Genomic DNA, 72089 nt, shown 5'->3' with positions numbered 1-72089 from the left:
CTCTAAGCACGTGAACAAAGAGCCTACAAGTCTGCGGTCCCCAGGGTCTATGCATGCAGTCCACCCGGGTATACAGAAAAAGAGAGTCTTACCAGAAGTCTGCAGACCTCCGCCTCCATTCTTACTCAGCTCCATCCGTATCTGCATGCTGATCGTCTTGTGCTCGTTGCTTGTTGTGCTGGACCACCTTTTTAACAAATTCCTGGGCTGCTTTAGGGGACGGTAAGACCACTGCTTTGTCATTCCATGTCACCCGCAACCTCGCCGGGTATAGCATGGAATATCCCACGTTCAATTCTCTGAGTTTGGCCTTAACCGATGCAAATTCCTTCCTCGCTTGTTGAACCGCCACTGTGTGATCCGGGTAAAACTCTAGGGAGTTACCTTGGTGTGTGATCTTCCCTTTCTCGCGTGCCAGTCGTAGAATGGTGTCTCTGTCAAGGTAATTGAGGATTCTTGCCACAATCGGACGCGGTGGCGCCCCTGGTTTCGGTTTGGGCGCCAGGGATCTGTGAGCTCTCTCAACTATGAAAATGTGAGATAGGGCCTCTGTCCCAAAAATGTCTCTGCATAGTTGCTCTATGTAGACCTCCATCTTGCCTGTGTTTGTGGACTCTGGCAGGCCCGCGATGCGCACATTATTGCGTCTGGAGCGTGCTTCCAAATCCTCCTCCCTTGCCTTGATCACCTCCAGGACGCGTTCCATACCGGCACACTTGCTGGTCGTGGCGTGCGATTCATCCTCCACTGTTGATATTCTTGATTCGGCGTTATCAAGTCTTTCGCCATGTTTCTCAAGTTTGTCTGACATTCCGTCCATTCTACATGTTAGGTTATCCAGCTTTCCGTTGATATCTTGTACATTCGCTTGTATAGACAGCAATATTTTTTCCATGTTAGAGGTAGGTTCCATGGTCGGCGCTCCGTCACCCTCTGGCGCGTGTTCCGTGATTTTTGGTGCTTTCTTGTTCTCAAAGGAGATTTGCTGTTTGTCCGGTTTCCCCATCGTAGATGTTCCAGGAGGCCCTGTATCAGCCAGTGGCCGCGTGGGGCCGGTGGTTCTGGCCACCGCTGTCGCTCTTCGAGTAGCGATCCCGGGTGGCACCACAGTGCAGCGGTCCCCTAGCTTCCTCCTTCGTCTTTTCACTCTCCCTGTCAAACCAAGAACTGCAGGGTGGCGTGCGTGTACAGTTCTCCTACTGCGTGTAACTACCTAGGTCAGTCTTGCCACGTCGGCTCAACCCCTCCGCACCACTCTGGATCTTTGCACTAAATGTTCACCGTGCTTCCCTCAAACAAATCTCTCTGGCGTTACTGGTCGATCTTGCAAAGACTCCGTGTGTGGCAGTTCGTGATTTCTTGATGTCCAGAGGGCTAAAAGGTGTCCTTGCCCGTGTCTTATCGCTTGCCGCGGGGATCATCCCGGATGATGATCATGTCCCGGTGTGCCGTGCTGACCCGTCGTCCGCGAAGTGGGAATATGTCACCATATGTTACTCATCGAGTTGGTGCAGGCGCCCCTCGTTCGCGCTGGTTTCTCGTTATCGCCATGTCACAGAGCGAGGACGCTGTAGCTGCATGCATGCGCAGGCCGTTGTTGTGATGCAAATGCCCGTGTCTCAGGCTTACACTCCGCATGTATCCAGGCCCAGGTGTACGCTCGGTGTCCAAGCGGATGTGGATGTTGGTGGCGTCGCGCTGTACCTGCGATTCGGCGTTCAGAGTACTTCGCCGCCTCGGGATCTAGAGTGCGTCATTTTTGCGCCTCATACCAACTTTCGAGGGCCACACTCCCCGACTGCACCGGTCCAAGCGTGTTGTTGTCTGCGGTAAATGCACCAGTCCCCAACGTCACTGCCCGGCACAGCCAACCGCCACTCCGCCTGCCTCCGGGCTAAACAACAACAAGTCGCGCCGCGCTTATGGGCGCCGCAATTTTGTGTATCGTCAGCCAGAGTGTCTTAAGGGGGCCATTTGCTGTTTCATCGCGGCATCTCCTGGTCACTTAACATTTTTACGTTCTGAGTTCCTATGGTCTTGAGGGTAGTACTCACAGATCAGCGCTTGAGTAGTCTCAGGGGACGCAGGGATCGCAGCAACTTGACGTACAGCAGAAGATCGCTCTGCCGGCCGCCATCTTGTCACCTTGCGCCAGTCACTCCAGATATTCTTGCTATTGTTGGCGGCAGATCGCTACACAGGCGCTTGCACTTGTCTTATTCGGGGCAGGATGCGTTCACATCCCCGAATCTGCTCTGTTCGGCAATATAGTATTTCCACCTTTTCAAGTTATTCTAATTTTTATCTATTTCACACTGATTTTGAGTTTCATTTAGTACTCACTTTTTTCAATTACTCGAGGATTGTCAGAAATCATTAAACTCATTAAATGACGACGATGGTTGAAAAAGGATTGGCCAATCCTTTTTCAACAATCGTCGTAATTTAATGAGTTGTTTGTATGATGTTAAAATACAACTAATGTACTCTTTAAAATTACTATCAAGTTGATATACAACAAAAATATATGTAAAAATGATTTCTGACAATCCTCGAGTAATTGAAAAAAGTGATTCAAAATAAAAATACGTACTAAATGAAACTCAAAATCAGTGTGAAATAGATAAAAATTAGAATAACTTGAAAAGGTGGAAATACTATATTCAAAAAGCTGTGCGCCAGGTAGGGTCGTGATACTTTTATCACGCACCATTTCTTTTTAACACTGTTAAAAAGCACAATATTACTTTTTTTACGGTTTTCGTTATTTACCACCAATTTGTAGTTGGTGGTAAATAACGAATCCTTAAATGTGAAAGACACTCACTTGAGTGCTTCCTACATTAAGGTTTCACTAAATTACCGATTCGGTATCTTAAGGATTCAGTAATTTACCGATTCTTTAAATTACCGATTTGGTAAATTACCAAATCTTCATTTTGGCCACCTACATCTGAAAAGACTAATACCGGTCGGTAACGGCCGAAATTCGGTAATTTCGGCCATTACTGACCAGTATTAGGCTACCTACATCTGGCCCCAAGTGTGCTGGTAGTAGCGTATGTTGCATCATCTCTCTGCTATGCCCCCAGCCTCCCACTTTGGTGCAGTGGATCCCTCCCTTGGTCAATTGGTACCGAGATTAGTCTCATGTGCAGATTACCCCCAACTACATTGCAATAGCAATCTGTTTTTGGCTTGAGTCACTGTTTCTTTCTGGACAAGTCTTTGATCAGACAGATATTTCAGTGGCTCCAATGATCTTTCACAGCTCTGTTGTGCCCTCCCATCTGGGGCTGCTCTTTAGCCAGCAGCCTCTCCACATCACCCTTGTGATTGTGTCTGCAGCAAGTTCTGGCGGTCATGTTTCTCGGGGGAGTGCTGGTTTAGTGGTGCATGGTGCAGTCCTGCCGCAGCTGTTCAGGCCCTGATCAGTGCACCCACAAACACACAGCAGGTAAGACATCAGGAAGACTTTTACCAAGTGGGTGGAAGATTCCAACTCATGTCAGGTTGAGCAAACGTTCTTGTCTCGCTGCTTCTTTGCTAGTCTGGCTCAGCGGCTTGAATCAGCTTGTAGGTGTACATCTCCAGTGCAATGTTTCAGGCTATGTTGCCTTTACCCAGTTCAGAACATGACCTTATGCCATACCGCAGTTGTACACTTTGGACACCGCGGCTCAGGGAACGCAGCATATTCACAACACAGGGACAACGGCTTGAGTCCTGCCCCAAGATCATGATTCAGCCACAATGGCTCAGGACACATCACACTTCACAATTCCTGACACAAATCCCTGTCAACACCAGGGTGTGCTGATCACTCTCTGGAGCCTTTCACTTCTGCAGACCTAATAAACAGCTGTCATGCCACACTTTGCTCCTCCTAGGCATTCAATCATCCTGCACGGCTAGCGGGATCCTTTGCTCTCTCTGCACAAAGGTTGACTTCTGAGCACTTCAGGACAGGTGTTTAGGTCTTACAGCAAGATGAAGATCCAACAATGCCCATCACCTCTGGAAAGCTAGCTGTCATGACCCTGTCCCTCAGGTAACAGCATGCCAAAGTTCACCTATGTAAAGGTGCCCTCCCCATATGTGTTGCTTTCACGAATGGTTACGCTGATTACTATTTTATTTCTTTTTGCCACTCTTCATCTCTGATGACATGTGGTAGTCACAAATGCAATGATGTACTGTTATGCCTTCAGAATCACGAAACACTCTTTTCTGTTCTTAGCTACGTGAGAAACAAGCGTCATCAAAAGGCAGTGCATTCACAAACACCACGTGCAACATAATGTCAGCCATGAGGAAGTCATCTGCCCCGCCCTCCATGTACATTCCAAGAAGCTGCTATTTAACCTGCCCTGTTGCAGAACTCAATGCTTGCCCTCGTCTCGCTTGCAGCAGCTTATCGAAGCTCCAGTTTCTCGTGGCAGTCTCCCTTCATTTTTCGGCATATTCTTTAGCTCTTCGTGCCCATCGTCGTCACCATTTTCGTCACGTCCCTCAATATCTACCACAACGTGTCCGGCTCCATGACTCGCTTACGCCCCTACTAAGGAAGAAAAGAAAAAACAAGCATTTGCAAGCAATGGGGCCCGAGTTTGAGCTTTTGGCATTGTAAATGACAATGGGCCAGATGTAGGTAGCCTAATACCGGTCGGTAATGGCCGAAAATCGGTGTTTTCGGCCGTTACCGACCGGTATTTGGAAAATGAGATGTAGGTCGCCTAAAACCGGAAAAAATACCGAATCGGTAGATTACCGGCTCGGTAATGATACCGAAACGTCAATATTTCCGATGCCGTAAAATTACCGATTCGGAACAAATACCGAGTCGGTAAAAGTTCCGAATCGGTAAAATTACCGATTCGGAACAAATTCCGAGTCGGTAAAAGTTCCGACTCGGTAAAATTACCGAATCGGAAATTACGAAATGGAAAATACCACGCCATCGAGATGTAGGTGAGCCTTAAATTACCGATTTGCTCCGAAATTCGGTAATTACGAGTCGGTATTTAACATGGATTGCAAGCAGGTGGTAATCAGGTGCACCCTATAAAAAAGGGCCGCAAAATGCAACACTGGAAGCAGAATGGCGGCTTTTTACGTCATAGCAAGACGGCTAAGGCTACAGGCAGCAGGTGAGAGGGAATGGAGAAGGGAGGAACAGGTATATAGGCAAAGGATTACACTCCTCCAATTGACAGAGCCAGAGATACTGCAGAGATACAGACTGCACCCTGAAACCATCATGGACCTGATCAGGGACCTGCATCCACTCCTGGACCACCCAAGACCAAGGGCCCATGCCATCCCACCCCATGTCCAGGTGCTCTGTAGCATACACCTCCTAGCATCTGGGAGCTACCAGAGTATAGTGGCAGCGGTAGGTGGGGAGTCCCAGAGCTGCCTGTCGCGTTTTTCCCGAAATTTCCTGGATGCCATGATGCAAAGAATGGATCACTACATCCACTTCCCAGACACTGATGCGGACTTGCTCAGGACCAAGACTGACTTTTACCTCATGGCAAACTTCCCACACGTGATTGGCTGCATTGATGGGACCCACATCCCCATTTGCCCCCCAGCTGCCACAGAGCACATATACAGGAACAGGAAGTCAACACACACAATTAATGTACAAGCAATCTGTGATGCCAAGTTCATCATCACCGATATAGTGGCCAGATACCCAGGAAGTACCCATGATTCATATATCTTCCAAAACAGTGGGATCTATACCCGCCTGACAGCGGGTGAATTCGGGGAAGGATACCTGCTAGGTAAAGAAATGGCTGACACTCCCTTGATAGATGAAGCAGACGTATGTCAATGTGTGCATCTGAGTAATGTATATTTTGTCTTCCACTTTAGGGGATAGTGCATATACACTCTGTTCCTTCGTCCTGACACCCTACCTCAACCCCACAACCCCCAGCCAGAGACGTTACAATGTGGCACATAAATCCACCCGGAGCATCATTGAGCGCACCTTTGGCCTCCTGAAGCAGTTCCGCTGCCTCCACAAAAGTGGGGGGGCATGGCAGTACACACCTGAAACGTGCTGTAAGATAATTGCAACCTGTGCAATGTTGCACAACCTCGCAACTAAGAGGGGCACAGCGGTGGAATTGGAGGAGTATGTAGACCATGACGATGAGCAGGCACTACCAGCAGCCAACACAGTCGGAGTACCAACACCCACAGATGGAAGACAGAGACGGACAGAAATCACACACAACTACTTCTGAGTAAGTATCGAGACAAAGCAGGTGTTGTACGTCAATGCACGTAGTTTATTTAGCACTACGTAGAAAAGACATGAGCCACAAATGTCACATACTAGTGTGCCTGGCACTACTGTGTGTACAGGGGTTACCTCACCCTCACATGTCCAACTGAACATGCTAGACTCACTGCTTGCGGCCATGAGCAGCCCCACGTGATGCATGAGCTTGGCTGGGTTCAAAGTCTGCTGTGCCAGCGCCGGCACTCTGGCGTCTGCTACTCCTCCTTACTTCAGGGACAGGGGTGCTGCCCCTGCTACTAGTGGTATCTGTGTCCCCAAGACCTTCTGCTCCTGTGGTGGCTGACTGGTTTGTCAGCAACACTTCCATCGCTGTAGTGACTCTCCCCATCCCCCGTGTGAGGTCAGTACAGCAGTGCACCAGCCCCTCCTGCATTGCAACTGACCGGTGACACATCAGTGAAGTTGCATTTGCAAGTTGCCGCATGCCGCGTGTCTGCTGCTGCGTACGATGGGTCTCCCTGCGCCTTTGTGCACGGTCCTCACGAAGTTCCTCACAGAGTGTCATCACACACTGAGACATGTCCCTGACTCCCTCTGCCATGTCTTTCATGCTGTCTGCCATTGATGCTATTCCCTTGTTCATGTCTGTGAAGTTGGTGTTCAGAATTTGCATCTGCCTGTGTACTGCACTTATCCCTTTTGCCTGCAGGCGCTTAACCTTCGCCATTGTGGTCTCGAGGCCTTGGAACACACTCTCATCACGGCCACTGCCGCCTGACTCCCGGACCCTACGACGTCTTGTTCCTTCAGATGGCCTGACAGGAGTGGATGTGTGACCTGGTGCATTCCCTGCCATAGACTGCATTGACTCCTCACATTCCCCTTCCTCATCCGAGGATGTTTGTAGGATCCTATGCGGGGGACCCTCATGCCTCACAGGCCTGAGGATTTCAGACACCTCGGAGTCTGCTGGTGTGTGTGATTGTTCTGACGCAGGTATTGGTGAGCCAATGAGCACAGGAGATGCTTCCAGTTGCATGGTGTCGTCTGCCTCTGGTATGTCTGCTGCTTGTGTGCATGGTGCTGTAGGTCTTGCACTGCTGGGCCCAGCATCCCTGCCTTCTTGCTCACTGCTATCCCTTTGGGGATGTGTCTTCTCCCTCACCTGCTGTGACTTGCGTGATGTCTCTCCTGTGGACAGACATGGACAGTATCTTAGTGGTGCTTTCACCATGTACATCAATATTAAATTACATTTTCACATTACTATTTTCTGCTCCTCCCATATGTCTGATTGTATTGTGTGGCATGCCTGACGACATTTCATGTTGACTGCTCATATGGGTAATCTTATGACTGCCACTCCCATAATGCATTGCAGGTGAGTACTAAAGTCAGAACTGGATTTCCTAAATACATAGCCACATTGGGGGAGGTACACAGGCAGGGGGTGTGGGATGATGGACATGTCCCTTACCTTTCTTAGCTGCAGCTCGGGCTGAGCTGTCTGCATCACCAATCCCCAGGACGCAGTCTGGCTCCAGTGTGGACTCCACTAGCTCTTCCAGGTCTGTGAGTGGAGGTGCCTTGTTCTTCCCTCCACATGTTAAATTGGACTCCTTGCTTCTTGCAGCCAGTTTCTTCTTAGTGATGATCCTTAGATCGTACCATCGCTTTTTTAGGTCGTCCACTTCCCTGTTGGTCACTCCTATGGCGTTGATTTTAGTCTGGATCCCCAGCCAGGTGCTCCTCTTGACAGCCTCTGGTACCTGCAGGGACTGCTTTCCAAAGATTCTTGGGTAGTGCTTGACTACCTCCTCCACCAGCACCTGCAGTTCTCCAGTGCTAAACTTCATATTCCTCTTCCTCTCTGCTCCTTCCCTCTGAGAGTCTTGGGGCTCCATTTGTTTCTCCTGCAGGGATCTGCTTCACAACTGCCTGTCTCTGTGTGTCTGCTCTCCTGTGTGATCAGTTACACTGCACCTGCATGGGTGTGGCCACTACCTGGTTGTGGGGTGGGGTCGATGCACAGGATTGGTCTATTGCTCTGTTGGTTGGCTGAGGGGCGGAATGGAGACACATGATTGGTTGATTCTTCAACTGCCTGATATTTTGTATCCCCGACTCGGTATTTACCGACTCGGTATTTACCGATTCGGTAAATACCGAGTCGGTTGTTTCAATGCATTCCTATGGGCCTCCCGGCCCATAGGATTGCATGTGAGTTACCGATTCGGTGTTTGCCATATCGGAAAATACGATTCGGTGAATACCGTGAAGGGGTTACCGATTTTTACCGAATCGGTATTTTTTACCGGATTTTGACCTACATCTCGTTTCACTTTTCTGAAATACCGATTCGGTAAAAATCGGTATTTTGGAGTCGGTAAAAATGTGTTACCTACATCTGGCCCAATGTCTTTTATTTATGTTTTTTGAAAACCTACAAGCAGTGCGTAGTGAGTGAAATTTGAAGTCCATGCCTGGGAAGGCCTCAAGGTTGATCAGATGTTGTTTGGCATGGGTCCTGGTAGAGCCCTCTACATTCAGACTTAGAAAAGTTTTAAGAAGCCATATCTTCTTCAATTGGGCTCTGGCGGTGATCCCAGACTGTCGGTCCTCCAGGCAGAAAGCTGCCAGAAAGTTTCTACGTCCGACTTCTTGCAGGGACAGGATGAGTAGACTTTAACACCAGGCAGGGGTCTGTACATAACTACATTGATTTAATATTGTATGGTGACCATTTGTGAATTCCTTGCACTTGAAACTGAAGCCATTTACCTATGTACGACTACCAGCCTGGCTTCAGATCATGCTGCAGCTTTAAGACTACTACGTTACATGTTGTAAACAATGCCCTCTTAGTCCCACATGAAGTTCCCACTGCCTCCTGATAATGCTGGACCTCTCAGCATTCTTCAACACACCGATGATACACAGTTCGATTCTACTTGACAGTCTTCTCTACTTCTAACATCTAGTGCCTCAAACACTGCCGGCATATTATCCAAACCTGGATGCCCTGCACCTACCAGAAGCTCAACCCAACCAAAATAGAATTGGTGTTGCTTGAAAACACACCCAGAAGCAGTGTGCAATTTCAAATCTTGCCTGCTGTACATTTCACCAAGAAATTTTTGGGAAAGAATACACGTATAGTGCACAGATTTAATGTTTCATCATAGCTGAGGGCTATGGCACCCTAAAAATATACTTTTGGCTACTGACCTGTGTGTATTGCTATTTCGTATAAGGCCAACAACGTGTTACCTCTTTTACATACCCCTGGAAACTTCTATAGCTGCAGATTTCTCTGCTCCGCGGCTTGGGATGATTAACGCAGTGTAAATCCCACTCAGCCCATCCACCCCGTTCACTCCGCCACAACCATCACTCCCTCGCCCAGGACTTACCGTTCTGGGCATTGGGCGGCTCTAAGAGGATGTCCCCTGCCGCCTGGCTGGTCTTCCCTGCAGGAACCTGAAGCCACATCGGTGACTCCCGAGGCTGGGACGACATCACACCGATGCAGGGAAGACTGCCGGGGCTCATACCACAGGCGTGTTGAACGGCGAGATCGTACTCATCGCTGTTGTTGTGAAGCTCGGCTCTGCTGCCCCCCTCACACCGAACGGCGAGATCACGCTCTAATCGCTTTTGATGTGAAGCTTGGCTCTGCTGCCCCCTCACACCGGAGTGCACAGCGGGCTGGGGCAATGCTCCCCCCCTGCTATACACGGTGGGACCCTTATGCACAGTCAAAAACATTGAATGGAGCTGGGATCGGCCCGAATGGCGATGGTTGGTGATGCCTGGCCCTAAGAGGGCCGCCGCTTGGGACCTTGAATGATCACTGGAGACCACTTGAAGCTGTCCTTGCCCCCTTTTTGATTCACTGACTAAATGGAAGATGCGACCCCCGCGCACTGACTCACTCAAGCAGAGGAAAGTTCCCCCCCTGAGATCTGCCCAATAGAAAAAATTAAAATGACCCTGTCCATTCTCCGGACTGGCATGGCCCGTTGCCTGTTTTGAAAATGGCCGACACCAATCCACCTCGGCTAGCAGAGAGTGTGATTGAATTCACCGCCAGGTTTAAGACTTTACCCAGGATGATGAGCTAAATGCCCACTCAATTTAAGCTAATAACAAAAATAGGGCTGGCTCTAATCAGTAAGGCTGAGCCGTGAAAGCGAAACAACAGAAGGGATTGCCAATACTGATATCTTCATTTAGCAGAGACTTTTTCCAAAGTACAAACGACAGTTCAATACCTGGAGATGCTATTCAATAGCTCTTTATTCAAAAATGGTACGAAAATACGCACAATTTATACTTTACTGCGCTATTTTGGATTGTTTTCTTATCACACAATGAAAAAAAAGGGACACAAATAAACAATAAAAAAAACTTCAAACATGTCATCATTCTTCAAACGTATCACATTCAATCCACTTTCATTCGTAAAAAACACACAAACCGGAAATCAATAGGCCAGTTAGAAATTGTGGGGTCTATGATCAAATTAATAAACAATTCTTGAAAGATGTAAACAATACATTGATCTTGTTACACTTCTTATTAATTAATTGCGTAATAGATTTATAGTGCTGAATAGGTGTATAAATACAGGTACTAAACCAAGGACACAAAGGTAGACCCGACACAGCGAGTGTGATTTAATTCACTGCCAGGTTTAGGACTTTACCCAGGATGATGAGCTAAATGCCCACTCAATTTAAGGGCATACCCAGGACGTTAAGCCAAGCACGTCTGGATCCTCACATTTCCTGTCTTGATGAGGAATCAGGCCAGCCTCCCGAAGACTGGAGATTGCCGGACCCTCCGATGGCGACCAATAAGGACTACCCTCACCTGCTCTAATGACGCTAGCGACTCTTGGCCTACTCTAAGGTACCAGACCTGTTCCATGTTGCTTTCACCCCCCTGCAACAACCACTCTTATACCTCAGCCTACTCTGTGCCCCCCACTACCTGCTCCATGACGCTGTCTCCCCCCTGCAGCAACCCCTCTTATACCTTAGTCTACTCTGTGCCCCCTCATTCACGGCTCCCATAGTAGGGTGGACCATTAAGTCCCCACCAAACATTCATCGTGGGCAGTCTTCCACAGTCGATACGTCCAGACCAAAGGAGTCCCGCCTCCCTATCAACAGCTCGTCTCGTCCCTCCATCATAATTCTCCACAATGTCACCACGCACGCCATTGTCCGTCGAGCCTCCCATGTCGAATCACATGAAACCGCACGGCGCAAATTCCTTCGCGATTAGCTGCCCCCAACTTCTCTCCAAAAGCGAGAAGAAACCACAAACATATTCTAATTAGACAACACCCAGAAACGCTATTTGTACACATGTACCACTGCTCCTCTAAAGGGCAGGTTAAGATGGATCTCATCTTCCACACAGATAGACCTGACAGCTGGAACACCACATTGAGAATGCAACTTCACATATCTAAAACGATGACCACCTCACAGAGCTGTGAACTTGACAACCTCCCACCCCAACCAGGCAACTAGAAAAGGGAACACATCATTGACCATTTACTAAAATGGCACAGTTTTGATACAGGCCAACAACGAGAAATTAGGCCTTTGACTCCCTCTTCCCTACTCTTTGCTCCGCACATCTTCACTCTCTTCATCCTGCTCCACCCCAGCCCTCTTCCCCGATCAACCTGCCCCACCAGGAGAGGCAAATATCTACTTCCTCTCCCCTGATGAGATCCCCCAGCCTCCCCCACAGAAACTCCTCCCACTCCTCCGTCCCCACGAACCGTGACCTTCAATCTTCCAAGGAAGATCAGTCCCCTCGGCCCCATCATTCTTATCCTCACCAAAATCACTCCATCATCCCATGGGCTCAGTCCACTGACCCCCGTCAATCTTCCGAAGAAGACCAATCCCCATTGCCCCCTCAATCTTATCCTCTGCAAAAGCATAACACCATCCCTCGGGCTCGGTCTATTGACCCCTTCATCACTCCAGCAGAATCAGGAAGAGCTCTTGACTAAACCCCCTACCAAGGACCGCTAATAGAGACAGCCAGGCTGACCTACTCAGCACTAAACCTCACAATTCGACCCTGCCCCCATCCCATGAGATGTCCCTACCCAAAACTGTACGCCACCAGGCCTGAAAAATATGGTGCACTGGCTGGCCTTACTAGAAAGACAGTTAGAAATTATATTCAGTGGCCTGGGTGAAATCCTTTCTAACCTAGACAAGGCTCAAAAGCCCCAATATGCCCAATTCAGGGCTTCCTATCCGACTGACTCCACTCCTCTAAAATCCCAATTGGGGACCTCATCCACCCTTGAGAACCAGCTGCTGAGGCCCCCTAGAATCGACATGGTGATCCCACTTCAATCTCCCACAAGAATCAAAGCCCCCGCACCTGGAGCTCAGACCCACTCTAGTAAAGATGTGGAGATCCAAACACAAAGACCTTCCAGAACTATAGCAGCAATGTCTGATGAGGAAGCTATGGACCTAGCCCCCACCTATGTCTCCCCTCTCCCAACTTCCACTAACTCCAAAATTCAAGTGATCACGGACTTCGGAAAAGACTTCCCTCTCGTGAAAACCACAAGACTTACGCCCTTCCTCACCTCCATACCGAGCCCCTTCAGGAAAGCATACGAAACAAAAAAATGTATCTACTAGTTGCATGCTCATTAACTGTAGATCAGCCCCCAAGCATGCAATTCAATTAGATGAAGCCATACTGTCTCAGGACTTAGACATTTCGTTCATCACGGAAACATGGCTAAATGAGATCTCCCCACCTTGCTTAAACATGTTGGTGCCCCCAGGTTTCAACATCATCAATAAAGATAGAAAAGACCAACGCGGGGGAGGTGTAGCCATCATCCACAAAGAAGACAATGACATTGCAGTAATGGACCCATGCGAATATAGCTCCTTTGAGTGTCTATCTGTCACCATCAAGATTAAGGATAACAGCCCTTTAGTTGGTCACCTTCTCTATCACCCACCTGGCAACACCCCCACTTTTGGTGAACACCTATCCTACTTGATTGCCCACTGCGCACTCAACTAACCCCACAAGAGGTCTACAGACACTTATCAAACAAATTACCACAGAGGCATTTGAAATTGGTTACTTGAGCAAACATGAACTCAATTTCTTAAATGTAACCAATCCCAGGACCCCGGTAATTTACGGTAATTTCCACCCTTCCAAAGATCCATAAAAGACTGGACAGTCCCCCAGGCAGACCCATTGTGTCTAGCTGTGGATCGGTCCTTGAACCACTAGGACACTATGTCAATTTCTTTCTGAAGGACTTTGTGCCTAATACTATCTGTTTCATACGAGATAGCATGCACATGATAAACTTGATTGAGAACCACCCCTTTAACCCTGAGAATGAGACTCTATGTACCCTGGACGTAGAGTCAAGGCCATTAAATACCTTCCCCTACATTTATCAGACCACTCGGCTGTGGTACTGGAACTTACGACCCCCTTAACAGCGCTGGTAAGGATTGGTCTTTTGACCGTTCTCTACTCTCTCACTCTGAAGATGTACTATTCTTAAAAATTGAGGTAGCGCATTTCTTGAAGATAAATGTAGGCTCTGCTAGTATTGGAGTTGTCTGGGACTCTCTTAAGGCACTTTTGAGAGGACTAATTACAGCTAAAGTAGCCTATAGAAGAAAAAAGTATAGAGAGGCCGTTGCCTCGGTGGAGGCGAATATAGCCATGGTCCAGCTCGAGATTGACTCTAATACTTGTTCCACGGATGATATTTCGATACCTCTGCGCGAAAGACTACTCTCCTTAAAAGGTCAACTAGCTTCAACTCTCAACCAGAGATTACAAGAAAGATGGGAGGCCAGTAAGATTGCGCATTTCCAGTATGGGGAGGGGGCTGGGAAGTTATTGGCATGGAAGGCCAAAACGGATCAGGTCCGTAACAACATTGACCTGATCAAAGTTAATGAGTCCCTCTATCTGCGGATGTTGATATCAGAACAGCCTTCAAAGAATATTTTCAAGCCATTTACCGGGAAGACAAAATATTAGATCCTGTTACCATCAAAGATTGGCTTGGTAAAATCTCCCTCCCATGTCTTTCTGTTAACCAGAGTGAGAAGCTAGAGAGTGAAATCTCGGAAGACGAAGTGAGGAGAGCCATTCAGAGTGCCAAGAAAGGGAAAGCATCTGGGCCAGATGGCCTACCTGCAGAAATGTATAGATCATTGGAGCAAGAGCTTGTCCCTTTTTTGACAATCCTATTTAACCAGATTCTTTTGGATGGTGTGACTCCTCCAAGGTCATGGGATAACGCTTCCATTACTATAATATTAAAACCTGGGAAGCCATCATCGTCAGACGTTGCCCTGTTCCCTTCATGCACTGGGACAGGAACAGACTAATTTGCATATAGCCGGGTTCTGAGCTGGGATGGTGCAGTGAGCTAAAAAACGGTGATGGATTAAAACCATGATCTATTGACTTGGTAAGAGTATTCTGCATCATTCAGAAACTCTGTCCATCACCACCCCCCTTTTCCAAAATCGGTTTTATCCACACTATGTGTGGGAGGGTATACTCAGACGTGAGTCCCTTGCTCATTGCACCATCAGGATTCAAGCAAGCCGGGCCGAAGAAGGCTGTGATGCCAGAAACCGGTCCCCGGAAGCTTGTTTCCTTCCCAGTATAAGAATTGGCTTGGTAGTTTGGTTTGCCCTGTTCCCATCATGCACTGGGACAGGAACAGACTAATTTGCATATAGCCAGGTTCTGAGCTGGGATGGTGCAGTGAGCTAAAAAACGGTGATGGATTAAAACCATGATCTATTGACTTGGTAAGAGTATTCTGCATCATTCAGAAACTCTGTCCATCACCACCCCCCTTTTCCAAAATCGGTTTTATCCACACTATGTGTGGGAGGGTATACTCAGACGTGAGTCCCTTGCTCATTGCACCATCAGGATTCAAGCAAGCTGGGCCGAAGAAGGCTGTGATGCTAGAAACCGGTCCCCGGAAGCTTGTTTCCTTCCCAGTATAAGAATTGGCTTGGTAGTTTGGTTTGCCCTGTTCCCATCATGCACTGGGACAGGAACAGACTAATTTGCATATAGCCAGGTTCTGAGCTGGGATGGTGCAGTGAGCTTAAAAACGGTGATGGATTAAAACCATGATCTATTGACTTGGTAAGAGTATTCTGCATCATTCAGAAACTCTGTCCATCACCACCCCCCTTTTCCAAAATTGGTTTTATCCACACAATGTGTGGGAGGGTATACTCAGACGTGAGTCCCTTGCTCATTGCACCATCAGGATTCAAGCAAGCCGGGCCGAAGAAGGCTGTGATGCCAGAAACCGGTCCCCGGAAGCTTGTTTCCTTCCCAGTATAAGAATTGGCTTGGTAGTTTGGTTTGCCCTGTTTCCATCATGCACTGGGACAGGAACAGACTAATTTGCATATAGCCAGGTTCTGAGCTGGGATGGTGCAGTGAGCTAAAAAACGGTGATGGATTAAAACCATGATCTATTGACTTGGTAAGAGTATTCTGCATCATTCAGAACCTCTGTCCGTCACCACCCCCCTTTTCCAAAATCTCCTGAGGTGCGACCATTGAGAACCTGGGGTTGTTTTTTTTTTTTTTGTTTTTTTTCCAGGTCCAATGATTAAGCCATCATTCCCATCTTTGGGTATAGCCGAATTTTGATGCTTTACTAGCATCTTGGCTGCACCTCCTAAGACCCCCATATGGTTTTCTGTCTTTGCGATCAAAGCTGGTCTATGCACTAGTGCTGAGGGATGAAGGCCTCGTTCCACTACCACACCCTCCCAGTCGAAAGAACTGAGGCAGCATGGTGCTTGTATACCAGTGGGTTGCACAATCAGAACCTAGGTGGCATATGAGGACAAAAAAAAAAAACACCAGACCACGTCCACACATGGTACCAACCCTATTCATTATACAACTCCTTGAAATCTGCCTCACCCAGAATTTCTTCATGTTTGATAATCAGTATTATCAACTAGTCCGTGGCACTTCCATGGGTAAAATTTTCGCACCCACCCTGGCAATTCTGTATATGGATTGGATGGAATGTAACACCATCTTGACCAACACGAACCCTTTCCATCAAGGGATTTTAACGTGGAAACGCTACATAGATGATATTTTGGTGTGGACCAGAAGACGCGCTCCCAGTCTTCCTACATTGGCTGAATAATAACTGTAATGGTCTTACCTTTACACTGACACACAGCAAGGTTGACATTCCTTTTTTGGACCTCTGCAGCCAACATAAGGAGGGTCTGCTTTTCACCTCCTTGTTTCGCAAACCCACTGAGAGAAACACATTACTCAGCTACAGGAGCTGTCACCCCAGGGCCCTGAGAGACAGCCTACCATACTCACAATTCTTGAAACGCTGAAGAAACTGCTTCCAAAAGAGTGATTACTTTAATAAGGCTAACACACTCAGGGGCTACCCGCGCCGCTGGGTAAAAAATGCGATGAAGAGGGCGTGGTATTGTCCACGTGAGACCCTACTAGAGCCAAAACCCAAGAAATCCACTGAAAAACTGGTGTGTGTCACGACATTCTCCCCCATCTCCAACAAAATCCGGAAAAGCATAAAGAAAAATTCGCACATTCTTAACTCTGGTACACTGGATTGGGAAGTCTCTCTGTTCGCATTCAAAAAGAGCAAAAACCTGAAAGACCAGCTAGTGATGGCAGCCCTCCCCTCCACAACCACCACCAATACCACACTTAACGACCATTGGGCATTACCACCTCTGAAATGCCATTCCAAATGTGGATTGTGTGTTGTCTGTGACCTATCAATTGACTGCAAGGAATTTGTTTTTAAAGATATAAAAATGAGTTAAAAACATTCACTAATTGCAACAGTTGTAACCTTGTTTATGCAATCTTTTGTCCCTGCAATATGATTTATGTGGGCCAAACGAAACAAAAAAATCAAACTGCGGATCTCTCAGCATCGGAGTCGGATTAGATGTAGAACGGCCAATGCCCCTTTGGTGGAACACTTTATTGACAAAGGACATAGCGAAAATGAAATCCGTTGGACTGTGATCAGCCAAGTGATCGTACCACCAAGAGGTGGTGACTTGACCAAAATGCTCAACAAGGAAGAGCTTAAATGGATACTCAAAACGGACTGTCTGAACTCTGGATTAAACCTTCAAGAAGACTGGACCACCTTGATCTAATGCCGTGCCTTGGCTTTCTCCACCGATCACTATAATCGTTTAATAACTGTATTCCGTGGCCTGTCATATGTATATAATCAGTGTGCCAATCTTTTGTACATAAGATCTATATATGTACTATGTGTTCTATCACCGATTTAATTCAGGCACTCTCACTTTTCGAACCTTCACTTTATCCTTCCTCCTCTCCCTCCTCTCTCCCCTTTCACCCTTCCCATTCAGATGTCTGCCCTCAATTGGTTCATTTTTTCCCCTTCACCTCTCCAACATGGCTGCCACCAGTTCGAGCCCTCTTCTATGTCCATGCCCTTCACACAATCCTTCACAGCCAATAAGGCTCTACTTCCCATTACTTTACGGAACTCCTCCCTGCCACACAGCCACCGCATTGCAAGGAAGATCATAACGCCGACTGAACCGGTAAGCCCAGGAGCGCTCACACGTTCGTGGAATCCTTGCTCATTTTATCCGTAATGGGTCATTAATTACCCGTGTTTCCTCATAGGCACTTCCCAATTCCGTGCTCCAACCACTGAGTGGACGCGGCCAAGAAAAGCTCCCGATCCTGGTAAGAGCAGTTTCAACACAGGTCCCCGAATGCATGCAGCCTTATCTGGACCTTGCACTAATCGCCCCTTCTCCTTCCTTCTCCCAGGGCAGCTTATAATTCCCCCCAGCCCACCTCATCAAGTCAGTACAACAATCCCTTTCCGCCAGTTCGCACCCGTCGAGCACACCGAAGTCCTTTTACCTCGGTAAGGAACTTCCTCCTTTTCTCCCACTCACTGCGCTGACTTCATTGTATGAATTACTCGCATTGTGCCGCCTTGATTTTGAAACTTCACCGAGCCCCGTTAATTTATTCGTTTTAATCCTGTTTGATCGCCGCATAGTAACACGACTGATCTCCCTCGAGGCACCTTTAATTCCACCCCCTCTCACATATAACCAGGTAGAGCCCTACGAGCCTTTCCACTCTTTTGATTAATTATACTCTGGATTCACCGGAAATGCTCGTCTCGACAAGAAGCATTCACTCTCACTGGTGTGATTAAGACACTTTTCCACCCTCAACCGCCGGTTACCTAGTTAGATCACTGCTCCGGAAGACAGCATTTAATCTACGTATCTTCCTTATGGCAAACTCGTAGCCTTTCACCGCATTCTAACTAAATGCGCCACACCACCACTCCACAGACCAAGTGTCATGCCAACCCCAATACTCAGCTGCCGTTTACCCAGTTAGGTCATTGCTCTGGAAGACATCAGTCTATCTATGTATCTTCCATATGGCATATTCGTAGCCTTTCACCGCATTCTCACGAAATGCGCTACACTACCGCTCTCTTCGCCGTAGCATCACAACCATCCGGATAGTTCTTCGTCACACCTTCACCACTTACCACCAGAATAAGTCTATGTTTATTGATCTAATGTAATTAAATTTGTATATGCCTTTTTCTCCTTCTCCCTTCTTCCCCCTCCCAGGCAATAGAGGCTTACAACCACTAGGCATTAATTAATGTCCTGATGATGGTCCCCATGATTAATTAGTGGGACCGAAACACCGTTGACCTATATGTGCACCTTATGCAAAAACATAAACCATGTGTTATATATATGTGAAGGTGCCCGCTTGAATTTTCTGTGAATTTGTAAACTACAGAAATCTGCAGCTTTAACCTAAAAAGCCCTGTCCTGTTCGTAATTTTCTTCACTGGACTGATCTGTATGTGCTCGGGTACAGGCTTGTGCCCCACTACGTTGATTTGCTGAAGGAATCCTTTCCGTGTATCTATCATTAAGTAAAGATTTAGGGCCAGATGTAGGAGCCATTTACCGACCGGTAACGGCCGATTTCGGCCGTTACCGACCGGTAAATGGGTTTTCGGTATGTAGGGGCACATTTTTACAGAATCGGTAAATTTACCGATTCGGTAAATTTACCGATTCTGTAAAATACCGAATCGTATTTTTACCGATTCGGTAAATCTGAGATGTAGGTGGGACTCTTCAGAGTCCCAAAGGCCCTACAAATTCGGTATTTTACCACCGAATCCAATTGGGTGTTAAAATACCGAATTCAGGTGTGCATCCACATGTGTGCATTCACACCTATGCCATGTGACAGACAGACATGCCCTTAGGGCATGTCTGTGTGCCACATGGCGCACATGTCAATTTCTGGGGTGCCAGAGGGTGTCAAAGTGACACCCCCTGCACCCTTGCAGAATTCGGTATTTACCGATTCGGTAATTACCGAATCGGTATTTCCCATTGATTCCTATGGGCTGTGAAGCCCATAGGAATCAATAGGAAATACCGATTCGGTATTTACCGAATCGGTAAATACCGAATATTACCGATTCGGTAATTCCACATCTGGAATTACCTACATCTCCCCCCCTCTATTTTACCACTTCTTAAATACCGAATCGGTAAAATTCGGTATTTAACAAGTGGTAAAATAGATTTACCTACATCTAGCCCCTAGACCTCTGTCCGGCTGGACATGTCAAATTTGACATATAATCTATTGTGTCTATATTTATTGTTTCTAAAGATTCTTGTGCATAGGACCACTGCTGTCTTGAAGAAGAAAAAAAAAAAACACTGCGCAGTCAAAGACACTAACTACATAATCCTGGGTGATCTCAACTTACGTTGGAACGAGGCCAACAACACACTAATTCAATCGCTCAATGCTCTCCTTTGTGACAATAACCTTTCCCAACACTGTTCTGAAGAAACACACAATAAAGGAGCGACCTTGGATGCCATCATTGCCCACCAATACACAATTATGATTGACAACATCGTCCCAGTGGACTGGTCGGATCATCACATGATCGTATTCCACATCAACCAAAGAGTCCTATCCCTGCCTCCTGTTGAAGACCCCCCCCAAATGGTCCAGAAATCTCACCCAGATCCCCCTGGACATCATGGAAGACAGGTTAAAATGACTCCTACCCAGCGACAAAGTTCTATCCACAACTGACCTTACCTCGCTCTACAACACGAATATGGTAATCCTTCTTGACCAACTAGCACCCTTGAAGCTAAGAAAAAATTTAGCCATTCCGTCCAGATCTTGGTTCGACTCTGACACTAATGAAGCAAGGAGACAACTAAGAGCTGCAGAAAGACGCTGGAGGAGCTCGCCCACCACCTTACATCGCGACAAACTCAAAACTATCCGGAAGAAGTATAACAATCGTATCGAGAACAAAAAAATCATGTATTTGCGCTGCGCTCTGGATAGCGTAAAAAACAGACCCAATGAGCTCTTCAGTATTATTAGACCGCAAACCTCCAAACCGGATACTTTCCTGGGGCAGGCCTCCAAAGAACGATGCGCCAACTTCTCCAACTTCTTCAATGATAAGATCTCCAAGATCGAGCGCTCTCTGATCACCAACTGCTCTTCCCCTTCCCATAGCAGCCTGGGTGGGGTGCTTGGTAGCGCTCCCCCTCCCACTATTAAACCCTGTGCACTCTTCCAGCCCATTCTAGAAGAAGAGATAGTCAAACTTATCTCCACCTCTAAACCTTCATCTCACACCCTAGATCTCACACCTTCTTGCTCAACTCACCCAAAAACTGAAACTATCCCTAGCCTCACTGTGGTGCAGGATTATTAACAGCTCCCTAAAAACCGGAATCATCCCAGACTGTTTGAAAGTGAGACAAGTCACCCTACTCCTAAAAAAAACAGGCCTGGACATAAATGACTTAAACAACTTCAGACCCGTCTCTAACCTTCCTCTCCTTTCCAAAATTCTAGAAAGATGTGTACTCCAACAACTAACTCAGCACTTACAATACCAACCTCCTCGACTCACATCAGTCAGGATTCAGGAAAGGGTGCAGCACGGAAAACGCAATCCTCAACGTAATTGATGACAAACACAAATCACTGGACTCAGACCAATGTTGCCTCATCATTCTCCTAGACCTATCGGCTGCATTCGACACAGTTGATCACAATCTTCTCCTCAAAGCCTTGAAGAAAGGGCCGGACTAGACGACGTGGTCCTCAACTGAGTCTCCTCATTCTTGCACAACCGCTCCCAAAGAATCAAAATCAGAAGCTTTGAATCCGACCTTCACCCAGTCAAGAGGGGAGTGCCGCAAGGATCAGTGCTCTCCCCTCAACTCTTCAACATTTATATGGAAGCCCTCTCCTCCCTACTCAGAAAAGCTAACATCCCCTTCCACCTCTATGCTGATAATACCCAAATCTACTTGGAAATCTCCTCTTCTAATGACATTCATAGACTCAATGAAACACTAAAGGAAGTGCAACGTTGGCTGTCAAGCAACCTCTTAAAGCTTAACCCAGACAAAACCGAACTATTCCTCATCTCAAACAAAGAAGAGAACCCACAAATGGTCGAGTGGTTAAAATATATCAATGCGCTCAATGGGAACCTCACCCTGGCCACTCCGTTAAATCATTAGGCATCACGCTAGACTCCAAACTAGACTTGACCAAACACATTAAGATCTCGGCAAAATATGATTTCTTTAACCTGAAGCTACTAAACAAAATTAAACCTTTCATTCCATCCAAAGATCTCAAACAAGCCACCCAAGCAATGGTGCTGTCAAGACTAGACTATGGAAACGCAATCCTCTTGGGAATAGCCAAAACACATCTTGCTCCTCTGAAAACAACCCTCAATGCTGCTGCCAGATTGGTCACTGGAATAAAGAAATTTGATCTCATCTCTCCGGCACTGAAAGAACTCAAGTTGCTACCAATAGAAATGCGAGCGAACTTTAGAACATCCTGCCTCACCACAAAGCCCTTCACACAGGCAAACCCGAATATCTGGCGCCCAAACTCAAAAAAGCAGGTCAGAACAGGAACCTCAGAAGGTCCAATACCCTACTGCTGATCCCGCTAAAAGCTCGAAAACAAAAGAACGCGGTCAGATCCTTTGCCAGAAATACACCCAGAATATGGAACTCTATCCCCCCTACATCAGAACTATTCCTTCCTTCCCTAAATTCAAAAGTCAGCTCAAAATCCTTTTCCTCGACCGTTCCTTATCTAACAGATAGGAGCAGCTCGGAGTATTTAAATTGACATTGCTCCTCTCTCAGATGCGGATTGCCAACACCCTGTAATGGAACTCATCATCATTCTTCTTACTACGATTTGTATCTTGAATGTCTCGCTTTACTGTATTATGTTTTGCTTTCTTTTGCACTGCTCTGTAACTGTGTGAAGTGCTCTGATACCTTCCGGTCAGGCTAGTTCTATATAACACTTCTTAAATAAATAAAAAATACATTTGCAACTAAAACTGCTTTATTTAATGCATGAAAGAAACATGTTTTGTATATGTATCAGTTAATGTTTCTATATAGCGTTTAGCCTTTTTCCAAGCACACACAATTTTAGAGGGTAAGGCAATCTTATCAAAAAGAAACTTGACGAGAATCAAACCTGTGATCAAGTGGGGAAGCCAGGATTATACTATTATGTTTTGTGTTTGTTTTGGAGTCTAGTTGTCAGCCCTACGATTGGCCAGCAGTTAATCCCAACTGCATGTCTGACACCTATCATTTGCATGGGTCATTAAGGGCAGTGTTTTATCTCTAAAGGGTGAATATTGAAAAGTGTAAGTCATGTGGTTCCTGTAGATTCTCGTATTCTTGTGCTTTGAGAGCTGCTGCCAACGTGTTTTAGGCCTTTCTCTATGCGCCCTCTTAAATAGGAACTACCAACATGATAGCACAAGACGGTAATTTTCTCAAAGCTATTTCATGGGCAACGGATTCACTGACTTATTGGTGGGACCCAGCCGGGTCACATGGGCAATTTCATCCAGGTGCCCATGGGATGCCTTGCTACTGTGTCCGATTTGCTGTGGGAACCAGTCAATGAACGTATGTCGCAGACTTCAAGGCTGTGGATTCATCACTTGTTTATTAATTTTGTATAGTAACAACCATCTAGTTCTGCCCACCCAAGCTGCACCCTATTGACCCCAGAAAGTAGGAAACAAGTAATTGAAAGTGGTGCTTCATTAGAGAAGTGGTCTAGTGGCTAGAACTGTCATCTTTGGGCACTTTGTAATCATGTTTAAATCCCGGCCTTGGCTCAACATCTTGTGATTCTAGGCAACTGACTTTATCTCCTGCTTCTAAAAAAGGGAAACACATATATCTCATAGTATGGCTCCATTGTAAAGCTTTCCAGTGCTTTTAGGCCAAACTGCAGTACAATCAAAAGGGCATGGAATGGTGTTTATAATATATGCTTTTCATGTTCATCTACTATTGCACACCAATAAATGTTTGAGGCAGCACATAAGTAAGTAAAAATGTAATGGATGAATAAGTAAAACCTTTACAATACCTTCACAGTTTGAACAGACAACAGATATATAAAACCACATTAAACAAGCAGTTGCAATTGATGTGTTTTGAAAACCTGCGAGCGGGGCATAAACACACACTCTGTACTTATAGTACTTGCTTACGAGAAGCAAGGCTGATAGCACACTGCCAGCTTTGCTTCTTGTAGGCAAGAACTATAAGTACAATCGCACCGTGATTCTGCTCATAAACAACACACCGTCAACAAACACCACTTCGGATCCAGCTTGCCCCGCCAACGACTCTTCAGAGACCATATTTTCACCATAAAACTGTCTAAGTCAGGAGGTAAACTTATCACTGCCAGGTGGTCCCTGTATCCGACCCACGATCCATTGCTGTCATCCTTAACTTTTGATTTTGAACTGGTCTAACACGATCAGATGACCATGATTGGCGCATATTTGTATCTGTTTCTACTAATTTGTTTTTTATCACTTTGGTAAAGTCTTGTTTACTAAATTGTACTTTATTTATCTAAATTAGCTTGGATTTGTAGTTGTGTTGTGTTTTCTCTTTACCACTGTTTGAGTACTGCATAAATACTTCACACATTGCCTCTAATTTTAGCCTGACTATTGTGTGCCAAGCTACCAGAGAGTTAAGCATAGGTTATTTACTGGTTTATGCTGATAAAGGCTTGTGATTATTATTTGAGGTGGGTTTCCACCCTCGCAACTAATACTCCAATTACTTACAGCAAGCACAACTGGCAACCCATGGCTGCAGAGATGTTGTTTAATTCAATTGTGGGAAGGTATTCAAGGCACTGTATTGGTAATGTTGGTTTATACTTCCTTGGATATTCACCTCTGTAAAGTCCATATTGATAGATATTAACTGAGAATAAACCCACCAGATCTAAAAGAATATGGACACTCACACAGCCAGCATACACCTCTCCTTTCAGGTTACCCAGATTCAACAGTACTATCAGTCCCTTTCTATGGTGTGGAAGAAAGTCTGCATGTACATGATGGAGGAGGCCATGCTGTGCTACACAATACTGATTTGAGACCAAGATGCTCACTCTAAAGCATATGTTAAAAAGGGAAGGCGAGAAATAGTGTGGTTATTGTATCAAAGGTTCATTTCTTCATTTTCCCCTCCTCTCCTACTTTCATTCATTTCCTCCCCTCTTTGCCTGGAGTCCTCCCTCTTCCTCAACAGCATTGTGTGTGTTCTTCTCTCTCAACTTGTTCTCTGCGTCACTGTGGTCCTAAGTCAAGTTTGCTTCTCACCCAGATTACTTATGACAATGTGATTGAGTGTATTGCTCAATGGTGTGGGGGCATAGAAATCACTGAACACTGTGCAACAGATTGTTAAAGCAGCAAACAATCAATCAATACATTTGTAGAGCGCACAACTCACCCCTGAGGGTCTCAAGGTGCTGAGGGGGGGGAGGGTGGCAGGGGTGGTGCTACTGCCCGAACAGCCAGGTCCTGAGGAATCTCCTGAAGGCCTGCAGGTCCTGGGTCTGTCGCAGGTGGATGGGGAGGGTGTTCAAGGTTTTTGCGGTGAAGGGAGAAAACGATCTGACGCCGCCGGTCACGCGACGGATGCGGAGGACGGTGCCGAGGGCGAGGTCAGTGGAGCGAAGCTGGCGGTTGGGGGTGTAGAAGGTGAGCAACAAATAAGAATTCTCTCATAGGGTGTAGGGTGACGCAAGCAGGAGCATTTTAAACATAATTTATATGCAGTATTGGTGCTGCACAGATAGCAGCATTGCAGGCTTCTTTGCAACACACACCAGATACAACACAGAAACATCACAAAGAGAAGAGTAATACCTTAGGCAGGAGGACTAGAAGCTTCGCTCACACAAGCAGTGGAGGTAAAACATAGACTTACCTTTGCAAGTTTTCTTCATACATAAAAACACTAGAAGCAGTGAAAGCTTTCCTCAGCCCAGGACAAAAAGGTACAATATAGACAGCAACTATAACAAGCATTGGCAAATCCAATAGGTCTTGCCTATACAAGAGCTATTGGCTTTGGCAATGTGGTTTTGCCATGTTGTACGCCAGTGTGGCTGCTGTCCAACCTGGCTACAAGTTAGTGGTGCTGAGTGTCCTTGAGTGGCGTGGGGGGAGTAGAGTGTCATACACTGGATTTGTTGGAGTACAGTATCATAGAGTCGAGTAGGGGGAGTAGAGTGTCATAGTGTTGAGTAGAGTTCACTTGTTCAGTGGCAGAGATTGTCGTAGAGTGCAGTGTCAGAGTGCAGTGCCATAGGGTGGGGTGGAGTTTAGTGGGGTGGAACAAGGTAGAGTGGACTGAGGTAGTGGGGTGGACTGGATTGGAGTAGACTGGGGTGGATTTGATTGGGGTAGTTAAGTTTGGATTGACTGGAGTGGGGTGCATTGGAGTGGCTGGATTGGATTGGCATGGGGTGAATTGGTGTGGATTAGATTGGAATGTAGTGGGGTGGATTGGATAGAGTTGGATTGGGTTGGGTGAACTGATTGGGGTGGGTGGATTGGATTGAGGTTCATTGAATTGGGGCGGGTGGGGCGGATTGGATTGGAGTAGAGTAAATTGGATTTGGGTGAGGTGGGTTGGATTGGAGAGGATTAGAGTGGGGCAGATTATTTTGTATTGGAGTTTGGCTGATTGGGGTGGAGCAGATTGTTTAGGATTGGAGTGAGGCAGATAGATTTAGATTGGAGTGGACTAGACTGGAGTGGGGTGGTTGGATTGGGATGAGGAGGATTAGATTTGAGTGGGGTAGATTGGATTGGGCTCCATTGGAATGTTGTGGGGTTGACTGGATAGTGGTAAATTAGAGTTTGGTGAATTGGAATGGAGTGGGTGGATTATAATGAGGTGGATTGAATTGGGGTGAATTAGAGTTGGAGGCATTGGAGTGGGGCACACTCGAGTGGGACAGGTTGGTGAGGGGCAGATTATTTTGGACTGGAGTGGGTCAGACTGGAGTAGGGTAGTCTGGAGTAGGGAATATTTGAGTGGGGCACATTGTTTAGGATTGGAATGGGGTGGATTGAATGGAGCAAATTGTTTTGGATTGAACTGGGGCGGATTGGAGTGGGCAGATTGTTTTAGATTGAAGTTGGACAGATTGTTTTGGTTTGAAGTGGGGCAGATTATTTTGTATTGAGTGGGGCAGATTGTTTTGGAATGGAGTGGGGCAGATTGTTCTGGACTGGAGAGGGACGGATTGTTTTGGTTCGGAGTGGGGCAGACTGGTTGGGACAAACTGTTGCTTTAAGCCACACACCACAAAGAGATCTTTTGAATAGGACGGCAGGCTTGCTGTGGTAGGCGCCCGATGGGCAGATGAGTGGGGGAGGAGTCATTACAGTAGCAGGAGCGCAGAGCCCTTGTGTATGTACATGCATGACTGGTGGTAAACACCCCTCTGTCTCCTATATGCTGGTGTACCTCACTGCGGAATGCACCCAGCTCCACGCCTCGAGCCCAGCAAGGACTTCATATTAAGCACAGAGGACTGCCTCTGGGCTCTATAAATCACATGGTTGGAGCACAAGTGAAGCATTATGTTAACTCACTTCAACTCCCGAATAGCGTTTTTTAAAAATACATTCTTGAAGCCTAAACAACCAAAGGAAAAAGCAATTAAGTTGGCAATCCAATGCATTAACACTGAAGAAGAAGACTGTACTTGGCCGGTGATCTTGGGGAGGCACATTAGTAAAAGAGGCAAGACCAAGGCATGCCTTAAAACAATGAACAAAAAGAATGAACAAATGACAATGCGGCCAGCAAATAGAAAGAAAGGGGGTTGAAAAAGGAGAAGCTTCACACCCACAGACTGTCTACAGCAGGTCTCGAAGAGACAGCGCATGCACTGTCTAGCTCGACCTAAACAAGACAAGTTGCGCTCAGGTATTTCTCGGCCCCCACGTCATGCAGTGACCGCATCAAACTTGATCGGACTAGGTCATCATTTCTTGAAGAGAGTGCACCAGACTAAAGACCCTCAGTTTTATTGTTTGGACACCAACAGCATATCTTTGAGTAGCGCTTTCAGGCAAAAAAAGCAGGGTGTTTGAGATACAGCTTGAATGACACAGTTTCATAGACCCATGCCGCTTGCACTAGCCAGCATTCAAGACACTTATCTGGCATATTTATAAGGCCATGTAAAGCCACTTTATGTGGTATTTCATGGCCTTATAAATATGTGCCCCTTTCATGCAGAAACCTGGTTGAAAGGGGAATTCCAGGGGTTTTGCTGTGGTGTTCCCAGGCATCGCCCATGGAACCTGAAACATTCCCAGATTTACGAGGCATTGTAAACCTGGGAATGCATCAGAGCCTAATGCCACACCAAAGACGGCATTAAAGAGGAGCAAAGAGTTTTCATTTCTCCTCATGTTTACTTTTTCTATGAGCACTGCTTTCTGCAGCACACACAGAAAGAGAAAATTGACTCTTGTGATTGATTTTGTGTAGGAAGGTGTCCCTTCCTGCACAAAATCAATCAGCCGCACAACGCAGACACCCTTGCATCACGGCGCAAGGTTACCCGCGTTGGTGCATTGCAGCCCATTATGCGCCAGCACAGGGGTAAAGGACAGGAATGTGCTGTATCCTATAAATACTTTGCATTCCTGTCCTTTTGTTTTGTCATAGGGCAGCACTGTGAGATTCCTTGCCGCACTGCCCTACGCTCAAACCTCATAAATGAGGCCCAAAGATATTATTACGATCAAAACAATTCAAGACACTTTACTTGAGGTTCCAAAAATGATTTTAAAAAAGTGCCTAAACTTGATTTCCACATACTACTGGTCATTTTAATGGGAAGTGTGTGTTTTGTAAATGTCTGTGAACTTCCACGCCATGCTGTACTAATACATTTGTGACATTGTGCTCCACACTGCATCACTGGCTACATACGACTCCCTTACCACTCTCCTGCTGAATACATTTGCTAGACTATTTGTTGGTCTGACACTTGGATTGTTCTCATTCCCTGACTTCAGTGATGTAACATTAATGACAGCACCACCACACTGAAGATTGTTCTAGCAGCACTGGCTCCATGCTAACACTTACACAAATATTTAGATTGCGGGTATGAGTAGCTGCCTGTATTGTGAACATGCCACTGCATTACTTACAATCTGTTGATCATTAGACCTTTAGCTTGGGCTCTACATTCACCAGGGTCACACAAGGTGTGTCAGTGGAGTATGGGAATTGTACCAAAGACAAAGTGTGCACTTCTTTCAACCATAAACACACATTTTGCAGCTTTAAGGCGCCACCCATGCCCACTTACTTCGCACCAACTCTGTAGTTTAGGACAGAGCCTCCTTAGGGAAGTCAGAGTAAAATAATTTGCTTCTGCGTGCACAAACCTGCTGCATACTGTTATTTGTTAAAATTGAAGAAATATAAAACACAAAACGCTTGTTGCTGTTTGATTAGAATGAAGAAGAGATTGAAGAGAGGTGGTCAACCTGAATGTGTCTTCACAAAATGTCCTGAGTAGCAGAGTGATATTACATTTGCCAAGATTATTGATTTTGGAGGTAGTGCTCTTTAATTACCACTACCATCTGACACATCGTATTTTAGTGCTTTTGGAAAAATTGTGTCTCAAACCTGCTTAGAGGTCAGTGTGGATCTCTGAGGGATCATGTTTTACAGCAGATACTGGGGCCATATAACATTATGAATTCCTCAGCATAACTACAACAATAGACATGGATTAACATGCCAACAAGAACCCATTCCAAGTAGCAACGCATATACCTGCATGCATGTGCATGGTTGTGTATGTCGGCATTTGCTTTATCAATGCAATTGGGCCCTAAAACTTCTAATAGTTTGACCTCTTACTGCAGACATGTTTTGCTTTTGTCAGTGCTGGTTAGAAGAGCAATGGTGTATGGGGTCATGGTTAGACTGTTCAAAGAGGAGCTCTAGAAAACTACCTGGGATGACTAATGATGCTCTTCTGGTCACTGGTTGTACATTACCCCCACCACAGAATGGAATACCTACTATCCCCTCACATGTCTATTTACAAATTGATTGTTGGTTACTGGCTCTTCTGGGGCACTTACCTGCTGCTCTGGCACTTCTTGGGCACTTACCTGTTTCACTAGCTGAATGGATTCTAATGATATAGTGTGAAATCTGTTTTGTATCCTATAGATGAAGTTATTGATTCCCACCTGTATTTGCCTTATGTGGTTGTTATGCTGGTGACACATTTGTTGATTGCATGCTGTATTATTGGAGATCTCTATGATGAAACATTGCATGTAGCATAAAATGATGGTTTCTTGCATCTAACTAAGGTGAGCCTGGCTTCGCTTTCTCTAGACTAGCCCTTAAAGTGCGCGCCTATCGATGTCTGGTATCTGGGCTGCAATCTACTTTAGGCCCAAAATCTGCACCACAACAGCATGTTTTTATTGTTGGAGTGCAGCAACAAACAAAAAAACACGGCCTTGACTGCTGGGGAATCTAGGGATGCTCAATCCTGTGATCTGCCCTGGAATGGCTTGACTCACCCTCAGAAGTCAGTCATGAACAGCCCAAAACCACTAACCATGACTGATTGTCACACTGTGCACCCTGGTGTCCAATAAGCTCAGGAGACGTCCAATGGAGATGCTCTCTGCAACAAACACATCTTTGAAGCAAATACTCTTTATGAATGACACCGGTTTCCAGGAAGCGCTTCCAGTTTTAAATGTGTACTGACCTTCTGTACCTTGAATACTTTGACCTTCTCTTTAACCTCTTGAGTCACAGATAAAAGGAGGACAATGTACTGTGTACAGCTGTTATCCCAGATGTTGGAAAGAACACAAGACCAAGGAGAATTTCTTCTAGTACAACACCTAAGCTAGATTTGCGCAGACACCAATGGTGCAAATGTGTGTGCAATGTCTACAGCAGCCTGATTGTGCGCTAGTGATGGAGAGGGCGCAAGAAAGTGACAGATCTCTGTAGATATGGTGCTGTCCTGCCCTCTCCCTCTAAAGCAATGCAGAATGTTTGGTTGCTGCACTGCGTCACATGAAATTGTAGTAAATATACCCCACAGAGTAGTACAAAATAATCCTGGCAAAACATATATTATTTTTTTCTGAAGAGAACTAAGACCCCTGCGCACTACATGAACCCCCTGGGTATCCTGAAGAAAGGGTTGAATGTGTTTGCTTCAATGGCCACTCTTCGGAAAAAAATGGGAGTAGTACTAAAATATTTTCTCAACCGCTTTTTAATCCCAGTCAATCCAGCAGAGATGGTGATGGTGGTCAGGAAACTGCGACAAAGATCATGGTCAATAAAGATTTCCAAATCAAATAAAGGTAGGGGTGTAGATTCAGAGGGAAGGTGTATTTCTGACTTGCTAGTTGAGTTTGGGAGCCCTGAGTCATGTCTGCTATGTTTGTGTTGGGTTTTCTCATAATTACAATGTTATTGAGATGTTTTTCTATTTTTTGTCTAAGAATTTTTTACAATATATATATATATATATGTATATATATATATATATATATATATATAAAAACAACTAGGCTAATAAAAAGATAGGAAGAAACACAATGTGTTGGATGTATGCAAATTAATCTGAATCCATCAGGTGCTACAATTAAAGTCAAAATGAAAATAATGGGACAATATTAATTGTCATATATATATATAGTGGCCACATTATCTGAAAGGTAGTAAATCTACACAATAGTGCCTGAATGTGTGCACTTTTACTACTTTTTGGATTGACAATCATTAACAGTAATATACTTGGAAAGCTACTCCAGTCTCAGCTTTCCATTCATGCTACTTGTAATCAGGCATACAAAAGAGAAGGGATGAATGCTTGCAAAAAGTAAAATCCTGAGCCATCGCCCGGGGTAGCATTCCAAGTAGCGGGTGTGAATAATTGTGTGACATTTCTGTGTAATGACACAAAATGCAAATCGGTCATTTTGTACCATATGTTTGTGTAAACCATTGCTCAAGATAAAGCTGAGGTCAAACATGCTCTGTATGCACTTTATAACTCAGAACGAATGGAAAGGGAAATCCTAAAATCAACTGTTGAGACTTACTTGAGGAATGATCTAAGTAGGAGAAATCTTGCACAATACCTCACCCTACCCATGACTAACTGGGAGAGATCATTGCTGTTCCGGCTAAGGGCAGGCTCAATAACATTGTTGCTGGGCTTTCCCCTGGGCTATCAGCACACAACAGATCACAATCTATGCCCATGTGATGGTATCAGTAAACAGAACGATTTGCACTTTCTATTTTTCTGTAAATTCTATTTAAAATATATTAACTGTTTTTTAACTCCGTATTTTAGGAAACATAAACCCCTTTCGCTAGGGGAGTCCTATTCAATGTTACTTTCCCTGGATACAGATGAATTAACTTACCGCACTAGCACTTTTTTGAGAGTCATAACACGAGTACGAAAAACAATGGAAAACCCTTGAAAGTAGTCTTATGAGAATGTATCAGATTTTAACAACTCATGAGTTTTGTATTCTAGTATCTGTTGTGTAAATGTATTGTTTTTATTGTGGTACTTTTATGAATTTTATGAAATTCGAATAAAGGTCTTTTGAACTTGAAAAAAAAAAAAAGAACTTGAACATTGCTCAAGTCAATTCTTGGGGCAAGAATGCATTCAAACAAAGCGCTGGGAAGAACAGCAGATTGTGTTCTATAATACGTGGTAAGGTTTTACAGCTATTGGTGCATTTTGCTGTAAATTTGTTCCTCAAATGGCAGATAATTATGCAAAGGGGAATTGACGGCGTAATTTCGGGAAACTTGCAGTAAGTCAAATTACTAAAATTATGTGAATTACACTGGCGTAATTTAAATTTCAGCCATCCCTAATTCTAACCATCAGTTTTCAACAACTGAGCCACTCTAGTCAGAGGCCCACCTAATGCAAATCATCATTTACCCTGTTTCTCATGGGAACTGTCCATTCCAAACCGTGGCCATCTCAACCAACCACCACCCTATGGCTCACTGCTTTTTTAGTTAGGACATTTGAGATTCACACCCCCTGACTATAACTGACTAAGCTCTGCCCCTGAATAAAGGGGCAATGGATGTCAAGTTTAATGACAGCACGTTCTAAATGAAAACCAATTCTATGCTTTGCATTTTTATTTATCATTTGCAAATACCTGGTGATAAAACAATGCACAAGTCCCAGTTTGCACAGCTTTTAAATTTTAAAACAGATTGGCTAACCTGGTAGATGAAAACCGGCCTGGTCAAGTATTTGCTGTTTGGTTCTCCTTGCACACAGAATCCACAATGCTGCAAGAGTTGAAGTAATACTAAAATATACTTTAGAAGCAGGGGTGAAAAGCCTTCAGTGAAAGCTGCAGTGCACAAACACAGAAAATGTGAAGGAACCACATATCCAACCAACACGAATACTGCTAAGAAATAACAAACGACGAAGAACAATTATAAGTCAAGCCAAAATTTGGAGGTAAAAAAGGAAATCAGGCAGGATGCTAAAATCTTCCTCTCAGCTCCTGTTTCCAATGGAACAGCATTTATGTACCAGCCTCTATTTCACCTATGTCTATAGCCTCCAGGGATGTGTTCCTCCAAGTTGGTTGTGGAAAAAGTTTAGCAGGGAGCCACAGCTGCCAAACAAAAGCAATTAGGACTTGAAGTTAATTGTTCCTTGAAACTCTTGGACTTTGTCCCCAAAGGTCTGAGGTTTTTGTAGTTGAAAGTTACAAGTGTTTACTCATCACAAACAGAAGAAAAGTCATTAAAAGTCCTACGTTTAAGAAACTTTTAACCTGTTTCACCCAAGTCGCAAAGTTTCTGCAATGTAAGAATATGGTCAGGTATTGTTTTAGCTCCCATTGTTCGATGACCATTTGAAGGTGGTGCCAGAGTGCTGGCTACCTGATCCATGCACATCAGAGGTAACCATGATGTTTCCTGCACCTCTGATAAGTAACCTCAAAGAGACAATCCCAAAAACTGTAAGGAAAAGGGTGGTAAATTCCTTGCGTCACCTTCACCTACATCTGAAAAATACCAGAGTCAATAAACCTAATATCACAGGTGGGCATTAAATAATTGTTTGTGGCCCCCAGTATGCATCCAGCTCATTTCAGTGTGTAAACTGAGTGTCACTAAAAGGTAGTCCCTTGGCGTGTGAATCGAGAAGACGCCTCAACTGGGCTTCAGATGATCATGATCTAGAAGGGCTTCTTCTCTCATGTGCATGTATAAGTGAAGGAGATGTTGACCAGAGGGCTATCTCCTCACAACAACATCTTCTACTGGCACAATTTGCTGTCACTTTCATTAGCTTACAGAGTCTGCCCTCAACTGCAACAGAACAGGTGATGGAGAAAGGTTTCATAAGTTCAGAAACTTGCTCAGATTCAATCCTCTCGAAATAACATGTAATAAATTAACCAACATTTTTTGTATTTACTAATAGCTGCATTACATGACATTTCAATATCTAGGGGAAGCTTTCCTATGTGCTTTTACTAACAATAACCTGAGTGTCTTAAAATGGTCGCCTAAAACGCGGGAAGCCTTCTGCACATGCGTCTACTACATCTACGTAGTGTGACGTATCTTTGCTTTTGGTAGGAATTTCTTGCAGCTGCGCAATAGTGCCAAAGATGGCCGCTTCAAACTTCAACTGGTGAAACTAAACCTTGTGTGTTCTGCTTAACTACTAATGCAATAGTTATAATAAAGTAATGGGGTTAGAGTAGAATTAAGAATTAGAATTAGAATCAGAATTAGAGTATAATTAAGTGGTATACAGTGCATTTATTTATTTCTGTATTTTAATGTGTCTTTCTTTGACTTTATTAACAGTTCATATTTGGGCTTGAAGGGTGTCGCAAACTTCATTTTGAAAATGTACGCGTGCGCATTACGACATTGAATTCACTCAAGGTCCGTCATTGAACTGCAGCCAATTCCCATCCTACCCGCGATGTTCCTGGGAACCTCATCCTTTGACTCGTAGAAAAGAAGAAGAAACTGAAAATTTTGTTAACATTGTATATTAAATGAAAATAATGTTGCTGGGTGGAATAAAAAGACACGGGAATTATGGGCGGGTATCTAGCTTAATTAAATTAAGGGAAGATGACTTCATACTGGTATGGTGTGATGACCTCTCCCTGTCTTTCTGATCAATCAAATAACAGGGAATACACAAATTTGCAACACTGGGGGGTGGTACATGTCCTGGAAATGGTATAACTAAGGCAGGTTTAGTCAGTTAGAGTGTCTGACTTTTCACAGACCTGTCACTCACCCAATGTATGCTGAAGAAGAATTGTGAATGCCGCAGACCTCACAGGGCTGGTCGAGCACTCTCACAGAAGAATCAGGGAAGAGCGGAAGGAGAAGAATCGATTACCCAGAAGGGAACTAGAGTAGCAACAGAGAGAGGGGTGACGCTGGCGTTGCACTTAGAGGAGGTTACCTGTCCTGTCCTGCACCTGTCTTGTCCTGTTGGCTCCTGATTAGTCGGGAGCCCTTTCTTTCCAGCCCTTGGCCAGGGGTTGGTCCTCGCACCATTCTAGGTAAATATAAATCTGTGTGGTATGTCCTTGTACCGTTTCCTTTTTTCACCCTTCCCAGGTATCGATGTTTAAAAGTAATTTTGCTAAGTCTCTAAAAATCTTTTCTTTGACTGTTATATTTTTACTTGAAAAGTCTTTGGTTGCTCTGTAATTTTGGTACCTGACTCACAAAATATTTAAGGGTGGGCGGGCAACTTTGCTACGCCCACGAAGTGGGCGTAGTGTTGCCTACTTCGCCCTTTGCAAAGTAGGCGAAGCAGGCAACACTATGCCCACTTTGTGGGCGTAGCGAAGTTGCCCGCCACCCGCCTCCCTCCCGCCCTCCCTAAATGCTTACAATAATTTATGAAATAACTATAAAACCACTTACCTTGTCCTGCCGCGTCCCCGGGGCTCCCACTCGTCATTGCGCCGCCGGCGCGCGCGTCCTGGATGTTAATGCGCATGCGCGGGCGGCCGCGCATGCGCATTTCTCGTGAGTAATTAACTAAAAATTAAAGTAGAAATGAAATGAAAAATAATTAAGACTCTACCTACAATCTGTCAAAGGGGGTGCCTTTGGGTCTGTGAAAATCGGGTATGTATTTTATGTATTTATTTATTTGCAGTTTTCTGTAGAGGAAATGTGGCCCAATAACCTTTCAGCTTCTTAGAAGACATCAGAAATTTAAATAGGAGCGACAAATATCAAATGCTTAAACTTCTGTAACAAATCATAAAAAAACAAGTCAAGTGAGTGGGATGTCAGATAAGGATCTTGGAAATAGAAAGGAATTGAGATGTTCTCTTGTGCCACCAAAGTGTCTCCGAAATGGGATCACATAAAGAGCAAGTAGAAGAGGATTCCATAGCCATGTAGCTATGCTTGAGAAGGACTGACTCACAGCTCACTCTTGCTTGAATGTGGGAAGTATGAGGAAAAGTGACCATACATTTCTCAACCCCAGTTGACTTCCAGGGATGTTTTTAGTTTCTCAGATTGGGGGGGGGGGAGTTGAGCGGTGAACTGCTTTGTGGTTGATGCAGGCAGTATTAAATTGTGTGTTTGCTCCAATGGGGAGCCTCTACAATTTAAAGGAACAGGAGTGTTGTTGTCAAATTTCTTGTGTCTTGAAACAAAGCAGACTATTAAATGGAGCACAGGTGTTGCCAGGTGAAATTGTATGAGACCAGAAAGGAGAAGTGAGTTCTTATAGTCCAGTCTGGATATACGGAACACTGGTACAACAGTAGGAATGAACTGCCTGATGCTGAAAGAAGCCTCAATTATCAGTGAGCACTCTTGGCCATAGAAGTGATTTGTCAATGTAGGTTGAACCATCTGTCAGGGATACTTATCAGGGATTATCCATAATGATCTATTTACAAACCAGGGGAGAACCTAAGTCCAGCCACACTTGAACACGAAGGGATGATTTTTTTAGTGCTGCAATCTACTCTAAATCTGGATTAGAAAATCTGAACGTGATTTTTAACCTGGATGTGAAAGAGAAAATTGGTTGGCTACACAGCTTTCTATCACCTTCAGTAAGAAGGGTAGGGTTGCAAAAGTGTCAAGGTTATTAAGGCCATTAGTGTCAGTGAAGAGTTTTCTCACCAAGGGAGAGATTTTGTCAATTTTCAAACAATCAGAGGAAAGCACTTTGTATAAGTGAGGAATTTATTGAAGTGGTTCAGTGGGTAACAGATGTTTTGCAAGATCCTTGCTAATGGTTCCAGGTACCACATCAGTAAGGTGGTTCAATGGTTTACCTTGGTGATAGTTTGAAGGTACTCTGAGACTTTGTAAAAAGGGAGACCAGGTTCTGCGAGCTTTACAGATCAATGTACGGGAGTCTGGGCTGTCACATGCTGGTGGAAGTGGTTGGTTATAAAATTTTACTTTCTCAGAGAACAAATGCACACTTGGGGGCCTATTACGATATCTGTCATAAGGCCTCCGACCTCAGGTTGGAGGCCTTATGACCAACATCACCGGTTTCAAATTCAACTGCCTGATTTTGATTCAGCCGGTCGGAATTGAAATCAAAAGGTCAATCCGGCAGGCTTCCAATGGGCTCAAGGAGCCCGTCGGCCAGTCGGAACTGGCATGTATCCTAATGGATGGCGGTTTATGCTTGCCGGATTACAATGCACGGTTTTAGGCAGGGTTTCCATGGCGGCATGTCCGAATGGAAACCCTATCGTAAACCATGTTTGGGGGCTCCTAGCAGGACGCCCTTTCCTTTCTGGTCTCCTGTTAGTGACTGAGGGCAACCCATCTGTTAAGCCCTGTCACGGGGTGCAGGGATTAACACAACCTCACATTACCCTATAGGAGCATATACTACTGCCTGTTTACAGCTGTAACACATGCTTCTATAGGGAAATGTCGGAATGCGAGCACACCATGTGCGGTCGCATCATATTGAAAAAGTCCGGGCGGCCGACGGGAGCTCTGTCAGTCCTGTTTCCGACCGTCCAACATCATAATATGCCCCTTGGTATTAGGAACATAGACATTTAAGACAATTCTTAGGGGTGCTCAGGAGTGACTTTATTTGGGTTAGAATAAGCTGTGAAAATACCAACTGTATAGTTTATTCTAGCAGCTCTAAGGCTAGAGAGTTTTCCCAAACATTTTCTTTAGATGTAAAGGTCTTTTGAGAAGCAGAGGAGTATAGGTTTTTGCTTTTTTTTTATTACCTAGGCATATTAATCTATTTTTTCACTGTAAAGATAAGTTAAGAAAAGGGAGCATGGTGGGGGAGTAAGGGTTTTGACCTTTTCATTTTGCTTTTTAGCTTTGCAAAATCATCCATATGGTCATTCATGCACTTCTTGTAGTTAGCAGTTACTGCATCAATGTATAACTCATAATTAGGAATAGCAATTTCCCCTGAGCCAGCAACACCACCTCTTCTCTTTTTTCTGAAGCCCTGACATTTTCTGGTGGATAATTTCCATATTGAAAGGAAACTTAATGGGGATCTGAAGTTGGTATGACCAATGAACTGGGAAAGGGTCACCAGTGTACTATAGTGTATCCTTTGAGATGATCATTGAAGTGTCTTGATGTAGAGACTCTAGCTTTAGACTATAGGGGATGTTGATCATTCAGGAGATAAAAAGGCCATCATTTCGAGCAGAGTTATTCAAACTTTTGTCGTCTGAGCCCCCCCATCTAAACCTTTTTACACGTTGAACCCCCCCACCGCCACCACCACCTGACAAAAAAGTTCTAGAAGCTGGTACTCTGCATCATTGATGGCTATTCCCTCCTGCAAAGCCCAGGTCGCGGTGGCCAAATAATATAAATAAAGTAAGAGTGTTTAGTAAACTGTAGTTTTTGTAGTGCACATGCTTATTCTAAAGTTCAAATGAAAAATTACATTGCTGCTTTATTTTTCACGTAAAACACAAAATTTAGGATAGATTAGGGAGTGCATGTTTTTTCCACAATATTTGTTATATTAGGCTTGAGGACTCAGCTCTAGGGATTGTAACATGTTAAACAAGCACCAGCGACTTTAATCAAGGTCAAATTCATTTTTCGTAAGTCACTGGTAAATTAAGTGATTTTGCCCAGGATCACAAGATGTTGAGCCGATACCAGGACTCGAACCCGGGTCCCCAGGACCAAAGTTAGCACTTATGGCATCTATGCCAAATAAGCTCCTCCTTGAAACATCCAACGTTCTCACTAGTAGTGGGACGAAGGGAAAGGAGCGAGGCTTTAAAAAACAGAATTCAAAAAGCTTTTCACTCTTACCTGCCAGAGAATGGAATCTTTAGGAAGGATACAACCGTTGTAAATTCTTTGCAGTGAAACGTACTTCCGACGTGGGAAGCAACATGGGGCGCAAGTAGACCCGAACTTCGGGGGGGGGGGGGGTTGGAATAAGACTCCCAACCAGGGCTGGCCCTAACACTGATCGCACACGTGAGAGGGACAGGTGGGTGAATCTTTTCATGAGCAGGGTGAGTAGTTTGCTCGTGTGACTGCAGGGTGTGGTACAGGGTGGAGCTGTGTAACTGCAGCGTGAGGTACAGGGTAAACAGCGCAAGAGCATGGTGAGTGGCATAAGTGCAGTATGGTCACTGTGAGTGCAGGGTGAGCTAGTGGGTTGAGTGCATGGTGATCAGTTTGAGTACATTATGATCCCTGTGAGTGCAGGGCGATTGTGAAAGTGAAGGGCGAGAATGAGGAGTGAGTAGTCTGAATGCATTCCCAGACACAGTTGAAGTTACTCTGCATGTTATTGAGGCTTTGCATAGGGTTTCAGATATAAGTTAAACTATTGCTCTTATGGCATTATTCAGGGTCCAGGGATCGAGGGTGGAGGAAATAAATATTGTGCTCATCCTGCAACAAACTTCCAATCTTGCGATTAGGGTTGCCAGCTCATTTTATTGATGTCCCAGATGGTACAAAAGTAAGCAGTCCCCTAAAGCCTATTTTCAGCACTCATCTGTGCATACTGGGAACAGCAAAAATAAATAGAAAGCATTTTTAATTGTGTTCTAAGGCTGCCTGAATGATCTATGACTTATAATTAAAGGGAACGAAGATTGAAACATCACATTACAAATGAGTACATACTATTTTATGTATAACCCTACTTAGTGCCAAGACAAGGCCTTTGCAGGCTCTTTAAACAACACATGGCTGGCATTTTTATTTTGGTAAAAACCAAAGGTGGTGATGGACGGAGTGTTGACAATACAAACACTCACCCCCAGTCAACTGATCTGGGTTTAATCCATCACCGTTCTTTAGTTTACTCCGCCACCCCATTTCAGACAAGGCCATATGCAAATCAGTCTGACCCTGTGCCTCATGGGAACAGTCCAGCCCGAACTGCCAAGCCATGTCTTCCCTGGACCGGAATCAAGCTTCCCAAGACCGGTTTCTGGCATTACAGCCGTCTTCAGCCGGGCTTGCTTGACTCCAGTGGCAAAGTGAGCAAGGGACTCACGTCTGAGCATGCCCTGCCAACTTAGGGCGAACAAAGAAAAACCAAAGGTGGTGATGGACGGAGCGTTGACAATACAAACACTCACCGCCAGTCAACTGATCTGGGTTTAATCCATCACCGTTCTTTAGCTCACTCCGCCACCCCAGTTCAGACATGGCCATAAGCAAATCAGTCTGACCCTGTGCCTCATGGGAACAGTCCAGCCCGAACTGCCAAGCCATGTCTTGCCTGGACCGGAATCAAGCTTCCCAGGACCGTTTTCTGGCAATACAGCCGTCTTCAGCCGGGCTTGCTTGACTCCAGTGGCAAAGTGAGCAAGGGACTCACGTCTGAGCATACCCTGCCAACTTAGGGCGAACAAAGAAAAACCAAAGGTGGTGATGGACGGAGCGTTGACAATACAAACACTCACCCCCAGTCAACTGATCTGGGTTTAATCCATCACCGTTCTTTAGCTCACTCCGCCACCCCAGTTCAGACATGGCCATATGCAAATCAGTCTGACCCTGTGCCTCATGGGAACAGTCCAGCCCAAACTGCCAAGCCATGTTTTACCTGGACCGGAATCAAGCTTCCCAGGACCGGTTTCTGGCATTACAGCCGTCTTCAGCCGGGCTTGCTTCACTCCAGTGGCAAAGTGAGCAAGGGACTCACGTCTGAGCATACCCTGCCAACTTAGGGCGAACAAAGAAAAACCAAAGGTGGTGATGGACGGAGCGTTGACAATACAAACACTCACCCCAGTCAACTGATCTGGGTTTAATCCATCACCGTTCTTTAGCTCACTCCGCCACCCCAGTTCAGACATGGCCATATGCAAATCAGTCTGACCCTGTGCCTCATGGGAACAGTCCAGCCCGAACTGCCAAGCCATGTCTTCCCTGGACCGAAATCAAGCTTCCCAGGACTGGTTTCTGGCATTACAGCCATCTTCAGCCGTGCTTGCTTGACTCCAGTGGCAAAGTGAGCAAGGGACTCACGTCTGAGCATACCCTGCCAACTTAGGGCGAACAAAGAAAAAAAACCAAAGGTGGTGATGGACGGAGCGTTGACAATACAAACACTCATCCCCAGTCAACTGATCTGGGTTTAATCCATCACCGTTCTTTAGCTCACTCCGCCACCCCAGTTCAGACATGGCCATATGCAAATCAGTCTGACCCTGTGCCTCATGGGAACAGTCCAGCCCGAACTGCCAAGCCATGTCTTCCCTGGACCGGAATCGAGCTTCCCAGGCACGGTTTCTGGCATTACAGCCGTCTTCAGCCGGGCTTGCTTGACTCCAGTGGCAAAGTGAGCAAGGGACTCACGTCTGAGCATACCCTGCCAACTTAGGGCGAACAAAGAAAAACCAAATGTGGTGATGGACGGAGCGTTGACAATACAAACACTCACCCCCAGTCAACTGATCTGGGTTTAATCCATCACCGTTCTTTAGCTCACTCCGCCACCCCAGTTCAGACATGGCCATATGCAAATCAGTCTGACCCTGTGCCTCATGGGAACAGTCCAGCCGGATCTGCCAAGCCATGTCTTCCCTGGACCGGAATCAAGCTTCCCAGGACCGGTTTCTGGCATTACAGCCCTCTTCAGCCGGGCTTGCTTGACTCCAGTGGCAAAGTGAGCATGGGACTCACGTCTGAGCATACCCTGCCAACTTAGGGCGAACAAAGAAAAACCAAAGGTGGTGATGGACGGAGCATTGACAATACAAACACTCACCCCCAGTCAACTGATCTGGGTTTAATCCATCACTGTTCTTTAGCTCACTCCGCCACCCCAGTTCAGACATGGCCATATGCAAATCAGTCTGACCCTGTGCCTCATGGGAACAGTCCAGCCCGAACTGCCAAGCCATGTCTTCCCTGGACCGAAATCAAGCTTCCCAGGACTGGTTTCTGGCATTACAGCCATCTTCAGCCGTGCTTGCTTGACTCCAGTGGCAAAGTGAGCAAGGGACTCACGTCTGAGCATACCCTGCCAACTTAGGGCGAACAAAGAAAAAAAAACAAAGGTGGTGATGGACGGAGCGATGACAATACAAACACTCACCCCCAGTCAACTGATCTGGGTTTAATCCATCACCGTTCTTTACCTCACTCTGCCACCCCAGTTCAGACATGGCCATATGCAAATCAGTCTGGCCCTGTGCCTCATGGCAACAGTCCAGCCCGAACTGCCAAGCCATGTCTTCCCTGGACCGGAATCAAGCTTCCCAGGACCGGTTTCTGGCATTACAGTCATCTTCAGCCATCTTCTCTGAACTGGGGTGGCGGAGTGAGCTAAAGAACGTGATGGATTAAACCCCGATCCGTTGACTGGGGGTGAGTGTTTGTATTGTCAATGCTCCGTCCATCACCACCTTTGGTTTTTCATTTTTATTTTGGTAACTGTACTTTATATTCCTTTTCATGAAATGTATTTTCACATTAAGGCAGTAAAAAGTAAAATGTAAGGAATAGGCAGAGTGGGGGCACAGGGGGTACTTGAACCAGAAAACAAACAGCCTCTGTAATCAGTTTACAAAGGTATGTAAATATTAACAGGCGCACAACGCCCATAGGGCTCAAAGGGCTTTAAACCCTCCCCCTCCCGTCGTGTGTGTCAGCCCGGGCTAAGACAGCTTCCCAGTCACACAGACAGTTTTGGAGCTGCCGGAGTACTTCACAGGTCTTTAAAAGACCATGTGCACGTTAACAAGGCTTTGTTGTTTTGTCACCCTTTCTTAGAGCCCCTGCATTTCCACTCTTCATATTGCTGAATATCATAGCCCCCCCGAAATTGTTGCACCTCTTGCCTTTAAAGACCTGTGACTCCAGACACTCTCAGCCGAGCCCCCAGCAGCTGGAGCTGCAGCAGCCCTGACTGAGACACACGACTCACGCCTGGAAGCTACAATAGAAGGTGAAGTGGTGGGCTGAAGTGCGCCTCCCCCCCCCCCGAAGGGATGCTGCGCCTCCCCAGAGGGGGGGTACCCCACAGTTTCAAAGACCTATGATTTAGAGAGTTTATCAATGCATCAGTGATGAAGGTTAAAAATAGAATTTAAGTTCTGAGGGTCCCTTTCCGGGTACAATGATATTGATCTGGGATCTGTATTTTCAGATATCCTTCTGGATTATGTGCTTGAAGTTTTTAGTGGCATATTTGGATAAACATGTATGAATGGTGACTTTAAAGGAGCTAGTGCCTAATGTGCGATACTGAAAATTGACACATTTTATGAGAAATTACCCCTCTGGAAGTAAAATTTGTTAATGGAAATCTACAAAGGTACCATTGTCTGGGATTTATTTATTCTATTCATATATTTATAGAGATTTATGAAGAGCGATCATGAACCAAGAGGGTATCAGAGCTCTTTACAAATAGTCAGGCACAAATGAGAGGGATTCAAGTAGGTTAAAACAATTGCATGGCCGTGAAAGATACAGGAGTTTGCACCTTTAAGCTGGTGTAAGAGGACAGACATATTGTAAAGCGGGTAAGTCTATATACAAGAGCATCATTAGGCAATAATGAAATTAGAGTAGAACACAAGAATATGTTCAGGAACGGTACAGGATGTTGTAACGCCAGCCTGGGGGAGGAAGCCAGTACAGAGCCAGGCAGACAAGACAATATAAAGGACTTTTATAGAAGGCATGTGTGAAGAGGAAGCATCATTACATGGTCCAAAGGGCGGAGTTAGTGAATTACCTATTCAAAAATATATTCATCAGTAGAGCTTTCACTTCTTTTTTAAAAGAGTCTGTTGAGGGATTCAGTCTGGTTTCAGGAGGTAGGAAGTTCCAGATTCTCGGGGGCAATACACGAGAAGGCATGATAATAAGTGTTGTTTCTTTGAAGTTTTTGTGGTTTCAGCAGCAAGGTGCTGGAGCTCCTAGAGGAGCTGAAATTGCCAGATAGTTTCAGTTTTTGAGCAGGGCACATATAAGGTGTTGAAGTGGCATTGACAGAGACTTGGGTTTACCTAATGTACACACTACTTGGGTTGACCAGTGAGGGTTAAAGTGGCATCAATAGTTACCTTTGGTTGAAAGCCTTGTGGATTGCCTACATGCAGACTTTGGATACTGGTGGCAATGACCTAGGCACACTTACTTACTGGGGTAGGAGTGGACATTCTAATGAAGGATAACTTTGGTTGCTTAATGGCACTTTGTCCTCACTCTGCCTTGGTATTCTCTAACATTTGACAAAGGCAGAAATGGAGGTGGTCAATCAAATTCTGTCCACAGATAGATAAATCCAGGAAACAAGTCAATAAAACTGTTTCTTCATTCATCAGAGACCAAAACATGGGCTCTATCTACCACAACAGTTAACACTTGGAAATGGACGATATATATGGAAATTATGAAGTTCATTTCACAGGGAAAGGCAACGGGGTATTCATCATCTACAAACCATTACACAAGGACTCTTTGCAGAGCCACTGTTTCTCTCAAACGCTAGTTAATTTTCTTTCTAAATCCTTATATTATATTAAAATCAATTAAAATCAATGAAGCCATCATAATTCCACAAGCAAAAACACACATTCTAAACAAAGCAGCATACTTAGGATCTACAGCTGCGTGAGTGACTATGTGCATGTGTTAATGTCTCTGCCAGTGGGTTTATGTGCCTGAGGGGGTCTGTGAATGATAGTGTCTGAGTGGTTCTCTGAGTGGGTGCACGAGTGTCTGGGTAGATCAGTGAGTGGGTGTGTGAGTGGGTCTCTGAGTATGTGCATCAGTGTTGGAGTAGGTCTGTGAGTGGGTACATGAGTGTCTGAGTGGGTCTGTGAGTGGGAGTGAGAGTGTCCGAGTGGGTTGATGAGTGGGTGTGAGCATGTCTCAGTGGGTCTATGAGTAGGTGTGAGAGTATCTAAGTGGGTCTATGAGAAGGTGCATGTGCAACTGAGTGGTTCTGTGAGTGTGTATTTGTGTGTGTGTGTGTCTGAATGGGTCTCAAAGTGAGTACATGAGTCTCTCAGTGGGTCTCTGAGTGGGTGCACAAGCATCTGAGTAGGTCTGCAAGTTGGTGCATAAGTGTCTGAGTGGGTGTGTGAGTGGGAGTGAGAGTGTCTGACTGGGAACATGAGTTTTTGAGTGGGCTGTGATTGGGTGGAAAGTGTATGAGTGTGTCTGTGAGAGGGTGAATGAGGGTTTGAATGGGTCTGTGAGAGGGTGAATGAATGTTTGAGTGGGTAAGTGAGTGGTTGCATAGGTGTCTGATTAGGTAGTAGGTGGGTGTGATACTATCTGAGTGGGTCTCTGAGTTGGTATAGGAGTGTCTGAATGGGTCTGTGAGTGAGTATGAGAGTGTTTGTGTGGGTGTGAGAGTGGCTGAGTAGGGTTGTGAGTAGGTGTTAGAGTGCCTAAATAGTTCTTTGAGTGTGCGAATGAGTGTCTTAGTGGGTCTGTGAGTGGGTACAAGGGTGTCTCTGTGGATCTGTGAATTGGTGTGCAAGAGTCTGTGTGGGTTTGTGAGTAGTTATGAGAGTGTCTGAGTGGGTCTGTCAGCGGGTGTGAGTGTCTGAGAGGGTCTATGAATGGATGCATTAGTATCTGAGAGGGTCTTTGAGTGGGTGTGAGAGTGTCTCACTGTATTTGTGAGTTGGTGTGAGAGTGTATACGAGGGTCTATGAGTAGGTGCATGAGTGTCTGAGCTGCTCTGTGAGTTTGAATGTGTCTGAATTGGTTTCTGAGTAGGTGCAAAAGTGTCTGAGTGGATATCTGCGTGGGTGCAAGAGTGTCTGAGTGGATCTGTAAGAGCATGAGTGTCTGAGTACTTGTGTGAGTGGGTGTGAGATTGTCTGAGCGGGTCTGTGAGTGGGTCTCTGAATGAGTGCATGAGTGTTTGAGTAGGTCTGTGAGTGGATGCAAGAATGTTTGAGTAGGTAATGGAGTGGGTGCATGAGTGTCAGTGTAGGTCTGTGTGTGGGAGTGAGAGTGCATGAGTAGGTCTGTGAGTGGGTGAGTGAGTATTTGAGTGGGTCTGTGAGAGAGCGAACAAGTGTTTCAGTAGGTGTATAAGCATTTGAGTGGGTCTGTGAGTGAGTGTGAGAGTTCCTGAGTGAGTCTGTGAATGGGTGTATGAGTGTCTGAGTGGGTCTGTGAGTAGTTGTGAGAGTGCCTGAGTAGGTCTGTCAGTGGCTGTGAGAGTGTCTGAGTGGGTCTCGAGTGGGGAACATGAGTGACTAAATGGGTCTGTGAGTGGGTGTGAGAGTGTCTGTGGTAGGTGTGTGAGTCTGTGAATGAGTCTGTGATAGGGTACAAGAGTGTCTCAATGGGCAAATAAGTGGGTAAACGAGTGTTTCAGTGGATCTGTGAGTTGGTAGAGCAAGACCACTGACTCATTATCAGTGAAATAGCTTTCCCTCCCGAGCACCTCCGCCATTAAGTGAGGCCTTCCCCCCAGCCCCTGCACTTTCGAGTGTTGTTGTTCGAGGCCCTCCTTCACCCGCAGGTTTCACCTGTGCCTAATCCCTGGTGGTCAAGTGGACCTCTGTCTCCATTCTCTTGCTCTGCTTTTTCTCTCCTTTTTTACTAGTTGTTTCATCTCACTTCTATCTCCCCCCTTCACTCTCTTTCTGGGTCTTAACCTCCATTTTCTGTCGATTTCCCCTTATTTCAAACTCCCCCTTCACTCTCCTGTGTCTTTCCTCGGTTTTTCACTCGTTTTTTTTTCCTCATCTCAATCTCCCCCTTTCACTCTCCTGTGTCCTCTGTATCTTTTTTCCACTCTTTCATGCACTTTTGCTGCCTTATTTGCACTTTTCTCTATCTTTTTGCCTTTGACTTTTGCCTTTTTTAGCCTATTTTTCCCTTCCACTGCTGCCCCCGCGGCCCCTCCTCCCAGCACGACCGGTACCACCGGCCCAATCCAGCTCCCCTCCCTGCTCCCATCTCCCAGTTGTCCAGCTGTCCCAGACCCCTACCTAATGACGGCCACTACCCGGCCACGCCGCCGGGGCACCAAAAGCATGCCCGTCTGCACCCGTCAGTGACCCAACTGCGACCAGCACCAGAACAAGCCACGGCCTGTGGAGGGAGTTATGGTGGGGCGGAGAGGCGGGGCGGGGGAGGGTCGGGGTGGGGAGTGCAAAAAAACGGAGTATGGATGATTTAAGGTTAGTAAACAATTTAATACGTAAAAGGAAATTCGTAGCGCGCCCTGCATCGCAAAATGCAGGGGCTGAGAAAAAGGTAGGGGGGGTAAAAAAGTATGTTTCCCATGTTAATTCCCATGGGTATTCTAGACATGACTACAGCCTCAATTTATGGATGGAATTACACCAAATTTGGCAGAAAGCTAGCTCTTGGTCCGGCAAGAATGCTTTTTTGTTATTTGGTTTAAATCCATTAATAAGTTTTAGAGTTAGTAAAAGAAATCCACATTTATATACCCAAGGACGTGGAGCCTCCGAGAATCTGACAGTACCTGTCCTGAAATCTGATTGGTTGCCAACATTTCAACCAGGAATTTTTGGCAGCCATCTTGATAATCAGATTCAGCCGAGTCCCCCCGAAAACAATGAAAAAAGAAAAGGGGCCAGCGTAGGAATACCCTGACCCCCTAGCAGTGGTCCTGGGGTCCCCTGGGTGCTCAATTTGCTCGACCCCCTGTATTAGGATGTGTCAAGGGCTTCTTTAGAGTGTCATCATCCAACGTTGGCTCAGCAATAGCAGCATGGAGGGCTTCAACAGCCGTAGCACAAGGAGTAAGGATCTGATGAGGTGTCACACTATACCTGACCTGCCTGTGCCAATTGCTCTGCCTAATGCAGCACCATCTACTCCCCAGAGTTCCTTAATACGCAGCACAGTTAGTTTACACATCAATGTCTGTAGAGAGGTACAACATGTGAAAAGTTCTAGGCAGCAGTCCTCATCTTCAAGAGAGAGTCCTGTTCTTTTTTTTTTTTTATGCAAGGAAAGACAGATAAAAGACAGGAAACAAAAATCACATTTCAGAAATATAAACAGCTAAGCGCATTCGCCTAGGTTACAGCATTCCAAATAAACAAAAAACAAAATTGTTATATCCAATCAGTGATTGGTGCCCAAATTTTTAAACCCAAATCCCTCCTCTTCACCCCCTTAGTTCTATAAATGGCCATTTCTATATTATATATTGACAATAGCCTTTCCCGCCAACTGAAAAAAGACGGGGGATCAGGGTTTATCCATTCTCTAGTAATGCAAGCTTGTATTACAGCCATACAAATAAACAAAAACAAGTGGTAGTTTTTGGTCTGGGATACCCCACGGTACTTGATTTGCACCCAATCAATACCATCTCGGCAGTAATTTTGATAGGACATTCCTGAATCCTCTCTAAAAACCGTTCAATTTCTAGAAAGAATAGGGCTAGCTTAGAACACAGAAAAAACATATGAACTGTGTCTGCGGCATGTAGACCACATCTACTGCATTTGGTCCCCGTTATTATACTCCATTTAGAGACCTTCCTGGGAGTATAATATAAGTCGTGAATGGACATGAAGTATTGTGATTTCGACATCCCTGTTATAAGAATTCTATTAGCCAGCTTAACTGACTCAAGTATATCCATTTCTGATAGCCCCAACTTGCTTATCCATCTTAATTGACAATTTTCCAAATCATCCGGGAATTCCTGCATCAAAGATAAGTACAGTGTACCAATTTTTGTCTTTTTTACTAAATGCTCCATAAGGGGAATTTCCTTCAACCAGGAATCTACCATTTGCCTTGGATTCATTAAAAAACTGGAGATTTGCAAAAACTTTAAAAATAATTTTTTGTCAGCAAAAACTTTAACCGTAGCTCAGAAAAAGAAGGCAAATGGCTATCAATACACATGTCCCCCAAGTAACGTATTCCTTTAGTCCCCCATCTATTTGCTACTAAATCGCAGAAGATAGAGGAGGGTAATAAACCAGGTGCGGCAAAAGGTGTGTAGATATTCAATTTTGGTATTTTTAAATGTCTTCTAATCTTTTGCCAGACCCCATTGAATCCCGTCTTCTTGTAGTAACTTGGCTCAATTATCTTCAGAAAACACCCTTTCATCCCTTCACCCTTAACTAACTCATAAATAGAGGGAGTATTACAGTAAGGAATAATGGCTCTCTCCCCATTATAAGTGGGCTAATAAACTGAAGAGTCGCCGCGTAGTAATAAAACAGAAAATAAGGAGCATTCAAACCCCCACCCTCTTTAGGAAGAATCATTTTCTTAAAAGCTTTGCGGTGCCGTTTATACCCCCACAAAAATCTCGAAATTGCCCTGTCTAGATTTTTGAAACAGATAGAAGGAAATTCTAGGGGTATTGCACGAAACATACACAAACATTTCGGTAATATTACCATTTTCAATACATTAACTCTGCCATGTAGTGACAGGTGAAGGTGATCTAATCTTTCTAGTAAAGAATTGATTTTCGTCAGAGTTGGGTTAAAATTCAATTCTGGAATGTTAGTTATAGGAAGTGAGATCTTAATCCCAAGATAAGTGACTTCCAGAACGAGTGGAATACTGACAGGTGGGCCATCCCCTGAATATAAAACTTGAGTCTTTGAGGGATTCAGCTTGTACCCTGAAAAAAGCCAAACTGGCCAGCTAAATCATTAATAGCTGGCACCGCTGCCTCTGTATCTGTTGTGACGACCACAATGTCGTCAGCGTATGCTAACGCTCTGTAATTAGTATGGGCTAAATAAATAGGTTTTATCCTTTCTTCCAAATTAAGGCGATTAAGAAAAGGGTCAATATAAAATGCAAACAAAAGGGGGGAGCATGGACACCCCTGTCGCGTACCACGGGAAATTAAGAAACGGGCGGAAGTTTCCATATTTACTCTAATAAATGCTTGAGGTGAGTTATACATAGTTTTTAATGCAGTTAAGATACTTGAGCCCAATCTCTTTCTAGACAAGATATACCACAAATATGCCCAAGCCACCCTGTCGAATGCTTTCTCAGCATCCAACAGGGTGACTCCGATATCTGAATGGGTCGCTTGGGCCCAGTCTAAAAAAGTAATCAGACGGCGGATATGATCCACAGTATCGCCTGCGGGGATAAACCTGTGCTGATATTTCGATACTAATGGGGTGATAATCCTAGCTAGTCGCAAAGCCAAGATCTTAGAATAGACTTTGCTATCTGCATTAATTAGCGAGATAGGGCGATATGAAGATGGGGACAATGGAGATTTATCTTTTTTAAGAAAGACCGTAATCATTGAATCTTTCCATGAGGGCGGGGCCATTCCCTTTTGAGCGACTGTAAATAAGGTGATTAACACAGCTTTTAACACGGAACGAAACAACCTAAAATAGTATCCGGTCCCACTGCTTTGCCCGACGCCAATGACAATAAAGACAGTTCAATCTCTTCCCATGTAATGGGTGAGTCCAGTTGTTCAGCCTCTTTTACTGATAACGTAGAGTTGAATAGTGAGTCTAAAAAATCCATAATTTTACCTTCATTATCTCCCACTACATCTTCCGTGTATAGTTTACAATAGAATTCCCGAAAGACACCAAGAGTTATGATATACTTTCCCTGAGTCATCCATTATTTTATCTATGTTGGCTACAACTGCCTTATGTCTTATTCTTTTAGCTAAAAGCTTACCTGAACTTTCCCCAACTTCATAAAGCTCAGATCTAAAAGTTGCTATTTGTTGGTCCAATTTTATAGCAAAACCTTGATGGATCTTAGCTTTCTGTACCGCCAAGTCCCTTGTGATTTTCTCAATACAAATCCCTCTACTGCATGCGGTCATTAATTCGATCTCAAGATCCCGCGACTTATTCATCTCTCCTTCATCAGCCCTCCTGATGTCCCTCTGTTTCTTTAATGAATAACTGAGGGTTTCCCCTCGTACCCCCGATTTAAATGCATCCCAAATAATCCCCGTAGAAGCTGAATCTTTATTATTCTCAAAAAACTCCGGGATCCAATTACTCATGTGCTCGATATAAAGGGGGTCAAACAGGAGTTTCCATTCAAAAGACCAAGTTTTCACTATTTGCCTGAAATCAATGTCTATTCGAAGAGTGATGGGGTTATGATCCGAAATCAATTTGCAAAAACAACAGTTGATGGACAGAATGCAGAACAATGTCATACATTCACCCCAGTACAGAGATCTGGGCCTAAATCCATTGTTTTTTTGCTCACCACACCACCCCAATTAAGACATGGCATATGCAAATCAGCCTTGACCCTGTGCCTCATGGGTACAGTCCAGCCCGAACTGCCAAGCCATGTCTTCCTTGGACCGGAATCAAGCATCCTAGGACCGGTTTCTGGCTATCAGCCGTCTTCAGCCAGGATAGCTTGACTCCAGTGGTGTGGAGAGCACAGGACTCACGTCTGAGCATACACGTCCCACTCGGGGTGACAAATGCAAAAACAACAGTTGATGGACAGAATGCAGAACACTGTCATACATTCACCCCAGTACAGAGATCTGGGCCTAAATCCATCGTTTTTTTGCTCACCACACCACCCCAATTAAGACATGGCCATATGTAAATCAGCCTTGACCTGTGCCTCATGGGAACAGTCCAGCCCGAACTGCCAAGCCATGTCTTCCTTGGACCGGAATCAAGCATTCCAGGACCGGTTTCTGGCTATCAGCCATCTTCAGCCAGGAGAGCTTGACTCCAGTGGTGTGGAGAGCATGGGACTCATGTCTGAACTGGGGTGGTGTGGAGTGCAAAAAAACAATGGATTTAGGCCCAGATCTCTGTACTGGGGTGAATGTATGACATTGTTCTGCATTCTGTCCATCAACTGTTATTTTTGCATTTGTCACCCTGAGTGGGATGGGTATGCTCAGATGTGAGTCCCATGCTCTCTACACCACTGGAGTCAAGCTATCCTGGCTGAAGATGGCTGATAGCCAGAAACCGGTCTGATATCGGCAGGCAAAATGATAACTACACTTCCCCCAAGTAGTGCCATGAATAAGGAAGCCAGGTCACAGGCGCCTAAACTGGTCCCACCTCAACGGATGGCTAGCGCTCCAACTTTGGAGGTCCAGTCAGCTGCCTTACCACAGCAGAGCCCACCCCCCCAGAGGAAGGTCACCCCAAGCCAATATAAACTTAACCTTCCCCCAGAGGCGTCTCCTCTGGTAGCAGTATTTATTGGGGTCGATCCGCTCATGGAAGGGGAGAGGGAATCAACCCGGGATCTTATGGCCAAAGCGAAATTGTGGTGCTCTGAGAAATGTTGTGGGGAGAATATTGCGGACATGATCATCCACACAAGGAGGGTGGGCTGGATTGGTAAACAACCAAAAACTACACACGGGGATTGTGTGGTAATCAACTTTTGTAGGCCCAACCTAGCAGATAGGCTGTTCTGGGACGGTTCGGCGATCTCTATTGGGGATCACTTGAGACCCGTTCCTTTAGGGTTTTTCTACCAACTGCCGGCCCACACTAAATCCACAATTAATTACCAAGCAAGATGGCAGGGTATGAGGGCAGTAGCAGGACGTGAAAACCCTCAGAACAGCTCAAAGACACAATCTGTAATGGACCTCAATGCCCCACTGATAACCCACCCCCAAGCACCACGGGATTCAACAGAGGTTGGTGCGCTGATCCTGAGTAACCATTATACCCCCCTGTCTTGTATGGACGATACAGATTGACTACCAAATGTAGAAATAACATCGATTGAGGGGGGAAGCAATCTAAATGGAGTGGCAGCATGTAAAATCGTCAGCTGGAATATAGCAGGAATCAGGTCTAAAATTGGCGACACTGACTGGGTTAGATTTCTCTCAAAACACAAAGTCATCGCCCTACAGGAAACCTGGGATACCTCATCCTGCTTTTGGCTGAATGGGTTTGTAGGCTTCACTGTAGCTGCAATCCCAAGTAATGCAGGTAGAGCCAGGGGAGGGCTTTTGACCCTTTTTTCACTTGATCTTAAAGGGCCTTTAGAACAGATCAAACATGATTCCCCGAACTTTCTGATTGTTGAACGGGAAATTTGTCCCTCCAAGAGTACCCTGTTTATACATTTTTATACTTCATGCAATAAGGACGGTGGTGGCGATAACATTGCCGCCCTCGATTCCTTTTTAAATTCAGTTAGTCACAATACCCATATAAATTATGAATATGTGTTCATGGGCGATTTTAATATTCATCCCTGTGATCTTGGGTGTGGTTCAATTGATCCCATGGTGACCACAGGACAGGAGGGCCCCCACTATGAGCACACCAAATCAGGGGAAGAATTGGAAGAACTTTTGGCCAATTTTATTTTTTCGAACCAAGGAACTCGGAGGGGGAATCTAGAACGCCTACTTTTAAGGGGTCAGTTCCTGGCACAGTAATTGATTATATATTTGTGACCTTAACCATGCTACCTCTTATTGCACAGTTGCTCCCCCCCTTAGTGACCATAATCCCGTCCTCTTGGAGGTGGCATGGGGGGACTTTATGAGCCCTATGCCAGGGCAGGTCGTGGTAGGACCTGCCCTACGCACAATAGATAAGGGAAGAAGGCTCAAGTGGGCCAATGTGGTCCCTAGTAATTTTTATGCTGACATCTGCCCACAAATCGAGGATCAGATCGCGATTTGTCAGAATCCAGCATCGCAAATTTATGAGATAATGGATGCCTTCCAAATGATCTGTAGTAAAATTTCTTCTAACCTCACGGTGAAACTGAGGAAGGGAGAAAATAACCACTGCCGATGGTTTGATGCTCCTTGCTCAAAAGCCCATAAATCCCAAAAAATGCCGCTCAAAGCTAATCCTAGGGACAGGTCAGCCATTGCCACCCTAAGAAAAGAATATAAACAAGCCATAAAAACCAGACAGGATAATATCAAACAAGAGGCTTGGGAGAACCTAATCTCTATTGATATCTTGCGGGACAGTAGGCAATTTTGGGCCGTAATTAACCAGCCTTACTTCTCCGATTCGTCCAACCTAGATATGGACTGCGTTATCCCGGATGACAAATGGTTGGCACACTTTAGTTCCATCTATGGAGACAATGGTACGGTCACACAGCCACTTAACATGATTGTTCCTGAGGCTATGCCCATGTACATTAACAGGGCCGAGGTAGAGAAAGCAATTCGTGCTACTTCTAGGAACAAAGCCCCTGGCCCAGGTGGGGTGCCGGCTGATTTTTATATACATTCGCCAGACCTATGGGCAGGCATCCTAGCTAAAGTATTTACAACTGCAAATAGCAACCCCCCCCCCCCCAACTACATGGGCTACTTCCACAATAGTTCCCATATTTAAGAAGTGGCAAAGGGATGATCCAGGGTGCTATCGGCCTATATCCCTTCTGGACTCTGCAATTAAGATCCTAGGCAGAGTCCTCTTGGCTAGGTTAAGGGATAGCATGGATAGTTGTGGTGGTTTGGCCGATATTCAGTACGGCTTTAGAGAGAAGAGAGGCACGATAGAGCAGTGCTCTAACCTACACCTGCTGATCTCAAAGTACACGGTGGCCAAGGAGGGGTCACTGTACCTAGCGTTCATGGACCTCTCCTCGGCCTTAGACTTGGTCAATAAGTCCAAGCTCTGGGATATCCTTTTGAAGATGGGGATTGATGAGGCCCTGGTTAGGTTCATGGCCTCACTTCATCAAGAGCTTTTTGCAGAGGTGCAGGTCACAAAAGAAGGTAGATGCACGTCCCGTTTTAACTCGAAGCGAGGGGTCAGGCAGGGCTGCATACTTGCTCCTCTGCTATTTACTATCTACATTAACGGCCTAGGTTCCCACTTAGAGGGCGCTGCCAGAGATGTTCCGCGTGTAGGAGAAGTTAAGATCCCTGCTCTCCTATACGCGGACGACGCAGTGCTGATAGCCCGCCCTGGCGTCTGTCTCCAACAGCTTTTGGACACATTAGGCACCTTTATGGACCAATTAGACTTCAAGGTCAACTCAAACAAGTCACACACTATGGTTGATGGTCCCCAGAAGAAAAGAGCCCTGGTAAAAACGTTTAGATGCAAGGGTGAATTTGTGTATAGTGTACCCATTTTTCCTTACCTTGGTGTGCTTTTCGATAACAAGGATACCTGGGGCCCCCAGGTAAGGGCCAAAAGCCTGGCGGTGACCAGGACATCAATGGCCCTCCTGGGTTTTGCCAAAAGGTTGGGCCACAGACCGATGGAAGCTATCCTAAAGGTTTATAACAGCAAATGCGTTTCTGTGGCATTGTGTGGCACGCCTTTATGGGGTTATGCATGTTTGGAAAACATTCAAAAGGCGGAAAATAGATTTTTACGCTCTCTCCTATGCCTTCCCCAATCTACACCAACCTTTTCCATACACGCTGAGGTGGGTATGGACTACGTCCATGATAGGTTAAAATTGGCGCCCCTAATTTACTGGCTCAAGACATGGCTAAACACAGAATTAACCCTTAATCATCTGAATATGAAGGAAGTCACGTCTTTGGACTATAGTAGCAGAATCCCCTGGTTGGCCTATTTGAAAAAGTCCTTCCTTGATCTGGGCCGGCCGGACCTTTTCACTGACCCCTCTGGCATAACAAATCAAGACATAGTCATCATTAAAAAAGAATTTATGCTAAGGTCAAGTATGAGTAGAGAAGAAAGGGAACTGCTAAAGCCTACAGTTAGACGTCATTATTTGTTAGTCACCTCAATTGCACTAGAACCCTATTTATGTTTTGTCACCAACCCTTTTCACAGGTTCCTTTTAACAAAATTTAGATTTAATCTTATTCATTTTTATTTGGGAAGTTTCAACACTTGGGTGAAACCAGAGTCAGCACCGCCCTGTACTTGTGATAACTTTTCTGCACAAGACACCATGCACTTTATTATGTTTTGCGATTTCTTTTCTGAACAGAGGAAAAAATATTTGCTACCTGTTTTATGGGAAGCTGGTTTCTCCCAGGTGAGACCAGCTATGTTTTACCTCCAATCAATGAATAACATTCGCATCACATTTTGCATGGCAAATTTTTTAGTGGCGGCGGCCAGATTAAGATCATGTAAGAAACCATCAAACCCCCCTGTATGAATTGTATTTATATATTTTAACTGTAATACCCTGTCACATGTATTCGATTGAAATGAAATTGTTTAATTGTATTTTACTTGTATATAAATGTTTGTATGTTCTTTGTATGATTTTTAACTAAATCGAAGAAAGATAATTTGACTGACTGACGGTCCAGGAACGACATGGCTTGGCAGTTCAGGCTGGACTGTTCCCATGAGGCACAGGGTCAGGGCTGATTTGCATATGGCCATGTCTGAACTGGGGTGGTGTGGAGTGCAAAAAAATGATGGATTTAGGCCCAGATCTCTGTACTGGGGTGAATGTATGACATTGTTCTGCATTCTGTCCATCAACTGTTATTTTTGACGAAATCAATTTGGGCATAATATTGAATCCACGATTCACGATAGTATTTACAAGACCGGCCGACACAAAAAAATAATCTAGTCGGTAATGCCTCTGATGTGGAGCAGAGAAAAATGTGCTCCCCGGTATACCCCCCCCCCTTAGCAAAACCAACATCTGTTAATCCGTATTCCTCGACGATACCTTTCATAGCTTTATAGACATTTTTCTTCCTGCCTACATACAAACTACTGCTAGATATATCATGTGTTCCATCCATATGTAAATTAAAATCCCCACACAAGACTAACATAGGGGGGAGAGAGTCCTGTTCTGATGGTGCAAGCGATTGATAGGAAGCAGACACAGCCACAGCCACAGGTACATTCGCCAGTGGATTCAGCAACAGTTTTGCCAGTGGAGTGCAGAGCTGCATGGGACTTAAATAATGGAAAGTAGGAGGATTAAAAAGAGGATGACACAGGAAAACAAGGCGAAGTCAAACCAGCTGAAAATTATGAGCAGGAAATAGCCAAGCTGAAAGAATATCTGAAGGCATCAAACTGCTGCTTGGAGGAGTACTTATGGCAACTTCTGGTACAGGGACTGCAGATACAGATGCTGCTGATGGAGTACAAATAATGCATAGAGGACAGTGATTAGCGGCTCCAACCACAGCAGGAGGATACAGACAGTCAGATGAAGATCATCATCAGCAGGCAGAGTGTTGTTGCCTGGAACTTGACAACAGTCTGCTCCTTCTCATGTTATATTATTGAAACCATGGTTTGGTTCGCTTTTTTGTCCTCTATCATATCTTGTCATATTATCAAAATTTAGCCTGTAGTGTATTTGTGTTTTTTACAAAGGCATGAAGTTTCCAGTTGTTGTTTTTTAATGTATTTTCATCCTGTCTGGAGTTGAATGCATTCAATTTTCCCTTGGCCCTGTGTTTTGTCGCCAATCCTGATGGTAAAAGACCTGCTGGATTCTGATAGCACAGGCAGGAAGATCTTTAAATGCTGCTTGCTGCTGGCTTCATGGTTTTTTCGCTGTGACCTGGCAGTGTCACTTAACATTTCCTTGGGGGCAGGGCCCTCTTACTTCAGAAATCCAGCTCCACCCTTTCCTTCTGGCACTCCTTCTGGCACTGGTGTACAGACAGACATGGTTATTTTCAAAGGGAAATATTAATCATCAAATATTCCCAGTTTTGCGTCATTCCAGAGCAAACGTAGCATTCACTGGTCATTGTATTTGTTTAAGAGTGAATGAAAGGAACAGGAATACGAATAAAACTGCCTTGCTTAGAGGTACTGTGTAAAGGGGGTCACTCCCAAGATAGATATATTTTTCCCAGAAGGTCCAATACAGCATAGCTACTGGAGTAGCAGGGTTGGCTGGCTTTATATTCCACCAGCCATTGCCCTGTTGAGCTGGAGCTGGAGGTCAGTTTGGAAAGTCCTAGGCTGCAGCTGGTGCTTCTGTCTCTTTTCTCAGGACGCTAGATAAATTGCAGCAGGCACAGATGATCTCAAGTCTGAGAGAGAAAGAGGAGGAAAGAGGAATGGGAGACAGTGAGCAGAGAGGAGAAAAGAGACGGAGGAGAGAAGGAGAAAGAGAATGGATGCAATGAAAGTGGAATATAGTGAGTATAAGACAGTACACAGCTACTCACACAACTACTCAGACACCCATACAACTACTCAGATACCTATATAGCCAATCACATCCCTACACGCAAACCCACACAGCTACTCACACCCCTACTCAGATACCTACAACCACTCATGCACCCATACAGCCACACACTCAACCACACAACCACTCATCCACCTACTCAAACACCCATACAGCCACTCACACACACATACAGCCAATCACACACCCACTCACAAAGGTCAAATGGTACAGTTAAGAAATACAATTGAAACAACCTTCGAAATTCACCCAAAAGAAGGTTACAGGGAGAATATAGTTAGGAAATATTTTTTTAAACATTTGAAATTTGCTGAAAAAACCTAAGGTTACAGGGACGTTATAGTTAGGCTCAGATTTTACTTGTACGAAACTAGTGAAATTCAGCAGTTATAGTTAGCGGAGGAGAGAGAGAGATGGATGCGGTAAGGGACGACGGTGGCAGCATCTCCCAACCCCGCTTGGCGCCTACCTTGGTATTGAGCGGAAGCGCTGCTACAAGGCGCTCTAACTTACTGTTAAAATTGATTAATAATTTTAATAAGACCCAGCACTGACCCCGCACCTTTTGTTTTAAAATTGATGTGATCATTTTAAAAGCCTGCACTTACTTGAACCGATAGTTTTTAAATTGATGTACTCATTTTAAAAATCACTCGTTACTGAATCACTAGCGCCTGTCAGGGCTCAGAGGGGCTCCCACGGCATTATTAGTTGTCTTGGCTCGCTACTCAAGCCTGCCCGCCCCGGTCCGACTCGGTAGCCCATACCGTTGAGCGGAGGGCGGGGCAGGCAAGAGCAAGACACTCCCAGGAAGGTGAGCGGTTAGCTCTGCAGCTCTCCTCTCCATAAAGCTATGTAGGCAGCGAGGAGGCAGTGGATCCATGCGGTAAGGGACGACGGTGGCAGCATCTCCCAACCCCGCTTGGCGCCTACCTTGGTATTGAGCGGAAGCGCTGCTACAAGGCGCTCTAACTTACTGTTAAAATTGATTAATAATTTTAATAAGACCCAGCATTGACCCCGCACCTTTTGTTTTAAAATTGATGTGATAATTTTAAAAGCCTGCACTTACTTGAACCGATTGTTTTTAAATTGATGTACTAATTTTAAAAATCACTCGTTACTGAATCACTAGCGCCTGACAGGGCTCAGAGGGGCTCCCACGGCATTATTAGTTGTCTTGGCTCGCTACTCAAGCCTGCCCGCCCCGGTCCGACTCGGTAGCCCATACCGTTGAGCGGAGGGCGGGGCAGGCAAGAGCAAGACACTCCCAAGAAGGTGAGCGGTTAGCGCTGCAGGTCTCCTCTCCATAAGACTATATAGGCAGCGAGGAGGCAGTGGATCCATGCGGTAAGGGACGGCGGTGGCAGCATCTCCCAACCCCGCTTGGCGCCTACCTTGGTATTGAGCGGAAGCGCTGCTACAAGGCGCTCTAACTTACTGTTAAAATTGATTAATAATTTTAATAAGACCCAGCACTGACCCCGCACCTTTTGTTTTAAAATTGATGTGATAATTTTAAAAGCCTGCACTTACTTGAACCGATTGTTTTTAAATTGATGTACTAATTTTAAAAATCACTCGTTACTGAATCACTAGCGCCTGACAGGGCTCAGAGGGGCTCCCACGGCATTATTAGTTGTCTAGGCTCGCTACTCAAGCCTGCCCGCCCCGGTCCGACTCGGTAGCCTATACCGTTGAGCAGAGGGCGGGGCAGGCAAGAGCAAGACACTCCCAGGAAGGCGAGCGGTTAGCGCTGCAGCTCTCCTCTCCATAAGGCTATATAGCCCTCGTCGGCCACAGCGCGCAGCGGTTGCGCGCAGTGGGGCGCCGTAGCCAGCGCCGAAGACAAGCCAAAGACCTGCCCGTCTGCGCCCGTCCGCGACAGGACGGGGCCAGGGGCCGGAGGCTATGGCGGGCTACACAGGTATACAATTAACTTACACCTCACAGGAACTATTAGAGATCCTAAATTGTTCGCCGATGGCTTGTCAAACCAGGATGGAACACAGCCTAGAGGGCCCTTTTTCATGCCGCTGCTGTAAAACTCAATTTAAAGGTGGGAGCTGTGGCTAGTAACATTTCTCACGCCACCCTTAAACGCTGTCCCCCCGGCAATAATACTATGGTCCATAACCACAAACATACGGAAAATGAGATGAACAATACCTCTCTAAAAACCAAAAATCTGCTATGTAATATCAGATCCCTACCTAAACATACTGTAGAAGTATGGGACTTGATTAATTCACATAAACCAGACCTGTGTTTCCTGATGGAAACATGGCTCAAGCCTCACTCTGTCCCTGCCATAACATTGGGAATCCCCATAGGGTACAAAATGGTTAGGCTGGACCGTCCCATTAAAGTTGGTGGAGGGTTAGCGATTGTCCACAAACAAGAAATCAATGTCACGGTGTTGGACAAAATAGGCACCCCCAACTTAGAACTACTGATTTTTAAAATCTATACCTCGAGTAAACATAGTAGAAAGGGAGCACTAGTATACCGCCCCCCTGGGCCATGCGCAAATGTATCTGTTACTTTGATGGAAGCATTGGCACCCCACGTATATGAAAATTCTGACTTCCTTCTTTTAGGTGATTTCAACATTCACAGTGAGTTGGATCTCAACAGTGAAGCACAGACATTATTGTCAGACCTTGGTACACTGGGTCTAAGGCCTATTAATGGCGAACCTACCCACCAGGCAGGACATACGCTAGACCTAGTTCTAACAAACTCCCTGCAGGTCGAATATAGATCCCCTTATTAAGTCGAATGGACTGACCATTTTATAATTGAATTTTATACCCCCCCTACCTCATATGATATTGGAAACACTGCCCTAGCAAACAAAAGGAGACCTTGGCACAAACTGACCCAACAAGACTTCAATAACAATTTTGTAGTACCGACATTTAACGCCAATGAGAGCATTGATAATGCCCTACACAAATACGAAGAAACACTACTCAAAACTATAGACAACATTGTTCCGCTAAAAACTTTTAAACCTAGACCTGCACACAAACAAGAAATCTGGTTTTCAGAGGGTCTTAGATTGCTCAAGCAAGCCGCAAGAAAACTAGAGAAGAAATAGAGGACCTCTCGCCAAGACCAAGACAAACAACTATATAAAAGCTCTCTGAGAACAGCAACAGAACAAAGCTATCCGGGCGGCGAGGAAAAGTCATATTGCATCCCAATTGATGGTAGCTGGTAACAACCCCAAAACACTTTACCAGATCTTAGAGACTTTTACTAAACCCACAGCCTGTGAAAGCCCAGAAGTAGCTTCACAGCAACTTTGTGACAACATCTCTCAGTTTTTCAACCAAAAAATCAATGCAATCTATAGCAAAATTACGCTCTCAAATCAATATAATACGATTGATAATGACCTCATTACAAATCTGGGAATAGAAAATCCGATTATGCACTCCATCTCTGCCTTTCCCCCCATATCTATTGAGGAAGTAGTAGGAAGCATCTCTCAGATAAAGAGTGGATCTCCTACGGATACTATCACTGCACGGGTTATGCCCATTTTAACCACGGTTCTGGGACCTATTATCCAGAGACTAATTAACCTCTCACTGAGCACAGGACAGGTTCCAAAAGGATGGAAAAAGGCTTTGGTAAAACCGCTCAGAAAAAACACTGCTACTCCGTGGGAAGAGCTAGCCAACCTCAGACCCATATCCCTGCTCGCGTTTTTAGGCAAAATTATTGAAAAACATGTAAATAATAAATTGTCTAAATACATTGAATCTACTGGAGTGCTGGACCAGTCCCAATCTGGTTTCAGGCCCAGACACAGTACAGAGACTGCTCTGATGTCAGTCGCAGACGGCCTACACATGTACCAGGATAGGGGTCACTCTGTTACTCTGGTGCTGTTGGATCTGTCTGCGGCGTTTGACACCGTATCTCACTCCACCTTGACCACCAGGTTAGCTAACATCGGCCTGAAGCAGGAAGCCTTGGCATGGCTGAGGAGCTTTCTGACGGATCGCACCCAGCAAGTAGCTATGGGCGCATATAGGTCAGAGGAAGTTGGAATCTCCAAGGGGGTGCCACAGGGCTCTTGTTTGAGCCCTACCCTTTTCAACATATATGTGGCACCCCTGGCTAATATCATGAGAAGATACGGATTCATCCCAATATCTTACGCGGATGATACGCAACTCCTCTTTCCCTTTAAGATCTTTACATCTGAGGTCAGAAACTCCTTCTCCCAGGGCATGAAAGCAGTGGCACGATGTATGTCCTCCAACTACTTGCAGTGCAACGTTGGGAAGACAGAAGTCATGTTGTTTGGCGAGGCAAAACCACAAGATCTTGGCCCAGTGCCTAAGCCTAAACAAACTGTTAAGAACCTGGGGGTCCGATTAGATCAAGAGCTCACTCTCAAACAACATGGCAACCAGGTGGTGGGAGCATGCTTTCATGTAATTGGTATGATGCGGAAAATCTTCCCATTACTACCAGATGCTACTAGGAAGACGCTGGTCCAGGCGCTTGTCTTGAGTCGCCTGGACTACTGCAATGGCTTGCTCCTGTCTGCCAACAAGGGAGTTATGAATAGACTTCAGGTGGCCCAGAACACGGCTGCTCGCCTGGTTCTGAATGCTCCTCCCCGCACGCCTTCTAAACCTCTGCTGACAAAACTACATTGGTTATCTGTCAGACAGAGGGCCAAGTTCAAGGTATGCTGTACCATACACAAAAGCCTGAATGGAATGGGTCCTGCATACCTGACATCCAAATTCACACCTTATATTCCCACCCGGACACTGAGATCAAGTGAACAAGGCCTTCTGTGTGTACCCAGAGCAAAGAAAGCTAGACATGGAGCTAAAGCACTTTCAATAGCCGGACCCTCTCTCTGGAATAGCCTCCCAATATCCCTCAGGCTATGTGTAGACCACCTTCCTTTTAGGAAAATGCTGAAGACCTTCTTGTTTAAACAGTAAACTAGAACAGCTCTTAAAACCCTTCCTCTTAATTCACAGTAGAAGCCAAAGGCGCGGAGATACTCCTCAGGGAGTGAAGCCAGCGCGGTACAAACCTGCAAATAAATAAATAAATAAATAAAATGGATGCACTGAAAGAGATATAGAGGGAATAGAAGGAAGCACACAGCTGCTCACACAACCATTCACATACCCAAAGAACAACTCACACATGGGACACACAGTCACACAGCCACTCACATAATATATTTTAGAAGTAGTATACCTAATTAGAAGTACACCTAGTATACAAATGTGTTTTGTCGTACCTCAGTGTATATATTTAACACTCATAAACATTTAGAATATATTTATACTCACTGGATGATGTCATCAGTGATGCAATTTGTGATGTCATCAGTGATGTCATCGGTGATGTCACTGACCATGTCATCAGCAATGTAATATATGAGGTCATAAGTAGTGCATTGCAGAGGCATAAGTTATAGTTAGGTCAGCTAACTATAACTGCAGAACTTCACTGACTTTGTACGAGTGAAATCTGAACCTAACTATAACGTCTGCATAGAGTACTCTCAACACCAGCGAAACTCTAAATTTGCTCACCTCAAATATCTGCTTTTCTATCAAAATATTGTCATGAAGATGGGCTTTGCCTGTACACTGTGTTAAGTTAGCATGAGCTTATTCGAAGTTTAAACGCCATTTTTCCTCTCTGCTGCACGGCACACAATATTATAAATGTTTAGAGTCTAGCAGAATATTTTGCTTCACACGAGAATAATATGTTTTCCTATAGTATCAGCCCTGCTTGGTAAGCTATGTCTGAACAGTGAGTGCAGAGGCCTTCAAGATTATTTCAACACAGTGGTTGTTGTTCGGTCTGATCAGCGCACGTCCTAGACATAACAAATATGCAGCTGTGGCCACCTCTGATTTTGGCGCGTTTAATAATGCACTGTGCAGAGCATGCACACACAGTTTGAAGAACATTCGCAAGCAGAGTGCTGGCGTAGAAAATGATGTGATCCTTTTCTACTAGGACCAGAGGTATGGAGCCGCCCTTGTAAACCCAAAGAGACCTTCTGTAGATATAATATAATATACTAGCAAGGGAGGGTAAGACTGAGGTGCCATTTAGCCTTCTTCCCTTTAGCATTTTCAAATCAAATCAAATCAAACAATCATTTTTAGAGTGCGCTACATACCCATGAGGGTCTCTAGGCGCTAAGGGGGGGGCTGCCGCTACTCAAAAAGCCATGTCTTGAGAAGTCGTCTGAAGGCCAGCAGGTCCTGGGTCTGTCATAGACCAGTAGGGAGGGTGTTCCAGGTCTTGGTGGCGAGGTAGGAGAAGGATCTGTCGCCGGCGGTGGCTTTGTAGATGCGTGGAACTGTGGCGAGGGCGAGGTTGGCTGAGCGGAGGCTGCGGGTGGGGGTGTAGAAGCTGAGTCGACCGTTGAGGTATGCTGGTCCGGCGTTATGTAGGGCTTTGTGTGCGTGGGTGAGGAGTTTGAAGGTGATCCTCTTGTCGACGGGTAGCCAGTGCAGGTCTCTCAGGTGGGGTGTGATGTGGTTGCGTCAGGGGACGTCGAGGACCAGACGTGCCGAGGCGTTCTGGATGCATTGGAGCCGGCTCAGGAGTTTGGTTGTTGTCCCTGCGTAGAGGGTGTTCCCGTAGTCCAGTCTGCTGGTGACGAGGGCCTGGGTGACTGTTTTTCTCGTGTCGGAGGGGATCCACTTGAAAATCCTGTGGAGTATTCGGAGGGTGTTGAAGCAGGAAGCGGAGACGGCGTTGACCTGCTTGGTCATGGTGAGGGCAGAGTCGAGGATGATCCCCAGGTTACGTGCATGGTCGGTGGGTTCTGGGGCTGTTCCTGGTGATGTTGGACACCGGGAGTCGTTCCAGGCTGAAGGGGTGGAGCCGAGGATGAGGACCTCCATCTTGTCTGAGTTCAGCTTCAGTCTGCTGTCCTTCATCCATTCGGCGACGGCCTTCATTCCTCTGTGGAGGTTGGTTTTGGCAGTGCGGGTGTCTTCGGTTAGGGAGATGATCAGCTGGGTGTCATCGGCATAGGAGATGATTGTAGGAGGATGGATATCTGACTACGGTTACCCCAAATTGTTTGCCTAGTGTTTAGCTGGTTTTCGACTTAGTTGGCCTGGGATCCTGCTAATCAGGGCCCCAGGCTATCTGTTCTCACTGTAAAATGGACTCCATGTACTTTAGGTACATACCTAATTGGATATTGGGTCACCTTGTGAGCCCCTGTATAGTGTACCATAGGTACCCAGGGCATAGGTGCATCCAGGGCCTACCAGGGGCTGCAGCATGAATTATGTCACCCCTGGCTGGCCATCCAAACTAACACAACTGGCTGATCACTCAGCTGGGGCAAGGTTGTGTAATCACCCCTTGCTTAGATATAGTATTCCTATATCTAACCTTATATCTAGACACATATGCACCTATAAGTTACTCCTATGGCAGCCCTTAACAATCCTGGAGGCAGAGGGCTTGGTTTTATGTGAGATGAGGCTCTAGCATGAGCTGAGCCTGTCTGCAGCTTTCGGAACCATGTCCTTATAGCTGTTCTAGGATATAGCCATACCATATACTCTTAAGTGCATTATGAACCTCGCGGTTAAATGCTAACTCTGGTTTGGCTTTATCAAAACATGTCGTGTAAGGTGTCATACGATTTGGAATACCAACCCCTCGCCATTTCTGGTGACGGGGGTAGCATTCCACCCTTCTAGAGGGAGAAGACATGTTGTTCCTGTTAATCCCGGTTAAAGTTAACCAGAGCCTCAGCATCACAAAATGGATGCTGCTGCCACAGACACAAGTCCGACCTCCTGCTGCTGGGAGTCCTTCCAGCGAGGGAGGCTTGGACAATAGGTTTCCTATCTTGGGAGGTGCTAGCACCACCCCAGACAGGCCATAGTGTATTAGGGCAGCGAGGCCTGAATGAAATGAGACACTGCCTGGGGCACACAAGGTGCCCCATGCATTGCCCGGTTCAAACCAGTTGCTGGGGCACTCCAGCCCCAGCTCTGGCGCGAAACTGGACAAACAGAAAGGGGTGTAACCACCCCCTTCCCTGGTCCCACCCATAGGAGAGACCTAGCAGGTAATCCAGCCCCTCAGATTGTATATGGGTAGGAGCTGAGTCAAGAGACTTTAGATTTATCCTGAACTGAAACTTGAAACAAAAGTCTGGACCTTCGACATTCTATTGCAACTAGAAGACTGAAGAATCTCCCTTGTGGTCGAGGAGTGCCCACCCTGTGCAAACAGGCACCATCCAGCGATCTACGGTTTACTTTGTCGACGCTCCTTCCGGAGCCCGAGCACAGAGTCCGACAAGAGCCAGACTTCCAGACTTCTTTGACCACGATCCACAGCCACAGCAAAGCTGAGAACCATGGAGGCGACGAGAGATGTGGAACCAGCCATCTTGAAAAGCCTGCTCTTTGCTACTTGTGCAGCTTCTGAGGCATCCTCGAAGTTGTGCATTGGGGATTGAGAAGCCCCAGCCCCGAGCACCTTCTGCACCGACGCACAGCCCTCGACACTCCACGAGTGCCGCGTGGGGCCTGCTGGTGTTTTTGTGCTTGACGCATCTGTCCGGTTAATTGCCCATTGGCTAGTGGCCTCTGTGACGACGAACCTTTGAATCTACACTGCTGCCCTGGTTTCTCCAGGCTGGCCCCTGCTTCCCTGAAAAGAAGAAGCCCCTCAGACCTTGCTTGTCTGCAACCATCTTCGATTCCTGCGTGGGTTGACTTTGCCAAGGCTTGTTAACTCCAATCCAGAAGCCGACAGCGCCGACAGTGAGAGCCTTTGTGGGACAGTCCCTATCCAGCTCCTGGTCATCGTCGATACCTCCTGGTCCACGTGGCTGCAGAGACAAGCTTCACAACATCACCTGATTGCTTCGCGACATCGCCTGGTTCCTTCCTGGTCACTGGCTAGTGACCCAGACTCTGTCCCCTCTGCTTTCAGGTACTCTTCATCCTTGATCCGCCCTTGTATCCAACCGTACACTTCTCTCCTGGTCGCCTACAGCATCTTTTTACAGGTCTCCGTAGGAATCAGTGACGAAACCCGATACACTTTGACACCTATGCACCCGGCTCCTGTGGGAGAGGTAATGCAAGTACTTCGGTGCACCTGTGGGTATTGACTATCCTAGTGTCCTAGTTTTAAGTAGCTTTCTCCTAGTCCATCCGGAGGTGTCCTAAAATAACTAGTTTCTAACTCTTACATTCCCATTGTTTCCCTATGGTAACTCGCGTGTGTGTTTAGACACAGCACACGCATCCCGTGGGCCTCCTGCTTCCTAACTCTTGGTAGTATAGCGTAGCCCCAGCGATTCCCTAGGCCCTAGGCCTACTCCCTGTTCGTGACGTGGTCCTTATACCACTATTTTAGTATATGGTTTTACGTGCCCCTAGGGCTCTACTGTATATTGTGCAACTTACTGTATGATAATTAAGTATCTTGTTATGTGCTTGTGCCTCTGACCTCATAAAGAGTTCAGAGGGGTTGTGTTAGTAATAAATACATATATATTTTATATATAACCTGTGTGGTGTCCTTTCATTTGGTACTCAAGGGGTTACATATGGTAAAACAGCTTGCTTCACATGCTCTCTAAAGTTTTAGCCTAAGACTGCTTTGTCCATGCTACCTCTAGGATAGCTGGTCTATAAGGTTGACTTTACAACCATCACCATAAGGGTTGTTTGGACTGGTGCAAGGTGCTCACTAGAATAGTGAACATCATATACCAGTCCAACTTCTCACAATGATGTTGAGGCTGTGCAGTCAGGCGACGTGGGCGAGTGGTGCCTTGTAGATATTGAACAGCGTTGGGCTGAGGGCAGACACTCTGGGATCTGCTGGAGAGGAAGGATGTGGTCCAGGCCAGGGCCTTCTCTTGGATTCCGGTGTTGTGGAGGCGTGCTGTTAGGGTGCGGTTTCAGACTGTGTCGAAGGCGACGGATAGGTCCAGAAGGATGAGGGTGGCTGTTTCTCGTTTGTCCATAAGTATCCTGATGTCGTCGGTGGTGTCGATGAGGCGGTCTCGGTGCTATGGTTGCTGCGGAAGCCGGACTGGGAAGGGTCCAGGATGTTGTTGTTTTCAAGGTAGCGGGTCAGCTGTCTGTTGACGATCTTTTCCGTGACTTTCACCGGGAAAGGGAGCAGGGAGATGGGCCGGAAGTTCTTGAGGTCCTTGGGGTCCGCCTTGGGTTTCTTCAGTAGGGTGTTGATCTCTGCATGCTTCCAGCTCTCCGGGAAGGTTGCTGTCTTGAAGGAGATGTTGATTGTTTTCCGGAGATGAGGTGCGATGGCTGTGCTGGGTTTGTTGAAAATGTGGTGTGGGCATGGGTCAGATGGGGATCCGGAGCGGATGGAGTTCATGGTCTTGATGGTCTCTTCATTGCTGACGTTGGACCAGGCGGTCAGGCGGCTGGTGCGGGTGGCAGTCGCAGGAGTGGTGGTCTTGGCGGCATAGGTGGGAGTGGCAGTGTTGAAGCTGTTGTAAATGTTGGTGATCTTGCGGTGAAAGAAGGTGGCCAGTGAGTCGCACAGGTCTTGCGATGGGGGAATGTCGTTGGTGTTGGTGCTGGGGTTGGAGAGTTCTTTTACGATGCTGAAGAGCTCTTTGCTGTTGTGTGTGTTGCTGTCCTTGAAGGCAGTCCTCTTGGTGGTCCTGATGAGTTGGTGGTGTCTCCGGGTGGCGCTCTTGTGGGCTGTGTAGCTGTCTGGTGTTTGGTCACGGAGCCAGCTCTTCTCCTGCTTCCGGCAGGCGCGCTTGGAGGTCTTGAGGTCTTCGGTGAACCATGTGGCTTTCCTGTTGGTGTGGTTGTCCTGAGTGGGGCGAGGGTGTCGGCGCAGTCGTTGATCCACTGTTTTGTGATGTATTCCTATAGGTTCTGTATCGATCCCCCTATTCCTGACCCTGTTCTGGTTAACAAGTTAACTAGCAGCCATCCCATGATGCAGAAACCGTTATCTGATTAAGCCACACCACGGCACAGGAACGTGTTATCTGATTAGGTCATAACGCTTGCCATCTAATTAGACAAGCGATATTCCTCCAGCCCCTGATAAGGCATACGGAGTTCTCAAAACAAATCAAACCTATGACAACCTGGGAAAAACCCTGCGTCCATTGTTTTGATTTCATCGAGAACTTCAGCAAAAGAATGTGCTAACGATCAAGTCGTATGACATCCTTATTGACGTATCTATGTCCATCCTTACGTCAATCTCGGCACCTTACAGGTATAAATATTACCGGTATTGCCTTAAGCAAACACACGCGGTGGTGACGAGATCGGAGCAGCCAGACTTGCTGAAGCCCAGAGCAGAGCAGACCCCGCTGGCGCAGCCCCGCCTTCCTGACGCGCTGAGAACGAGACGCTGCTTTCTCCTGCCGAGAAATCCAGCTCCGGCGCTTCCAAGCAGCCCTCGCAGGCAGCCTGGAATATCGAGACCAGAGACGAGAGATACCATCCCTCATTCATCCTAAATTCCAGGTACAGAACTGAATAACCCCTCGCAGAGAATTCTTGAGTCAGTCACTTGGCAAAACAAACTTAACTTAAACTGCTAACTTTCTATTCCCGCCCACGTATTAGGCTTAGGTCAGGTACACCGGGGTAGGCGTAGTTAGAAACACCAGTTGATTACGATTAGTCAAATGTATATATGTATGTATATATTTTATCCATTTTAAACCTGCATATGGCTTAGAAACCATATAAATGTTTTTACAGTATTATTTTATACTTCTGCTTTTATTGTATGCACTTTACTTAACCATAAGTATTGCGATAATATCGATCCATTTCTCTTGTATGAGAAAAGAGACTGATCAATAAATACCATCTTTTATTGAACACGCCCGTCTCTTCCTTTTCTCTACAATCTGGTGAGACTAAGAATGCACGTACTGACTGAGTAAAATTAGGTGTCTTTTGTTTTCACACGACTCTAGAGATACACTCTTGATTAGGGGAGAGCAAAGTTGTCATGTTCTATGGTTGTCAGAAACTAAATCCCTTCTTGTCTATCCAGGGAGGTTCAACTCCTCCTTGCCTATTCGAGAAAGTTTCTAGTGAACTCTGAGCTAGCTGGTAAACCCAAAACTTTAAGTCTAATATCGACAGTAGAAGACCTAGTTAACGTCTGGTCTAGGCCTATACTATTGAAGGTATTATTCCAATGCGCAGAGCCTATTGGGATAATAGGAACTACACTACATGGCGCCCAAACGTTTGGAAAGGCGATAAAACTAACGCAAGACATTAGAGTAACTCAGTCGTGCTTTTTCACTCAGACCCCTTTTTTCCCATAATACTCCAAAGACGTCTGGAGTGGGTAAAAGGTCATATCCGCCAAACCTCGCAGGAGGAAACTCCTATGTATGGTTCTTGGTTTAGTCAACGTTGAAGGATACACTGTTCCAAAATATTGTGCATCTAATCTTTGTTTCCATAAGAAACCTGATCTGCAAACAAACGGAATAACCTTCTGGACAGTACAATGTCAGACAGTGAAGGAGAAAGAGAGGCAGCTAGAATAGCAGCTGAACTCGTAGCAGCTGATAATGCTATGCGAGAAACAGACCCGAATATAATACTCATCGCGGTCAACATAAGAAAATCTATAACTTTAAAACTTATAGAAAATGGACTGACACCTAGAGGTGGCACAGTCATATTCGTAATAGAGGCACACGAATATCGGCAGACAGAGGTGTTCTATTCATGGATACACTTTCCAGCAGCAAACGCTGTAACAAAGGTCTTCCACCATTACAAAACAGAGGAACCTCCTGAAGAATACACTCCTTTCGAGGAGATGGAAGTACCACTTAAATTTCAAGAGCACCTGCTCTTGTTTAATGGCGCCCTAAAACATAATAATCACATCACCAGGCTCGGTCCATTAGGTAGACCAGGAGCAACGTGGCCGGTCCTAGCCGGATACACACCACATCCAGACATCGATGGGATGTCTGCAGCAAATCTTTTAATACAACTAAAACAATTAATAAAAATACATAGACAATTAGTCCAATATGTAATGCGGACTTCAACAATCCAACCAGCAATTAAAATTCCACAGCTGACCCCTCATCAGGGGAACACAAATAAAATTACACCACAGAACATACAGTCCTGCCTAGGTAAAGTACCAGCTAAACGGGAACAAATACCATTCTGGTTAGCACAAAAAATCACCCAAATTGAGGCGGTGTTTCCAGACACCACCCCGTTAGAAAAACACAGGATTCTGACTATCTGTCTTCCAATGGGAATCGCACCACACGTGGAGGACTGTGACACTCGGGGTACAGTCTTTGCTTCCATTTACACAAAAACGCATGGCGTTCCATCCATCTCGGTAATGTGCTAAAACAAATTCGAGACGAATACGGTCCAGAACCCGCTTTAACTCTTGGTATGAAATTACTGAAAGACTTCAAGCAGGTCTCGGCAATACTATTAGCCAACATAAAGGGAGAAGCAGCAAACGTGGCGATCCGCCAGAGGTTAAAAGAAACAGATATAGCAGACCAACCAGCTGAAATTGCCAGAATCATAGAAAAA

Source organism: Lissotriton helveticus, chromosome 7 (assembly GCF_964261635.1).
Source record: "Lissotriton helveticus chromosome 7, aLisHel1.1, whole genome shotgun sequence".
In the NCBI taxonomy this organism is placed as follows: Eukaryota; Metazoa; Chordata; class Amphibia; order Caudata; family Salamandridae; genus Lissotriton; species Lissotriton helveticus.
The sequence above is the reverse complement of the archived record's forward strand: the minus strand, read 5'-3'. Positions refer to the sequence as shown.